General features: G+C 35.2%; 2 protein-coding genes across 2 annotated transcripts; both read left to right on the top strand.

The window, feature by feature from the left end:
* Positions 1 to 30,727: 30,727 nt before the first annotated feature.
* LOC120116531 (bifunctional dethiobiotin synthetase/7,8-diamino-pelargonic acid aminotransferase, mitochondrial-like) lies at positions 30,728 to 44,572 on the top strand. Its single transcript, XM_039136999.1, is given in 16 exon segments — positions 30,728 to 30,855; positions 30,858 to 31,509; positions 31,845 to 32,015; positions 32,186 to 32,447; positions 32,627 to 32,707; positions 39,876 to 39,996; positions 40,324 to 40,472; positions 41,393 to 41,487; positions 41,782 to 41,859; positions 41,861 to 41,895; positions 42,027 to 42,173; positions 42,386 to 42,519; positions 42,600 to 42,731; positions 43,265 to 43,420; positions 43,831 to 43,943; positions 44,309 to 44,572. Coding segments are annotated over 16 exon segments (2,562 nt in total). The 5' UTR covers positions 30,728 to 30,815; the 3' UTR covers positions 44,505 to 44,572.
* A 1,922-nt stretch (positions 44,573 to 46,494) lies between these two features.
* LOC120116530 (calmodulin-binding protein 60 D-like) lies at positions 46,495 to 65,197 on the top strand. The gene is made up of 8 exons (XM_039136996.1): positions 46,495 to 46,700; positions 47,175 to 47,250; positions 61,364 to 61,422; positions 61,799 to 62,292; positions 62,368 to 62,528; positions 62,611 to 62,814; positions 63,396 to 63,624; positions 64,587 to 65,197. The coding sequence occupies exons 1-8, from the start codon at positions 46,582 to 46,584 to the stop codon at positions 65,171 to 65,173; spliced, it is 1,929 nt and encodes a 642-aa protein (XP_038992927.1). The 5' UTR covers positions 46,495 to 46,581; the 3' UTR covers positions 65,174 to 65,197.
* The last annotated feature ends 6,892 nt before the right edge of the window (positions 65,198 to 72,089 follow it).

The raw sequence follows: 72,089 nt of genomic DNA, 5'->3' as shown, positions 1-72,089 counted from the left end.
TTTTGTTGGAAATACATTATGCGATCTTGGTTCAAGTGTGAACTTAATGCCAAAATCTAGATTCTTGAAGCTTGGCATAGGAGATGCGAGACCCACCTCAGTGATTTTATAACTTGCTGACCGATCCCATGTTAGAGCTGAAGGGAAAGTCGAGGATGTCATAGTAAAAGTGGATAAATTTGTGTTTCCAGTCGATTTTCTAATTCTTGATAGATTGTGAACAAGGTGAACTCACCATGAGAGTGGTCGATCAGTGTGCGACTGTCAATGTGTTTCGTACTCTCAAGTATGCTGATGACCCTGAAGAATGCCAAGGCATGTCTAAATTAACTCATTAATTGAAGAAGAAACCAAAAATCTTTTCCAGAACAATTTTATTCAGTTAGTAGACAAGGAAAATTTGATTGATGATGAAAGCTTAGAGGACTATGAAAATTATCCAATTGGGGTGGAAAATATAGTTTACTACTAGCTAGATCAAGTATGAATTTTGAACCCCTAAATTTTGATGAATTTATTCCTCTTAAGCCATCGTATTGCATGCACCTACCCTAGAGCTTAAACCCTTATCAGGACATCTTAAATATGTTTACCTGGGTAGTGAAAACACTTAACCTGTGATTATTTCATCTAACCTTACTACTAACCAAGAGCAAAGTTTGTTAAGTTTTTTGATACATCATAAAAAAACACTTGGTTGGCTCTGGCTGATTTGAAGGGAATTAGTCTCATGATTTGCATGCACAAGATCCTGCTAGAGGAATGCCACAACAACTCGATAAAACCATAATGAAGACTCAACCCTGTTATGAAGAAAGTGGTAATGAAAGAAATTTTGAAATGGCTTGATACTGGAGTGATTTACCCTATATCGAATAGCTCATGGGTAATCCCTGTCCAATATGTACCAAAGAAAGGTGGTACGAATGTGGTTACAAATGAGGATAATGAGCTATTACCCACTCGCACTGTCATTGGATATAGGATATGTATGGATTATCGTAAGCTCAACAAAACTATAAAGAATGATATTTTCCTCTACCTTTCATTGACCAAATGTTAGATATATTGGTAGGAAAAGTATTCTACTACTTTTTTATATGGGTATTCTGGGTACAATCAAATTGCCATCACACCATAGGACCAGGAGAAAACTACATTCACTGGTCCCTATGGCATTTTTTCTTTTAGGAGGATGCCTTTTGGACTTTGTAATGCCCCAAAAACTTTTCACCATTGCATGAAAGCTATTTTTTATGATATGGTTGAGGACTTCCTTGAGATATTCATGGATGATTTCTCCGTTTCTGGAGATAATTTTGAGCGATGCCTCGATAATTTGGTAAAAGTTCTTAAAAGATGTGAGGAAGCTGATTTAGTTTTAAACTGGGAGAAATGTCACTTCATAGTGACTGAAGGCATTGTATTTGGCCACAAGATATCTGACAAGGGCATTCAGGTGGATAAAGTGAAAATTGAAGTAATTGAAAATTTGCTACCGCCAACTTCTGTCAAGGGCATAAGGAGTTTTCTTGGACACACTGGCTTTTATAGAAGATTCATTAATGATTTCTCCAAAATTTCCAAGCCCTTATGCACTTTGCTTCAACAAAACCAACCCTTTGTGTTTGACGAGTTATGCCTCGATGCATTCACTGAGTTGAAGCAACGATTGATCTCAGCACCTATTGTAGTTCCTCCCGATTGGACATCTTTATTTGAGTTGATGTGTGATGCAGCGATTATGTCGTAGGATCTGTTTTGAGGTAATGTTGTGGTAAACTTTTTCATGTTATATATTATGCTAGTTGTACCTTGAATGAAGCACAACTGAACTACACAACCACTGAGAAAGAATTAATTGCTATGGTATTTGCTTTTGATAAATTTAGACCATACCTAACATACACTAATGTTATTGTTCACACTGATCACTTGAATATAAAATACTTAGTGAACAAAAAGGATGCAAAGCCTAGACTTATTAGGTGGGTCTTACTTTTGCAAGAATTCGACATAGAGGTTGTAGATAGAAAAGGTATTGAGAACCAAGTTGTTGATCATTTATCTAGGCTAGAGAATAACTCTGAATGCCATTACACTGTAGATATTCAAGAGGAATTTCCTTATGAGAAAATCTTATATGCCATGGCAATCCCGTGGTACGCTGACCTTGTTAATTTTCTTGTTAGTGGAATATTGCTTTTTGATTTGAACAAGGCAAAAAGAAATTCAAGCATGATTCAAGGTATTATTTTTGTGATGAGCCATTTTTGTTCAAGCATTATGCTGACCAGCTCATTAGACGATGTGTACCTGAAGAGGAGCAACGCGCCATTTTATACCATTGTCACACGACCCCAAGTGGAGCTTATTTTGGAGGAGCAAGGACTGCTACAATGGTCCTGCAATCATGTTTTTATTGGCCAACTCTGTTCAGAGATGCTCATATATTTTACAAATCTTACGATCGATGCCAACGCACTGGAACCATATCTAGTCGACATGAAATTCCACTGCAAGGTATTTTGGAAATAAAGTTGTTTGATGTTTGGGGGTATCGATTTCATGAGACCATTCCCATCTTCTGGAGGAGATCTATACATTTTGCTTGTTGTGGATTATGTATCCAAGTGGGTGGAAGCAATATCAACATCAAAGAATGACTCTAAAATCGTACTCAAGTTTTTGCACAAGAATATCTTCACTCAATTTGGAGTACCTCGAGCCATCATTAGTGATAAGAGAACCCACTTCAATAACAAGTTGATTTCCAAGGCACTAAGGAGATATGGAGTTCGTCATAAGATTGCCACGACATATTATCCACAGACAAATTATCAAGCTAAGATATCCAACCGCGAGATCAAGCAGATTTTAGAAGAAGTGTTGAATCCAATGCGAAAGGATTGGTCACCAAAGTTAGATGAGGCAATCTGGGCATATAGAACATCATTCAAAACTCCTTTGGGCATGTCACCATTCAAGTTGGTGTATGGGAAAGCCTATCATCTCATTGTTTAGCTAGAACATAAGGCGTACTGGGCCATTAAGCGACTGAATTTTGATGCTCAGTTAGCTGGGGAGCAGAGACTACTGGAACTTAATGAAATGGAAGATTTTAGGACACAAGCATATGAAATATGCAGATATACAAGGAAAAAACCAAGAAGTGGCACGACCAAAAACTGATGCCAATGCATTTTCATGTTAGCCAAGTAGTGTTGCGTTATAATTCCAGACTTAAGCTTTTCCCTGAGAAGCTTAAATTTCGATGGTTAAGACCATTTGAGGTGTATTATGTTTATCCCCATGGATCTGTTGACATCAAGAACATAGATGATGGGACAATCTTCAAAATCAATGACCAACGTTTGAAAGCTTACAATAGAGTTCCACCTCTGCGTGACAAGGCAATGTTGTACATGCACGATGCTTGATTGTACCCACTTGAAAACTAAATTTCAATGCCACAACATTGAATTTCGTTGATTGTGCATAAATAATGAATTTATTTATTATCATATTCATTTTTATTTTTAGTTATTGTTGAGAAAACATTTTGATGTTTTGATATAACAAAAGTGTTAATGAATTTCAAGATTAAATTTTAAGATTTTATATTCAATTCAAAATTATATACTCGATCCAATTATTCGAATATAAAAAATATTACTCCAAGTTTTCAAAGATCAATTTTTACTCCTTACTAAATGAAAATTTGTGATTTATACTTAAAATATTTTTGGAATAATTTTTACAAAGTATTTCGAACCATAATCGAGTGAAAATTTGAGTTTTAAATAGGGAGGTACCGATACCTTCTTAAGAGGTACCGATACCCCTCAAATATCGAATGAAAATGAGGTACGTATACCCTATAGGATATCGATACCCCTTTATATAGAGGTATCGATACCTATCCCAAAGGTATCGATACCCCTTATGTTGATTTTGACTCCGAGAATAACATATTGCAATATGGGTACCGATACCATGACAGGTATCGATACCTCCTTTTATAGAAGTATAGATACCCCCTTGAGAGGTAGTGATATCCCTGGTTTTATAACAGTCAAAATATTTGAATTTTATATAGGTAATATCGATACCCATTGAAGGGTACCGATACCCATACGCCCCCAACAGTTTTTCAAGTGGATTTTCACACTACAACGGCTCTATCATCACCAATTTGATTACCAACGGCTAGAACTCATCCAAGGTGTATTTAAACAAGTTTCTGAAGCCTTTGATCGCTAGAGAAACAAAAGAGAAAGCCTTAAACATCAAGTTTGAGCAATTCAAGCCAACATCATTTCAATATTCATTTTGCTTTCAAGAACACACTTTGTACTCAATTGTATTCATCTTTGAGTGTTCTTTATTTGTTATAGAATTGTGCAAACATTCTACTTTGTGAGGTTTTTCTGTAAGTTTGTAAAATTTGTACGTTTCTCTTTGGGAGAGAGTGTTCTCAAGAATTTGGGGTATAATTCTTGAGGGAGTTGTAAGGTTACTCTTTGTCCTTAAAAGAAAGACAAATTAGTGAATTTGTGGAAAATCCTTAGTGTGGATAGCTAAGGTAATGGGCGTAAACTTTGGTTGAGAAAGTCGAACCACTATAAATCACTGTGTAAATATTTTCAATTTTCTGTCAAAACTTACACCAACGTTTTAAATTGCCAATTCACCCCCATCTTGGTCGATTCATCTGATCAATTAACTCAATAATTGGTATCAGAGATACACTCATTTGAAGGTTTTACCACATCTTGAGTAGATTCGGGAAGAGTTCAATCGATATTTAACTCATCAATGGTCTCTACATCAAACTTCGACTTTGTTCTTGATTCTAAGCCCGTTAACAAGCCTCATTTATTCAATGAAGCTAACTATGCTTATTGGAAGACTAGGATGAGGTACTTCATTCAAGCTAGTGACATGGGAGAATGAAAAATCATGATGAACAGATACTCTGAACAATCAATAAATTCGAATATATGGAGTGAAGAAGATACGAGATTATTCCAGCTCAACTCAAAAGCTATCTATATTCTTTTCTGTGCACTTGGACCAGATGAACACGGGAGAGTATCATCTTGTTCAACCGCCAATGAGATATGGGACAAACTACAAGTCACACATAAAGGAACTAATAAAGTAAAAGAATCCAAAATTAGTCTTCTTACTCATAGCTATGAAAATTTCAGGATGAAACTAGATGAAGACATCAAAGCTATGACGGATAGATTCTCCGTGATTGTCAATGGCCTCAAAGCATTTGGGGAAATAATCCCTAACGAGAAACTTATGAGGAAGATAATTTATTCTCTTCCAAAAACTTGACAATCGAAGAAGATTACGATTATCAAAGCTAAAGAGCTAAAGTCTTTAACTCTCAATGAACTCATTGGTTCTCTCCTCACTCATGAAATGATGATTCAAGATGAGGTAGACCTAAAAAATAAGAACGATACAAAGAAAGAGACAGAGAAAAAGAAGAATGTCAATATTGCTCTCAAATCCACAAAAGATGAGAGTGATTCTGATGATGATGACGACGATGAAGAAATGTCATTATTTGCCAAACGATTCAGAAAATTAATGAAGCCCAATAGAGGAAGAAAATTTAAACGAAATAAAGACTTCAAAAATGAATTAAAGGAGAATGACCCTATCATTTGCTACTAATGCAAAAAGCCTGGGCATGTCAAATATGATTGCCCACAATTGAAGAAGAATGGTCATTCAAAGAAGAAACATAATGCACACGTGGCTACTTGGAGCGATGATGAATCATCCAATGAAGAGGAACAAGAAGTAGTAAACTTGTGCTTGATGGCCACCGGGGAGGATTCTCAGGTAACCTCTAACTTATTCGATTTACAAGATTGTTCTTTTGATGAGTTATTAGAGGAATATAATGGGTTGGCTTTGGATTATGAAAAAGTATTTTCAAAATAAAAGAAAGATATTTCAAAGTTGAAAAATGACAAAGATCTCATATCCAAGACCAATGATGATCTCATATCCAAGACCAATAATGATCTTGAAAGTAGAATAAAAGAATTGCAAATCAAAATTGAAGATTTGAAAAGAAAATTTCTGATTTGCATAATTTACTTTCAATAGTCAATGATGATCATAAAAAAGAAATTGATGATGTTAAAGTTTCTTTCAATAAAGTTGGAACAAAACGTTTTGAAAAAGGAGAAAGTTCAAAATCAAATTATATTAGAAAGAATTTTAAATCTTACAATTATAGATGTCCCCAAAGAACCTCTAATGGTAAAATCGTTAGAAGTATATGGATTCCTAAAGAACTCAATACTACTAAAGATAAAGATATCCTGAATAAATGGATACCAAAGGGGACTAGGATTTTAGGGACTAATGAATATGGACCTAAAAGAATTTGGGTCCAAAAATAAAAAAATTAATCTATGTTTGTAGGAAAATGAGCATTGCTTCAAGGCACAAAATACAAGTTCAAACTTATGGTTCCTTGATAGTGGATGCTCAAGACACATGACCAGAGACAAGAACCGGTTTACAGAGCTTAATAACAAAAATAGAGGAGTGGTAACCTTTGGTGACAATTCAAAAGGTTACATTGAAGGTATATATACTATAGGTAATACCTCTTCCATACAAATAGAAAAAGTATTATATGTGAATGGGTTAAAGCATAATCTACTAAGTATAAGTCAATTATGTGATAAAGGATATAATGTCTTGTTTGAAACAAATGGTTGTAAAATTATTGACATTGCAGCTAATTGGATTATGCTTATTGGTCATATAATAGAAAACATTTACATAGTGCATAATGATTCAATAAAATTTGTGATGCATGCTCAAAAAGAAAACAAAAGATAGTTTCCTTTAAATCCATTAATGATGTATCCACTAGTATAGTATTACAATTGATCCACATAGATCTTTTTGGGCCAATTAGAACTACTAGCTTGGGTGGAAAATAATATGCCTTTGTATTGGTAGATGACTATTCTAGATATACTTGGGGTTCTATTTTTAAGTACGAAAGATGAAGCATTAGAACATTTTATCACTTTTCAAAAGTAATCTAAAATGAAAAAGGTTACTCAATTTCAAGTGTTAGGAGTGATCATAGTATGAACTTTAGAAGAAATGGCTAGAACCATGCTTTGTGAAAACAATTTTCCAAAATATTTTTGGACGGAGGCCACAAATACCGCTTGTTATGTTATTAACCGAGTAATGATTAGGCCTATTTTAAAGAAAACTCCATATGAAAATTTCAAAAATAAAAAGCCTAACATTAGCTATTTTCATCCTTTTGGATGTAAATGTTTTGTTTTAAACAACAGTAAAGATAACCTTGGCAAATTTGATGCTAAACGTGGTGAATGAATTTTTCTGGGTTATTTCTTAAATTCTAAAGCTTATCGAGTATTTAATAAAAGAACTTTAGTGGTAGAAGAGTCTATTCATGTTGTTTTTGATGATAATCCCCTTCCGATGAAGGATTATTGTATTGATGATGACGTAGGTATTATAAATGTAAATGAAGTTGGAGAACCATCATCAAAGAAAGAAGTGAAGGATGATGAAACCCAGGATGCCTTCAAGAATCTAATCATTGAAGAAAGGGAAATCACATACCCAAGAGAGTACAACTATGTCGAGGATGGTGACATTTTAGGTGATCCATCTAAAGGGGCAACTACTCGATCTTCCCTTTGGGACATTTGTAATTATGTTGCATTTATCTCATGCATAGAGCCTAAAAATGTCAAAGAATCATTAACCGATGAAAATTGGATTATGGCTATACAAGAAGAGTTAAATCAATTTAAGAGAAGTAAAGTATGAACATTAGTTGAAAGGCCTAGTGATAAATCTACTATAGGTACTAAATGGGTGTTTAGGAACAAGCTAGATGAGAGTGGTAATATAGTGTGGAACAAGGCTAGACTTGTTGCTCAAGGCTATACTCAAGAAGAGTGAATTGATTATGATGAAACATATGCTCCTGTAGCTAGGATGGAAACAATTAGAATGCTATTAGCATTTGCATGTTTAAATGAATTTAAATTGTATCAAATGGATGTTAAAAGCACATTTTTAAATGGTTTTATAAAAGAAGAAGTATATGTGGAACAACCTCCTAGTTTTGAAGATTTAAAATTTCCAATTCATGTTTTTAAATTGACAAAAGCACTCTATGGTTTAAAACAAGCTCCTAGAGATTGGTATGAAAGATTGTCAAAATTTTTAATTAAAAAAGGTTTTTCAAAAGGGAAGGTTGACACTACATTGTTTATAAAAAGAAAAGGTAAATATTTATTAGTAGTTTAAATTTATATTGATGATATAATATTTGGTTCTACTAATGATGCTCTTTGCCAAGATTTTTCTAAACTAATACAAAGTGAATTTAAGATGACCATAATGGGAGAGCTTTCATTTTTCTTGGGGCTCTAAATCAAGCAAAGGAAAGATGGCATATTCATCAATCAAGCAAAGTACGTTCACAATATGCTCAAAAAGTTTGGATTGGAGAATGTGAAACCCTAAGTCACTTCCATGAGTTCTTCTACAAAGCTTGACAAAGATGAAGGAGTTAAATGTGTCGATGTTAAATTATATAGGTCAATGCTTGGTTCTTTACTTTATCTAACCGCAAGTAGATCGAACATTATGTTTAGTGTTTGCTTATGTGCTAGATTTCAATCATGCCCAAAGGAATCACATCTACAAACCATTAAGAGAATCTTTAGATACCTTAAGGACACTCATAATGTAGGGCTTTGGTATCTTAGAGACTCTAGCTTTAGCTTACATGCCTTCTTTGATGCAGATTATGGAAGATGCAAAATAGATAGGAAAAAAACCTCCGGTACTTGTCAATTCCTAGGAAATATGTTGATTTCTTGGTTTTCAAAGAAACAAAATAGTGTTTCATTATCTACCACTGAAGCGTAACACATTTCAACTGGTAGTTTTTGCGTACAAGTTTTATGGATGAAACAAAAACTTTTAGATTATGGAATTGAAGTTGGTACCATACATATCAAGTGTGACAATACTAGTGCTATTTGTCTCACTAAAAATCCCATCCAACACTCTAGAACTAAACACATTGAAATTAGATATCATTTCATTAGAAATCATGTCACAAAAAGAAGATATAGTTCTAGAATTTGTAGTTACTTTGCATCAAATAGCGGATAATTTTACAAAACCTTTAGACAAAGAGAGATTTTGGACACTTACGAGAGAATTAGGTTTAACCGACTTATCTTGATTTAGTGTTTAAAATTATTTTAGCACTTTTAATAAGAAAAAGAAAAATGCTTATAAAAATAACATTTTTAAATGCATTATATGCTAATAGTTAGGGGGAGTTTATGATCTTTAATTGAAAATTAATAATATGTTCAAATAAAATTTAAGGGTAGATTTGATTGATTGAACATTGTTAATTTTCGTGATATGAGTTGCCAATACTTCTAGAGCTGATTAATTTTGCATGCTAAGTGTTTAAATACAAAATTTTGACATTTATGTGCACTAGGTATCAATACTTGTCACCCAGGTACCGATACCCCCTTGATAGGTATCAATACTGATTCAATAGGTATCGATACCCTCCTTGAATGTGTATCGATACCCTAGATGGGTACCGATACCCCCTGTCAGGTTTAGGTTTTAAATCCCTAAAAATCATCATTTTCGCAAAAATCCTTAAAAACTCTCTTGCCCGCCATTCCTCTCCCTAAAGCACCCAATCTCCATATTACTCAAATCTTTCGATTACAAGTCAGATTTCTTTCATTCTTCAACTCCTAATCCTGCTACAATCATTAAATCAGTGCAAACAACAACAAATTCCACTCAATCCCATTTTTCAAGGTAAACTTTTCTAAAATACTATTTTATTGATTTTTGAACATAGGACTAGTTTTAGTTAGTTCTAGTTCAAAATATATATCGGGAATTTGATAGATTATAGTTTAGAACTATAATCTATAACTAATTTCATCAAAAACACAAGATTGTTTTTAAATTTTTTATAATTTTTGAAATATAAAAATTAATAAATAAATGTTTTTATTTTTAAATTGTTGTTTTTGATTTAATTATGTTGTTTTTAATGAAACTATACATATAATGATTTTTCAAACTTAGTTTTTCAAATATTTTTCAAAATTGCCCATTACGTTAGCTTTTAGAGAACCTTGAATATTGAGGACTCATATTGAGTTTTGGGATTAATTGTGTTGCATACATGAGTTTTAAAATTGCATGTACTCTTTCATATTTTGATTTTGTAAACCATGTCTCATTGTAAACGACCTGGGACATCTTATAGTCGATCAAACCGACCTCCAAACCTACCTCCAAATCCACCTCCTATTCCACCATAAAACCCCAAATGAACCCGAGATAACCATTCTAAACTCGTGTTTTAATGAACCTAATCGTAGCGGTCTCTACTTTAGGTTCGTAAACCATTTCGAGTTTTATAGCATTAGGGAAGAACGAATCCTATCTCTCCAAGCTATGATAGACATGAAATTTAAATACCTCCCTACCCTCTAATCATGGAAATTTGATAAACTCTTTCAGCTTGAACCATTTGTTTACCACCAACTTGTTCGTATTTCCTATTCCAATGTAGTTTGTGTCCAAAACGAGTCTTGAACTGAAACCGAGAGTATTCGGTCTTATCCCCTAGGCCAATATATTAATATAGACTCAGACTACATCGCTAATGCATTTGGATTAGATAATAAAGGGTTAGATAATGAACGTGCTCTAGTGCTACTCCTTATAAAGCCAAGTCTAGTGCGAGTGTTTTAGATCACCATGACCATTTTCTTCATCTAATCATTTCTTGGTGGTTCAAACCATTTGGAGGAAAATACTCCACTCTTATAGCACTTGACTTATGGTGGATACATTGTATCCAACATAGTAAGAAAATAAACCTTCCTCGGATTATCTTTACGGAGCTTGTAGAAATCATAAACAATGTTCCCTCTAAACATGTTGAAACTTTAGTTTACAGATGTCTACTTAGTAATATGTTTATCAAAGCCGAGCTTAAGGTAGATCTTAATGCAGTCATCCCTCTTACCACCCAAATTAACCTCACTTCTTTGTGAAAATCGGGATGGAGTGGAGATAAGGATCAATGAGTTCGTTCAACTTAGAAAACCCCCGGTGCTAGCTCTTCACGAGCTGCTCAGGCTCTGACTGCTGCTCAAGAGCTTGATGATCTTTTACGGGATGTCGGCGATCTCGCAAACCTGCCCGAGGACGAGCCAACCCAGCAAGAGAGTTTGATGCCTCCATACTTTTAATCTTTTATAGAGATATTGGATTTGAGGTTCGCATCCTTAGAGTCCCATTTGACTGCTCATCGCTAAGCAATGTATAATAGATTCGATGATGTTGATGAGAGACTTAATGCACTAACACACAATGTTGCTTTTCTTAAAGGACATCGATTCAATACAGATCCTCCTACAGATGCTTGAACTTCGTTTGCTAGTTTTCTTAGGTTGCATTGTGAACATAGAACTGTTAAATATTTTGAATGCTTTAGATGAATTTTGAATATTTGGTTTGGATGATTGTTTTGGATGTTTGATTGTGGTTTGTTTGAATTACTATGAATGTTTCTTAGTTATTTGAACTTAAATTAAATCTTCAATAGTTTTTGCATCATTTACATATTAGTTATGGCCAATTCACAATTACATATGTTTTTGAATAATGATTATGGACTAATGGCTAATATTTCTCTTGACTTTGATCTTAGCAGCTATATCAATTTAAATCAATTGACTATTTTTCTTTAAAAACTTATTTAAACATTTTATAGAGTCTTTTAATTTAACAAAAAGGGGGAGAAATGTTATAGTAAGGGGGAGTAGTTTTTAAATGTAATTTTTCAATTTTTCATAAGACAAAAATCTTAAAATTTCTAAAATATTTTGTTATATCAAAAAGGGGGAGATTGTTGAGAAAACATTTTGATGTTTCGATATAACAAAAGTGTTAATGAATTTCAAGATTAAATTTTAAGATTTTATATTCAATTCAAAATTATATACTCTATCCAATTATTCGAATATAAAAAATATTACTCCAAGTTTTCAAAGATAAATTTTTACTCTTTACTAAATGAAAATTGTGATTTATACTTAAAATATTTTTGGAACAAATTTTACAAAGTATTTCGAACCATAATCGAGTCAAAATTGAGTTTTGAATAGGGAGGTACCGATACCTTCTTAAGAGGTATCGATACCCCTCAAACATCGAATGCAAAAGAGGTATGGATACCCCATAGGGTATCGATAACCCTTTATATAGAGGTACTAATACCCCTTTATATAGAGGTACCGATACCTATCCCAAATGTACCGATACCCCTTGTGTTGATTTTGACTCCAAGAATAACATATTACAATATGGGTACAGATACCATGACAGGTATTGATACCTCTTTGCATAGAAGTATCGATACCCCCTTGAGAGGTACCAATACCCCTGGTTTTATAACGATCAAAATATTTGAATTTTATATAGGTAATACCAATACCCATACGCTCCTAACAGCTTTTTCAAGTGGATTTTCACACTACAACGGCTCTATCATCACCAATTTGATTCCCAACGGCTAGAATTCATCCAAGGTGTATTTAAACAAGTTGCTGAAGCCTTTGATCATAAAGTATTACAAAGAAAAGCTAAATAAACAAAAGAGAAAACCTTAAACATCAAGTTTAAGCAATTCAAGCCAACATCATTTCAATATTCATTTTGCTTTTAAGAACACACTTTGTGCTCAACTGTATTCATCTTTGAGTGTTCTTTATCTGTTCTAGAATTGTGCAAACATTCTACCTTGTGAGGTTTTTCTGTAAGTTTGCAAAATTTGTACGTTTCTCTTTGGGAGAGAGTGTTCTCAAGAATTTGGGGTATAATTCTTGAGGGAGTTGCAAGGTTACCCTTTGTCCTTAAAAGAAAGACAAATTAGTGAATTTGTGGAAAATCCTTAGTGTGGATAGCTAAGGTAGTGGAGTTGATAAAATTGAACCACTCTAAATCACTGTGCAAATATTTTCAATTTTTTGTCAAAGCTTCCACCAACGTTTTAAATTGCCAATTCACCCCCTCTTGGCTGATTCATCCGATCGATTAACTCAACTGTTATTTTTCCTGAATAATTATAAAGTTTTTTGTTTTGTAGGGGACCCATATTACTGCAGCCATGCGTGGAGTGGTCACCAAGGGGAATGAAAAAAACAAAGCAATTAAAGGGGGAATATTCTTTTTACTTTATTACTTTCTTTTATTTTATTTCCTTATTTTTATTTTTCTCTCTCCATTGTCCTTTCATATCACATTTAATTTTACAGTTTACTTTTTCTTTCAACCACATACCCATTTACCCCATCCATACATTTCTTTTTAACCATCCACTCACCCCATTTCTTCCATTATTCATTTTAACTTTTCGTTTTCATCATCTTCTTCTCTCATTTTCCTCCATAACCGAAACTTTTAAAGCAAGCAAATTTCTCACCTTTTTTTCTTCTTTTCACTTTTAAATCAGTATAACAATGGTGTGCACGAGACCCGCGAAAGCTGAAACTACAATTCCTCAACAGTTTGTACATACTACCAGCTTGCTCAAATTCTAGAATGCAAAATAGGAACCTATACCCAAAGGTGTATCGATACTACTTTGCATAGTAATGTCGATACCATGAACATAGTATTGACACCGTCAGGCCCAACAACTAGTAACGACTAGTTTTATTTAAATGTATTAAAGGAAGTACCGATACTCATTAACAGAGTACTAATATTCCCTATCCTAGGTAGTTTATTTTTGCAAAGAAAACATCCCCAAAAGGCTAGAAATCATCCCCAACGGCTAGAAATGAGTACAACCTTATTACAAATTATAAATACAAGTACAAGACACTTGAAGAAGCGTTAGAACATCTATCCAAGCAATCAAACACAAGAGAAAGATTTTTCACTCTTTATTTTCTTTCCCTTGTAAATATTTGTGTTTTTTGTGAGCTTTAATTTTGTAAACACCTACCTTTTAAAGGTTTCTTTGTTTACTTCTTTTTACCTTTTGTAAAGGGGTTTGGTTCTAGTTTAGCCAATTGAAATGCTAGGGAGTTTGTAAATGTTACTCTTGATCCTTGAAAAATAAAGAACAAATTAGGATGATTTTTTCGAAAAATCCTAAGTGAGGAGCTTAGGTATTGGATGTAGACTTGGTTAATAAGTCGAACCACTATAAATTGATGTGCAAAATTTTCCTATCTTTTTACTCCTTACTCCCTAAAATTATTGATAACTCCCTAAACAGGCTACTTTTAAGGCTTTTTCACTTAAGTTATTGTTTGTTTAAAAGCTCATTTAGGTCATTTTAGATACATATAGTTGTATTAATGGTGGTTGTTCTATTTTATCTTATAAATGTGTTGTATGAGGGAAAGGTGTGATTGTTTATGTTGTGCAGGGAATAACAAGAAAAAAGTTGAACTAGTAAGGAATATTGTGATATCACACGTTGCTGAAGCAGATTGAAATGCCTTGGCATTTATGGCATAGAAAAAGACAAACAAATATGTTTATAAAATGACAGTAGGCAAGGGACGTGTATGATGGTTATAATCGCCTCTTGGGGACCATTGCCACCTAGGAGGATAAAACTCACACCCAAGAAGTGACTCTAGGGGTATGATGGTTATTTGGAGTGTTAAATCTCATTAATACCCTTGGATACATTTTATTATTTAATACACCTCACATGAGAGAGGAATGAGGTTACACACTCACCATCTCTAGCTAGATTTTCTTCATCTTCTTCAACATTTCCTTCCCCTCCATTCTCTTAGTGATGTTCCTCCATTAATGAGCTCCAAGGAGTGGCGAGCTAGGCATCCGAGAAGAGCTAGCAAGCTAATAAGAGTTATGGTGGTCGAGGAGAGCTCCAGTTATGCGCGTCGAATGCTTCTTCTCCCTTCCCTTTTGCTTTTATTTTTCATTTGAAATTGGGTTATTAGAATGAATGATTTACATGTTTTATTTAATGGATGATTCGAATCCCACCATGAACTAACCTTATTTGGTGGGGTTTATTTTATGGATGCTTGATTTTATTTTAATGGTATATTTAAATTTATCTTTTGCATTTACTTGTTTTGCTTATGAATGCTTCATCTTCTAGGTTTGTAGGAGTCATGATAGTGTCCATTACTTAGATGAAGGCTAGGTGTTCGAGAGAAACTTGGTCATTAATACTTGTAGTATTCGAGAGAAACACAAGTAAGATACACATAAGCAATGGGATGTAGTATTTTCTTAAGCTTAAACTCGGCATAGTAGTACTATATCCTAATCCCTTAGTGCTTGAGAGAGGCTAAGATAGGATTTCAATGACTAAGAGGGGTAGTTTTTTTAATAACATAGGTTGTCATAGTTAAGACTGAGAGAAGATGTTGTGGCATTTTATTCTATTAGGTTCCTCTTACTAGAGATAGAGAAAACATTTTTAGCAAACTTTATCGAGAAAGTGAAGCTTAGATAGATTAAATTTTCTAGAGAGATAAGTTTTAGCATCCTTAAATCAATCCCTACCAATCATTCCCATAGGCAGCTTGTTGTGTGAGGATTATCAAACTATCATTTATTTATTATTCTTATCGTTTTTCATTGTCTTGACATTTTTATCATTTTCAACATTATAATATGTTTTTTGCCAATACATTTTCATCTGCTACCACATCATACTATCAATCTATATCCACCAACATACATTTTTATTACTGTTACATTCTCCATTGGTACATATCATCACTAACTATACTTAGATAGGGTAGTGCTTTGCTTTGGTTAAACTTTTTAATTTCCATCAATCCCTATGGAGATGATACTCACTCATTACTTTGTTACTTGAGCGATTGTGTATACTTGCACATTATTTGCGTATAATTTTATAGTAGTTACAACACAATAATTATCAAAAAGCCAATTCACCCGTCTTGGCACATTTTCAGTTGTCAATTGAGTTTCACGAATCCCAACATAAATACATTATAACCCTATCGATACTCGATCTCTTTTCTCTTTAAATCAGTATAAGATTTTTATATGTCAACAACTATTTTGAGATTATCTTGAATTACTTTCAGTTTGTCTTCTGCTTCCCTGATCAGATCTGGACCAATTACATCTCGATGTTTTAATTCATGTCTTCAAGTATTTGAATGGTTCGCTCAGATTGACCATATGTTTGTGGATGATAAGTTATGCTAAAATTGAGTCGAGTTCCTAAAGCTTCATGCAAGGACTTCCAAAATCTGAAAGTAAATCTCATATCTCTATCAGAAACTATCGAGACATGTACTCCATGAATTCATTTTATTTCTCCAATATACAACTCAACATACTTGTTCATCAATTAATCATCTCGAACTAGAAAAAAGTGTGTTGCCTTAGTTAATTTATCCATAATCACCCAAATCTAGTATTTTTTACTGGGTATTGAAGGTAAACATGTCACAAAATTCATGGTAACCCTTTCCTATTTCCATTGAGGAATGAAAATAGGTTGCAACAACCCAGATGGTACCTAATGCTCTGCTTTCACCTCTGACATGTCAAACACTTGAAAACAAACTCAGTTATAGCTCTCTTCATACATTTTATTTCCTTTGGGATGTATAGTCAAAGGACTATAATGAGCCTCAGAAAGAATATACTCATTCAATTATTATCATCAGGCATACAAACTCGACCCCGATATTACAAACTTCCATCAAACTTGATTTCAAAATCTTTTGTTTCTCCTTTATTTACTTGTTCCATTTTTTCTAGAAACTTTTAATATTTGCTTTGTAGATCTTTGATTCGATCTAATATAGCAGTTTTTAAACTCAATTCTGCAACCAGTGCACCATTCAGTTTCACTGATAATTGGGCATCCAATGCCCTCAAAGCAACAAATGTTTTTCGGCTAAGTGCATCGGCTACCACATTAGCCTTCCCAGGATGATAGTCAATATTCACATTATAGTCTTTTAAAAGCTCGATTCATCTTCTTTTCCTTAGATTAAATTCCTTCTAAGTGAACAGATACTTCAAACTCTTATGATTTGCATAAATGTAGCATCGCTCCCTATATGAGTAATGAAGCCAAATCTTTAAAGAGAACACCACAGCGGCTAAATCCAAATATTGCGTCGGATAATTTCATTCATGTATCTTTAACTATCTCGATGCATAAGCTATCACTTTAGCTTTTTGTATCAGCACACATCCAAAACCATTATGGGGTGCATCGCTATAAATCACATAATCTTTATCGGATTCTGGTTGTTCTAAAACTGGAGCTTCTGTCAAAATCTTTTTAAGCACATAGAAGCTTTCTTGGCACTTTTAGTCCAAATAAATGACACATCTTCTTGCGTAACTTAGTAAGAGAGAAGAAATCATCAAGAAATTCTTCACGAATTTCTAATAATAATCTTCTAATCCCAAGAAACATCAAAACTCAGAAACATTTTTTGGAGTTTTCCACTCCACTATGGCTTGTACTTTCTTGGGATTTACTCTAATTCCCCCTGTTGAAATCACATGGCCCAAAAAAGTAACTTCTAACAGCTAAATTCACATTTTGAGAGCTTGGCATAGAGCTTCTTATCCCGTAATATTAAGAGTACAATGCAGAGATATGTGTCGTGCTCTTCTTTAGTCTTAGAAATATCATCAATGAACATGACCACAAACTGATCTAAATACATCTAAAACATCCAATTAATTAAATCCATAAACGTTGCTCGAGCATTGGTTTGTCAAAATGACATCACTACAAACTCATAGTGTCCATATCAGGTTCTAAAAGTCATCTTCAGAATATCTTCCTCTTTTATCTTTAACTAATGATACACTGATCGAAGATCAATCTTTGAAAATATTGAATCACCCTTGAGTTGTCAAACAAATCATCGATCCTCAGAAGATGATACTTGCTCTTTACCGTCGCTTTATTCAACTAACGGTGGTCTATATATAGTTGCATTGATTCACCTTTTTTTTTAACAAACAATACCAATGCACCACATGGAGATACACTCGGCCTGATAAAGCCTTGATAAAAAAGCTCCTGTAGTTGTTCTTTTAACTCCCTGAGCTCAGTCAAAGTCATTCTATAAGGAGCCATCGAAATAGGTGATGTACTCGAAAAAATGTCAATTTTAAACTCTATTTCTCAGTCAAGAGCTAATTCAAGTAACCCATTAGGAAATACATCTAAAAATTCCCAAACTATAGAAATATCCTCTAATTGAACTTCAGATGTTCGGGTATCAATTATATTTTCCAGAAATGCAGTGTAGCCTTTTTCCATTAATTTTATTGACGTCAATGCTGATATCACGTTGGGCATTAATTTCACTTTTCTCTGATTACTATTATCTCAGAGCCCTCTACATCTTTTAAAAAAACTGCTTCATGCGACAATCTATCCAACCATAATATCGAGATAACCAATTCATTCTCAATATAATCTCAAACTCATCAAATGATAACTATATAAGATTCGATGGGAATAAAATCCCTTGATTCTTTATCGGAAAATTTCTACTGATTCGTATAACTCTAGCACTATAACCCAACGTATTTATAGCTATCATATCACTATAAATGGGAAATATTGGAATACCTTTATCTCTGAATAATTTCAAACTAGCATAGGGAATGAATGGAACCTGGATCAACTAGACAAATACAGACTCATCATAAACATAGAAAGTACATGTTATGATCTCTGTGTCATCAAGATCCTCATTGGTCTTGATATTGTAGATTATGGTTGGAGCATGTACATCAGACTGGGAGATTGTCTCTGAATATTCCCTCCTTCTAACTCTGCATCTACATCCTCTTTGAGACACTGCTACATACCTTTCTATATGTACCGATCTCTCTAATGTTAAAGATAATCTCTAATAAAGTGACCATTATCTCCGGAACGGAAACAAGATCCAGAAACAATTCTGCAAACTCCAGCGTGAGTTTTTCCAGAATGCTGACATGGTAACGTCTTACCCTATTATAAAGCTAATCTGCCCACTCCTGAAGATGTCGTCTGAGTCTATCAGCCTTTTTCTTTCGCTTTATATCCTTTATGACCAGAAGTACCACTTTCAGATTTATTCTGATACTGATAGCCTGATCTGCGACCTCTTTTAAACTTAGACGAGGATGATACTCTTGATCCATTTGACTATCGTCTCTATTCTATCATAAAGTTCTCATTTTGTGCCATTTCTAAATCCTTTGCTTTATTTATCACTTCCTAAAAAGTGGTCAAATTTGCAGTCAACAGAAGTTCCCTGAGTCTGGGGTGGAAGCCTCGAATAAACTTCTGGCATATGTCTATATCAGTTGGAACCAACTCCGAAGCATATCAAGCAAACTTATTAAATTCACAATCATACCCATACACATATTTATTGCCCTGAATCAGATTAAAGAAATCTTACTTCATCTGTGTAATAAATTGATCCCCGATATATTTCTTCTAAAATACCTCTACAAAAAATTCCAAGTGATCTGATATGGAGGAACACATATAGTCACATTCGTTCACCATATACAAGCCTTGCCTTGTACAGTGAAACTAAACCCTCCAATCTTTACTCATTACAACAATGAAGGCTATCAAACATGATCTTCACATTATTCAACCACATATCTGCCACTACTAGGCCTTCATTTGCTTCACCTTTAAATTATGCATCCCCTAAACTTTTTAATTCTTTTGAAATTGATATTCTCATAGCTAGAGGAGGTGGTGGAGGAGGAGGAGGGGGAAGTGCTACTACTAACTGATATCTGGCTAGGATAGCCTCTAATTCCTATAAAAATGTCCCCTGATTTGGTGCGACACTCTCTGTTGTGCATGCGCTCCTTATTGTTGAGGCACATGCTCAACCTCATTACTACTCCCACTATCGGTTCCCTCGGGAACCTCATGTTCGTAGCCCATCTCATGCCTTTCGAACCCAACATCTAAACTACAATTACATAACATTATGTTAGTAGGGAGCAACATCATAAAAAAATCATCAAACCATACCAGATCAGTAACTTCGACATCCAGGTGGCATGTACATATTTACAACGTAACATAGACTCAGTTTAGGCTGAGAATCAGCTAAACCCATAGCTATGATACCAATAAATATAACACCCATAGCTCGTGTACGTCTTGTTATACGAGCTACAGATGTCACATCAACTTAACAATCATTCGTTGAACATAAATGCTTAAAATTTTGTTTCATTTTAAAAGCATTCATATTTCAACTTTAAAACTATTTTCTTATTAGCATGAAAATTATAAATTAATATTTTGTCATAAAAAATAAATCTATTTTCATTCAATAATTAGCCAGTTTAGAATGTTACCGAACTATTTAAGAATGTCTGAGTTTCTTAACCATTTTAAAATATAATAAAAATATATATAAAATGCGTATATTCTACTCATGCAAAATATTGATAAAACTAAATTAATAAATAGAAAATAGTCATAGTTAACTATTACAGACCAATTAAATAAAACTAGTAAAACAAACCGACAATATAAATATACATGCCAGTACTTGTAACACCCTCAACCTGTAACCGACCCGAATACGAGTCCGAGGTGTAACATTGACTTTTCAAATCATATACTTATACAAGATAATAAAAATTTCAACTTTTATTAAATAAAACTGCATAATTTATATAATTTCAACCAAAGGTTTTACAAAACTTATCAGAGCGTATACAATTCAAATCTTTTATTTACATGCCAACTACTTTCCTTATAACAGATACATACTATTCAAATACTTTTCTAATCTGATCTTTGGAAATGAGAAGCTGACCTGACTTGTCTATCATTGCTTTGCTCCTATTCTTGCTTCTTGGAACCTACGTGTGAAACACTCACATGCTAAGTCGATGACTTAGTGAGGCATATAGAATGAATACTGGAAACTTTAATTATCTAACAATGCATGAATATTTCATACAATGATATAACACAACACTATAGAAAATTTCATGTAGCAAAATTACATATATACAGATATTTCATCATTATGATTCTCAACCTTCTTATAGTTATCAATATATTTCACACATCAAACACATAACATCACATAAAATTTATTTATGTTATATTTTTTTAATAGCCCATGTACACTTGAGAGAACTAAAGATATGTGAGTACATTAAGGTTGTGCACATAAGCTATCACCACAGCTCGTATAAATTCCCACAATGGGCATATAAAATTGTCCCGAATAACCACGTAGAAATATCCCGAAGGACCACATATATGTCCTGAAAAGCCATATATATGTCCCAAAAGACCACACAAAATTCTCCTTAAGGACTACATATATATTCCAATGGACCAAATATGTGTCCCGAAGTACAACATATATGTTCCAAAGGATTACATATATGTCCCGAAGGACTACATAGAACCCTCGACTCTTGGCATGCCAACTATACCCCTAGCTCTCATATCCTTGTACTTGTAGTATCATATTTTCTTTTCACGTAGATCATGTAGCATTATCATGTAATATCGTAGCTCTTTTCCATATATAACATATCATATAGCTTGTATCATGTAACTTATACTTTGTTCTCTTATGATCACACATTCATATAATCCCTTATGTTTATATCACATAGTTTATGTTATCTCCACATGTAATCACATATATTATTTATATCAATTCATATGGTTTATCAGACAACATGTATTCACATGGATCATGTAACATATATAATAACAAATAACACATACATTCATATTCAAGTACTCAGGTACACATAATAATCATATCAAACACATGCTTACATTAATGAATTCGTGCGTTCTAATATAGGAAATAAACTCATCACAAGTCTAATTTCCATTAAACATCATATACCCACAATTTGCGCTAACCTTAGCCTCACTAGTCCAAGTCATGTACTTATCTCTTTCTTGTTCGATCTTATCTCGTTGACTCATCAGATACTCGCTTTCGATCGTTATCTACACAATTATACAACTTATATGAATATCAGAATTCGAATCACTTATAACCAATCAATATAACTTAAGCTGAAAGAAACTCTTAATTTAACATTTCAGTCTCAATAGTATCAGTACTTCCACTATAGTATCGATACTACTCTTCTATGGTATCGATACCCCCTCTTGGTATCGATACCATTTGGTCATTCTAGAATTTTAAGTTGTTAATGGTATCGATACTAGACCCTTGGTATCGATACCCTCTTTAACCAGTACCGATACTACTCCTTAAGTATCAATACTTCTTAAAGATTTTATCAGATTATATCATATGGTATCGATATTGTTCCTTCAGTATCGATACCTTAAACTCAACTTATACTCTTTTAGCTTTGAAGTGTCGGTACTAGATGAACAGTACCAATACCCCATGCCCAGAACTTACTTATTTTACCCAAAAATTTTCCAAAACTTACTTAACTTCCACTCTACTAACTTCTTTCGATTTATTAAATTCAAATATACTTACTCAAACCATCTTATATCACTTTAACACATCCAAACATTCAATATCTCATTCGAACACTTGAAACTAAAAATCTTACCAATTTATCAACATGTTCCAAAATCATTTCTAACACTTGGAATCTCTTATTTCAACTCATGACAAGTCAAATTCAACTTCAAAATCCATTTACTCCTTCTTTTTCAATAATTCACTCAAAAACTCATTTTACTTAATCTCTCATAACTTGTAAATATTTTAGTTTTAATTCTCTTTAAACCTCCTTAAGCTTTTCTATCATCTCTAGAATTAAAACCAACTTAAAAATGAAAGGAAACCTTAACTGGAGACCAACTTACCTTATTCATGGTTATACAAGAAGAGAAGAAGAAGAGACTAGCTAAACCAAGAGTCTCCAAATTTTTCCTTCTCTTTTCCTTTCCCTTCTCCACGTGTATATAATGCCTCCACTAAATAGTTTTTAATTATTTCCTTGTTAAATGACCATTATTACCTTTCCATTTCCAAACTTTGTTATTCAATCCTGTTCCAAGAAATTCCAATTAAGTCCCTGAACTTTTTAATTTTCCAAAATTGATCACAAAGTTTCAAAAACTTTCATTTTAGTCACTAGCCTGGTCTTTGGGATATTACAATTCTCCCCCTTAAGAAAATTCGTCATCGAATTTTCATTGCACCAATAGATGAGGATATCGTTGACTCATATCCTATTCATATTCTCCTGTTACTTCCACTACTTTAACCTTTCGCAGTTGCCATTAATAACTTGTCTTTTATTTCCAAAGAATTCAATCCATTTTTTTTCTTTTCTTTTCACTCCAATTATTCACCTACTTTCAACCTTTATAAATCCATATAATATCATTCATCATATAGACAGTAACCCCAGTCCTCACCACTCAAGATCATGAGTCAGTGAATTTCTTTCATCATTCTTTAATTGATTTGCAATATACATCAAACCTTTATTTATTACCATTTCAAAATAATATGCCTATCCTTAACAGCTTGATTAAAGAGAATATAATTATTCGACTGTATCTTAAATTTCCTTAATACATATAAATAAATCCTTATCTCTCTCTGCTCATTTCTACTTGATCAAGCAACACAACCTTAAATCTCTATCCGATATGATTAAGAATTACATCTAACGAAATCAAATAATTTTTCATATAACCTTACGTACTTTTCTCACTTCTATATCAAACTTATAATCTACACCTCAATATAACCCTTGTCATACTTGATCCTTTAAACTCCATCATTTAATTTCCTTATCTATTTATTACTACAAAATCAAGATCTCCTGGTAACATAGGTCATATCTTTTCCTTCATTCCCTCATACTCTTTTCATATCACTTATACTTATCTCTGATTACCAATCTTTATCACATCTCATAACTTTAATAGTCAACACTACTTGCACAAAACTTTATTTTTTGTAAAATCCTTATTTGAATTACAATACACATGTCTTTTTTATCATCTTAAACTTTTCCTACTACATCCTTAGTTTCCTTCAAATATACGAATCCTTATCCCCTTCACTACATCACATTTACATGATCAAAATAGACAACCATATCCAAATCCACACCATACTTGGTTAGCTTAACCTGACATCATCTTCTAATATTTTAACTCTAATACACCTACCATCACATAACCTTGTTAGTCAGCACCAACTCTTTTAATCTAGGGTACAAACCCTTATCAAGTCAATCATATACATCCCTTTTCAGTCAAAATTTTCTCAGCGGTATTTTACTCAACTTATCAAATCCGCACTCTTACTCATACACGATGCAATTCCCTAGATTCAAACTCAAACATTCTAACTTCATTTGTCTTATAAACTGATCACTGATGTACCCATTCTTGAACTTTTCCAAAACAATAACCACATCACTTAAACTTTTAATATTCTCATGATAACATTTATCCACTCTACTCTAACTAGTCAGCGTAACAAATGAACTACTCCACTTTAGAACAATGGAGATCCTCTAACACTATTCAGATGCGTTTTCAATCTCCTAAAAATAATCCTTAATTTTAAAAAGGCGCTCCATGAAGTCTCCGCTCTTTATCCTGTCTAGCCAGGGCAGGTGAATTGTTACCACCATCAGGTTTAGCACCTCTCGCTTACATCAAAACTCTTATGGTCAAACATCTAATATAACGTAACAATCCAACTCTATTAACAGAGAACATACTCCTTACACTATCATATCAGAAAATTTTCACTTTGTGTTGGCATATATACATTTTAAAACTCATTTGACTTCAGTTTAAGCCCTAGAATCGGTTAATCCTTAGCTCTGATACCATTAAATGTAACACCCCTAACCCGTACCCGACTTGAATATGAGTCCAAGGTGTCACATTGACTTTTCAAATCATATACTTGTACAAGATAATGAAAATTTCAACTTTTATTAAATAAAACTGCATAATTTATACAATTTCAACCAAAGGTTTTACAAAACTTATCAGAGCGTATACAATTCCAATCTTTTATTTACATGCCAACTACTTTCCTTATAACATATACATACTATTCAAATGATTTTCTGATCAGATCTTTGGAAAAGAGAAGCTGACATGACTTGTCTATCATTGCTTTGCTCCTCTTCTTGCTTCTCAGGACCTACGTGTAAAATAATCACACGCTAAGTCGATGACTTATTGAGGCATATAGAATGAATACTGGAAACTTTAATTATCTAACAATGCATGAACACTTCCTACAATGATATAACACAACACTATAGAAAATTTCATATAGCAAAATAACATATATACACATATCTCATCATTATCATTCTTAACTTTCTTATAGTTATCAATATTATTCTCATTATTCCTTCTTATCATCTAATCTTGTATTTAACATTTATACACATCAGATCATACATTTCACACATCAAACACATAACATCACATAGAATTTATTTATGTTATATCTTTTTAATAGCCCATGTACACTTGTGAGAACTAAAGATATGCGAGTACATTAAGGTTGTGCATATATGTTGTCACCACAGCTCGTATAAATTCCCACTAGGAGCATATAAAATTGTCCCGAAAGACCACGTAAAAATGTCCCAAATGACTACATAGAACCCTCGACTCTTGGCATGCCAACTATACCCCTACATCTCATATCACATAACATGGGCATTATCATTTATATTTATCACATATTCATATAATCACACAAATCACCACATACTTATATCCTTGTACTTGTAGTCTCATATATTCTTTTCACGTAGATCTTGTAACATTCTCATGTAATCTCGTAGCTCATTGTCATATATAACATATCACATAGCTTGTATCATATAATTTATACTTTGTTCTCTTATGATCACATATTCATATAATCCATTATGTTTATATCACATAGCTTATGTTATCTTCTCATGTAATCACATATATTATTTATATCAATTCACATGGTTTATTAGACAACATGTATTCACATGGATCATGTAACATATACAATAACATGTAACATATACAATAACATATAACATATACATTAATATTCAAGTAATCAGGCATACATAATTATCATATCAAACACATACTTACATTCATGAATTTATGCATTCTAATGTAGGAAATAGACTCGTCGCAAGTCTTATTTCCATTAAACATCATATACCCACTACTAGTATGCACGCACCTTAGCCTCAGTAGTCCAAGTCATGTACTTATCTCTTTCTTGTTCAATCTTATCTTGTTGACTCATCAAATACTCGCTTTCTATCGTTTATCTACACAATTATACAACTTATATGAATATCGGAATTCGAATCACTTATAACCAATCAATATAACTTAAGCTGAAAGAAACTCTTAATTTAACATTTCAGTCTCAATAGTATCGGTACTCCCAGTATAGTATCGATACTACTCTTCTATGGTGTCGATACCCCTCTTGGTACCGATACCATTTGGCCATTCTGGAATTTTAACTTGTTAATGGTATTGATACTAAACCCTTAGGGTGCGTTTGGTTCACGGAATGTAAGATTACCAGTGGGAATGTAAGATTACCAGGGAATAAGATTACTGGGAATATTGTATTTTGTGTTTGGTTGGCTTAGCAGGAATGTAAGATTACCGTGTTTGGTTAAAGGAATAAAAGATTATTGGAATGTATATTTGACCAAATTGTCCTTATTATATATTTGTATAATATTACAAGTTGGAAAATATTTATATATTTTCTTTAAAAATTTAAATTCATAATATTTATATATATATTTTTTACAAAATTAAAAATATAAAAAGGTTTAATGAAAGGGTAAAATTTTATTTTAACCCCTGAACTTTATATAAAATTTTAATTATATACTTTTTTTTGTAAATCTATAATAATTTAAGGATAAATTTGTAATTTAACCTTCGTAGAATTTTTATTATTCAATGACAGAAGAAGGATGTTTTTGAAAAAAAATAAAAATTTAAGGACATTTTAGTCCAAAACACCGGTAATCTAATAATACCTAAGGAAAGGGAGGTAATGACATTCCCGATAATATACCCCAAAAAATCCACTATTGGTAATCTTACATTACCGGAAATGGGATTCCCGGGCTAACCAAACGTGGGAATGTGGATTCCATTCCCATTGGAATCCAACATTCCCCCATCCAAACACCTTAGTATCGATACTCTCTTTAACCAATACCGATACCACTCTTTAAGTATCGATACTTCTTAAAGATTTTATCAGATTATAGCATATGGCATCGATATTGTTCCTTCAGTATCGATACCTTAAGCTCAACTTATACTCCTTTAGCTTTGAAGTATCGGTACTAGATGAACAGTACCGATACCCCATGCCCAATACTTACTTATTTTACCCAAAATTTTTCCAAAACTTACTTAACTTCCACTCTACTAACTTCTTTCGATTCATTAAATTCAAATACACTTACTCAAACCATCTTATATCACTTTAACACATCCAAACATTCAATATCACATTCGAACAATTGAAACTAAAAATCTTACCAATTTATCAACATGTTCCAAAATTATTTCTAACACTTGGAATCTCTTATTTCAACTCATGACAAGTAAAATTCAACTTTAAAATCCATTTACTCCTTCTTTTTCAACAATTCACTCAAAAACTCGTTTTACTTAATCTCTTATAACCTATAAATCTTTTAGTTCTAATTCTCTTTAAACATCCTTAAGCTTTTTATCATCTCTAGAATTAAAACCAACTTAAAAATGAAAGTAAACCTTAAATGGAGACCAACTTACCTTATTCATGGTTACACGAGAAGAGAAGAAGAAGAGAATAGCTCTAAATTTTTCCTTCTCTTTTATTTCCCCTTCTCCACGTATATAATGCCTCCACTAAAGAATTTTTAATTATTTTTTATCAAATGATCATTATGCCCTTTTCATTTCCAAACTTTGTTATTCAATCATGTTCCAAGAAATTCCAATTAAGTCCCTGAATTTTCAATTTTCTGAAATTGATCATAAAGTTTAAAAACTTTCATTTTAGTCATAGCCCAGTTTTGGGATGTTACACTACTAGTCAAAAGTAACATCGAAGATGTCTTACTGATACTGATATTATAGATGATCTCTAAAAAGATGTTCGAGAGGCTCTTCACAACATGTCCACAACTCTATCAGAACCTACACATGAAATCATCACTCGCTATATAACTTAGTGAGGCAGTAATAATTAAAGGTGAGGTAAAATATATAAAATATCCTTACTATTAAAACATTTAAAATAATTTTGATGAAATCTTAAATGTTTAAACCTAGTATCTCATGCTATTTCTTCATCAGAAACCTGAAAAGAATCATCTTATGTTTTCTCAAAATCATAATAAACCATATCAGACAGAATAATCAATCAACATTTCTTTTCATCAGACAATTTCAGAACTTTCATATCTCATTTTTATAGCCCAACATATATTTAAGAGAATGCAGGTACGTGAGTCAGGCGAGTGTGCACACAAGCACTTTAGTGCTATCATCATAATCAAACATATAAGCACACACACATAGCTAACCATCAGAATCATAATATGTACACAGAGTGCAGTCACATTGGAATATATACTAGTGTACCCACGGTAACACCACATATCATAATCACTCCACCTCATGTCATGCCAATTGTACTAATAACTCTCAATGTAACATATAATTGGCTTCATTTCGATTCATAACCATTTAAATAAAATTATATCAGAATCAGAATCATTTTATCTTAGTTCGAAACTAACATATAGCTTGAATATGTTATGTTATGATGTCATATTGTCAGACTACGATAAACTAACGATCCAAACCCGAAAGGAAAGGACAAAGCACGTGAGTAGAAATATCGCGTAAAAGGTTCGGTAGTGAAGCAAAGGTGAGTGTAGTTTATTTATTTAATTACTCTGACCGATGACAACTTGTGATAAGTCAACCTCATATTATTTATTTCAAATAAATTATTTATGTTTTAATGTGGAATTATTTCCATAATATTTTATTAAGTGTTATGAATGATTTCGGGTATGAACTGCCCCTGTTATATTTTATGATTATGATTTGGAAATGATTCTGATTTGGAAATGATTCTGATTCTGATATAATTTTATTTAAATGGTTATGAATCGAAATGAAAGCCCATTGCACGTTAGGTAGATTTATTTTAAAAATTTAAAATTTAGGTATTGAAACAAATAAAAATAATATTAGACTAAATAGTAATTTACTCTATATTATATATATATATATTATTTTATAATTTTTGGGGAGGTCATAGCCCACTATAGGCGTTCTGCCCGTGCTTAGGATGATATCAGTATACTAATGTTATATAAATTGTTTTGAAAATAATTGAATGATAAAATACATTGTTTATCCCTGATAATTTATAGAGTTACATATACTATAAAAGACACGACTACATTTACAAAGTTATTGATTTCCATTCATAATAATTATATTTACTACATGATACTATAGTTTGGCGAAATCAAGTTAGCTTAACTCTTTTGAGTTAGACATCGTTATAATAATATTTATGGTAAATTACACCATTCCTCACTTTATTCTCTCTCCTATTTTCCTCACCTAACTTTCGTTTTGATCAATTTGCTCATGAATTTGATAGATTGAATCATTTTTGCTCACTTTGTCGTTAACTATTTAACGGCGTTATAACGTGGCACATGCATCAAACGGCATCGTTTTGAAAAACTCAAATATACTCGAAAATGAGTCATTTTGGTGAGTAAAATAAGAGAGAAAGTAAAGTTCAGTGACTCATGGTGTAATTTACCATTTTCCTTATCTTTTCATTTTCTCTCTGTCGATCACCACATTATTTTCATTTCGACCACAGTTGACGATGGTCGTCCAGTCCCAAAATGGGATGAGTCAGTTCGTCTCGACCCCTTGAGTCGAATCCAGTGGTTGTTTCACCGAAAACTGTCACAAAACCCTGAATTTGGACTGTAATGTTTCGTTTTTTCGCACTTTCAAATTCACGGACTTCGGAGCAAGTTTCGAAAAAAATGAAGGTCGGATTGGAACTCAAGGTGTCGAGACGAAATGACCCATCCCATTTTAGGATTGAACGACCACCATCCACAACAGTCAACGGTGGCATCCGATCACTTTTTTTTAATTATTTTATATTAAACAAATAATAAATGTCATTCATCAGCTGTTTAAAGAGAAAACGATAGAGTGAGCAAAATGATTCAATTTGTAAAGTTCAGTGAGTAAATTGATCAATCGAAAGTTATGTGAGGAAAATAGGAGAGAGAATAAAATGAGTGAGAAACGGTGTAATTTACCCTAATATTTATTTAATTTATTTAATTTTTGATATATATCCTACAAACATAATTGTTAAACTCTAAATTTGTAGGAATATTTTATTTTACATATGCTATGCAACAAAATTTTGTCCTAAAAAAATTTAAATTTTAAAATGGTTTTGGCGTATATAAGCCAAAATTTAGAAACGGGTAAGTTAACTATGATTTGAGTTTGCATTAGGAGGATAGAGCCAAATCCTCCTAGTTAGCTGGACTGGAATATTGCCCACCATCCTTTACCTCCAATTTTCAAACACTTCACTTGCTGTTACACTCTTTCCACCATGCTCATCCGCCGTCCTCACCACCTCCGTCTCCTCCTCCTCCCCGCCACCAACAGCAGTCCTTTTCCTCTCTCACTGTCCCACTCTCCCACCCAACTTACATCATCTGGTCCTCCAACACCTCCCTCGGCAAAACCCTAGTTTCCACCGGCATTTCCTCGTCCTTCCTCCTCTCCCCTTCCTCTTCCAACCCCAAAAAGCTTCTCTACCTCAAACCTCTCCAAACCGGCTTCCCCTCCGACTCCGACTCCCGCTTCCTTTTCCAAAAGCTCTCTTCTCTTTCTCTCCGGCGCGAGCTCCCCCTCTTTTCCTCCCATTCCGTGCTTCTCTCTTCCCTCCCGGCTGCCAAATCATTCAAACCGAACGATTTCTCTCGTAACGTGTCACGGGAGATGTGTGAATTGGGGCTTTACGAGGAGAGGAAGGTCTTGGAGGAGGGAAATGTAGCTCCAGAGCTGGTTTCGGAGACGCTGTACGCTTGGGAGGGCGCGCTGTCTCCGCATTTGGCTGCGGAAAGGGAAGGTGCGGTGGTGGGGGATTCTGAGTTGGTTAAGAAAGTGGAGGGACGTTTGAAGGAAGGGTTATTGGAAGATGGTGTTGAGAGGGGGAAATTAGATGGTTTCTGTGTGGTGGAGACTGCCGGTGGGGTTGCCAGTCCCGGAGCCTCGGGGACTCTTCAATGTGATCTTTATCGGTATCCGCTTTATTCTTCTCTGACGTTTCTTGTTCATTTCCTTTGATCCATTCTTTAGGTAGTGTTGTGCTTAATCAGGCCTTTCAGTTCTTAGCAGATTGGAATTACACAATTTAATGTCTTTTAGAATTGTTTGTCAATTTGAAAATTACTTTCGGCGGATTTATATTAATTGTGAATTTAAGAATCATCTGCTGAAAGTTGTAATCCACTTTGATTGCGAATTATTTTTACGTCTTGTTGGAAAATCGGATCATATTTGTATTGATGGCTGTAAATGTTAACTTCTTACACGTTATTTATCCTCATGCATTTCTTGTTGAATGTGTAATCAGGTCCTTACGCTTTCCTGGTGTTCTTGTTGGAGATGGGCGGTTGGGTGGAATATCTGGAACTATTTCAGCTTATGAGAGTTTGAAACTACGAGGCTATGATGTTGTTGCTATTGTTATTGAAGATCATGGCCTAGCAAATGAAATACCATTAATGTCATATTTGCGCACGAGGTAGTTAAAGTTCTTGAACTGTGTGTTTTTTTTTATCTTCATCGGGACTTTGACTCCGAGCCTTTCCTTTTTCTGTTGTACACCACTAGAAGTAGTCAAAAGTTGAGGCAATATCTTCTTTGGTCATGCTATGTAATAGGTTATTAATTTGTATTCTTTATTCTTTCTAGAGTGCCTGTGTTTGTGCTGCCACCCATTCCACAAGATCCATCAGATGACCTAATGGAATGGTTTGATGAATCTTGCAATGTATTTAATTCTTTGAAAGATATAATGCTGGAAGCTTATTTAGAAAGAACACGGAAACTAAATGAGATGCCGAGAAGAGCTGGAGATGTTTTCTGGTGGCCATTCACTCAGCACAAACTTGTACCACCTTCTAATGTTACAGTCATTGATTCACGGTGTGGTGAAAACTTTTCAGTGTACAAGGTTTGTGCATTTCATATGATATAAGACGACCAGTAGCCCAACTCACTTCTATTTTCTGTGTTATACTCTATTTTTCCACTTTAGCCTAAAAGCTTTTTTGGCTTTTCTTTCTAAAGTTAATTGCCAGGTTCTGATGTAAAAATTAAATCCTTGCTTTTCATTTCTACATTAAATTACAGGTTCGGAACAAAGAGTACATAACGCAACAATTTGATGCATGTGCTAGTTGGTGGACTCAAGGACCTGATGCTACTTTACAGGTTATCTTTATGTTTTCTACTCTCTTTGTATCCCTCTCTTTTTCTCTGATGGTGTATTTTGTTCCCTTAGTCTAGTATCTCACTTTCCCTAATGTTGAGGCCTCTGTTAAACATTTTGCACTATATATTTTTTTGCTTGTAGAGATTGTTTAAGAAAAAATAACTGTAAAACTTAAGTTTAGACTTGGGAACAGAGTTTCTTATTCTCTTTCCAGTGGGTTAATTTGCTATTTAGAATGCCCTCACATATTCATCTCGATATATAGAGTGCTCAAAAGTAGGCATTATGTATGAAGATATGAATTTTAAAGTAAATTGAAAAGCTCATTGATCATATACATATTGAATGCTTAAAGCTTGTTTTTTGTTGTTGAAAAATAGTACTTTATTATTCATAAAAGTAAATACCAGACTACTCAGGGTCTCGTTAAAGAACCTCTCTAACCCTAAGTAGAGGAAAAAAGTATGCGCCTGAGCAGTGGAACAACATAGCCAACAAGTACAATCAAAATCAACGAAACCCTTCTAAACAGTTCCCTATCAACACAAAAAACAATCCAGCCATGCACTACAACCAAGAAAAACATCTATACAACAAAAAATCAAAGAAACATTTCAGCCAGGGGGAAAACCTGAAGCAAATTTCGCCAACTGGTCTGCTGCCGCATTACGTACCCTTGGAATGTACTTCAGACCGAAATTTTCTCTAAAAAAAGACTCAGCAACCGGTCGGAGGATCTCTCCCCATTCTGATGGAATAGACGATGGGTTTCTCACCCAATTAACACAAATTCACAGTCACATTCAACGACAAGAGCAGCAGACTTGTACCAAACTGAGCCAATAAAAAAATTAATCGCATACTCTAATGCCAAGATTTCAGCTTGCACCGGAGAACCTCCCCCAATTGGAACCGAAAAGGATGCTAAAACATAGCCATCCGAGTCTCTAAGAATCCCACCAATTCCTCCTCCGCTTCCATCAGCCCTCATAGAACCATCTACATTAAATTTCAAAGTTCCATTCGGAGGTGGAATCCAATCCAAATGATTTTCCGAAGCCCTCGATAGGAGAGCAAAATCCTTTGCAATTGTTAGATCGTCTGCCAAACTATCCGCACTGAAAGAAGCTGAAGGAAATTTAGCCTTCGGCCAGCAAGCTATAGGGTATTTGGTTACGAACACCAACTGTAACCCATCAAACTTCTTACCCTTAAAAACCACTTCGTTCCTTAGAAGCCATATAGACTATAACATCGCCAAGGGTAACAATCCTCAAATCAAACCATACGATAATATACCCGGGGGAGAATCACACCAAACCTGCATAAAACAAAAAGGGTTATTTGGAAGAACAACAACAAGACCCCATAAAGTTAAAAAACTCCCCCGTACTCTCTAAACTTTGACACAAGAGAAAAGCAAGTGTTCAACCGATTCCGAGAAAGCCAAGCATAGCGAGCATCGGGAATCCGACATCAAAACTCCTCTCTTTTCAAGTTCCACTCTCACCGGGACTCTCCTCTGAAGCACCATCCAAACGAAAGCTTCTACTTTAAATGGAGCTAGTCCCAACCAAACATTCCTTTACCAATTAAAGCCAGCCTGCCCATTTAGCCAATCAAGGGTAGACGCTGATTTTACTGAATAAACTCCATCGCTCGATTCCAACCATTTGACCCCATCCATGAGAGAAGACGAACTCACAAACCCATCAAGGAGACGCATTAAACCCTCCCATTGATGCCTTTCCCAAACAAAGACAACCCTTCTAAATTGAGTGTTTCAAACCCACCCAACCTCACTTTTAACCCCGAAATCAGAAATTGGACCCCCTTTATTCGATGTCAATGCAAAAATTCTCGGAGACATTTCTTTCAATGGGCAATTACCAATCCACTTATCATGCTAAAACTTAATGGCTGCCCCATCTCCGACTTGAAGTTGGAAAAGCTCCTAAAGGCTTTTTCCCACTTCCTCCCCAATGGAAATAGAAAAGATTCCACGCCAAACCAAAGAAGCTCTTCGAGTATGCGAAAAGGGCGGAAGAATAGCCTCCTTGTCGAGATTATACTTCGCAATTGAAACTAATTTCCATGGGCTATTATGCTCAGAACAAAATCTCCAGCACCACTTTCCAAGTAGACCAAAATTTTTCTATTTGAGATCCATAAAGCTTAGGCCTCCGACATCCATAGGTTTGCACACTTCAGCCCAACTCAGCCAATGAATGGGATTCTTTGTTTGAGAACCACCCCATAAAAAACTGGAAAACAAGCCATTGAGTTTCTTGTAAACCGAAGCTCATATCTTGAACAGAGACAGAAAATACATGGGGAGGTTAGACAAAATCGATTTAATCAAGGCAATTCTACCTCCAAAAGATAGAGAGACAGATTTCCACCCAGCAAGTCTGTGTTCAACTCTATCAATCATCGGAATCCACAACCTAGCCGAATTCCGACCTGCCCCAAGAGGAAGGCCTAAATATGTAGCAGGGAATTTTCCAGCCGCACACCCGATAATTTTTACCCACTCCTTAACCACACTCTCATATATATTCAACCCAAACATCATACATTTCTTCAAATTCAATTCAAGACATGCTGCTAATTCAAAAATTATGAGCACTCTCTTCATATTCTTAACTTGAGTCTTAGAGGTGCCACACAACATGATTAAGTCGTCTGCGTATTGAAGATGCTAAATCTCAATTTCCAAAGGACTCTTCCCAATTACACAACCCAATTCTAGACCACATTTTACAGCCTTCTGGATCATTAAACTCAGCGCTTCTCCCACTAAATTGAAGAGTAATGGCGAGAGGGGGTAACCCTGACGAAGACCTCTAGCCAATTTAAAATGATTCGTAGGAGATCCGTTAACAAGAACAGAGATATAAGCCGACGAAATGCACTCCAGAATCCACATACGCCATTTTGCACCAAAACCCATCTCCTCCAAAACCCTCATTAAAAAAATTCAATCTACTGTATCATATGCCTTTCTAAAATCAGCCTTGAAAATTACTCCCGATCTGCCGCTCTTCCTTAACGAATCAATCGTCTCATTAGCAATCAAGGCACAATCTAAAATCTGCCTTCCCGGAATGAAAGCAAATTGAGAAGGACTGACCAAAGAGCCCAACACCAAACGAAGACGACTGGCTAAAACCTTACTGAGCAGCTTATACACCCCTCCAACCAAACTGATCGATCTGTAATCTTTCAAAAACTGGGGATTAAATTTCTTCGGAATTAAGGATATAAAAGCTTGATTCAGACGTTAATCAATTACCCCAGAACTATGAAATTCCTCAAAGAAGTTTAGAATACCCTCCTTCAATTCCGGCCAAAAATTCTTGAAGAAGTTAAAGTTGAAACCGTATGGCCCGGGAGCGCGATTACCATCAGAGGACTCTAAAGCTTGAAAAATCTCTTCCTCCGTGAAGCTACTTTCCAGCCGCATTACCTGAGCAGCATCTAATTTCGAAAAGGGGAGATTCAATTTATCTACCTCCAGAGCTATCTTCTTATTATATACCCCTCGAAAATATTTAAAGATCAGCCTCTTCAAACTTTCAGGACCCTCAATCCTCGACCCATTTTCCAGCGGAGAATTGATCGAGTTAACCCATCTTCTGGCTGAAGCATAATTATGAAAGAAAGAAGTATTACGATCCCCTTCCGAAATCCACCTCACTCTCGCTTTCTACAACCATGATCTCCTCCTTTTTATATTCTTCCCAATGCCTACATTTAAGCCTTCTTAATTCTGCAGTGATAACTTGATCTTCACCTTTATCCTGCAGATCTGAATCCAGCGTACTAATTTTTTTGTTCCAAATCCCCAATAACCACCTTAAAATCAAAAGATTGCTCCTTTGACCATTTCTTTGTTGCTCTCTTGGCCTCAAACAGAATTTTACCGATTTTATTGGAACCATTGTCCTGCTCTGCATCTTTAATTGCAGCTTTGATTGATGAAACAAAGCTACCGTCCTCCAGCCAAAAATTAAAAAACCGAAAAGGCTTCCGACCCCAATTAACCACTACCTCTTCTAAACTCACTGCATGTGGTCTGACAAAGATTTTGGCAGTAACTTCTGCCCGCAAGAAGGGAAATTTATCAAAAAATCGTTAGAAGCCAAAAAACGATCTAACATTACAAAGGTTTCCTTTTCCATGTTATTTGACCTATCGTTTTGACCTGGTAAACGATCCTCCTACCAAAGGCAAATCCACCAAGCCAGTTTGCTGAATAAAGTCCCCAAATTGACAGGAAATCCTTCGATTAAAGGACACACCTATTTTCTCGTCCGGGAGAACAATTGCATTGAAGTCCCCTCCTACACACCACGGAAATGAATTGCTCACCAACAAATCTAATAAATCCTGGAAAAACCCCTCCTTCTCCCCATCAGTTGAAGGACCATACACATTAATGAAGCCACATTTCGAAATCTTTCCAGGAATTGAACCAATAATGGCTACAAACCTTCTGGTTACAATCCTTGCCACTTCTGCAAAGAATTTGGAATCCCAAATACATAGCAGCCCTCCAGCCGTGCCCTCAGCCGCACTTAAAGCCCATTCGAAATCCCCTGCTCCCTAAATCCTTCTACACACTGCCAAGTTAACTTCCTCCAATTTTGTTTCCTGGAAGAAAGGCATTTTTACCTTCTGCTTACTAATTAACTTGTTTGCTGCTCTTAGCTTTTCCATTCTACCAAAACCCCTAACATTCCAGGTTACCATCGAAAAATTCATCCATACAACACAAAATACCTTTTCGAAAAAACATCTACCGACACTCAGGCAAACTGCCTAAGCTCCTCCTCTAGCGCTCGAATTCTTTGGGTGACCGCCTCTTTACCACCTATGAAAGACACTTGAAGAACACTACTAACTTCCCACACCGCCTCTGCCTCCGCAATGATCTCCTCAGCAATCGCGACCTTATGAGAATCACAACCCATACGATCCATCTCCTCAATAGAATCTCTTGTTAACCCTCTGATTACTCTCCTTATCACATCTCTTGGAATTGGCGCTCCCCTCCTCTTATAATCCGGTACCACCAGAGATTCGAACCTTTGCGAGCCAATATCCACTCCGTTCCCCATATGACTACTACATTGAGCAGACAGTCCTAAATTAAAACTATCTGGGACAATTTCCACCGAACCCGTTTCTTGGCTCAATCGATAACCACCGTCTGGATTAGATCCATGCTTATTTACCCGATCTATTTCAGAGTCTCTCCAGCCCGACAAAACTCTAAACTGCCCAAACTCCTCTTCTCCACTTAAGTCCTCAATCTCCGTTGTGCTATTCGGCCCATTCAGTACAACTGCTGGCAACAGAAGCCCATTTTCATTGAGACCCGTTTGAAAGTGGATTTCCACCTCATCAGACGATGTCTGACAATCCCTATGACTCCCACTACCACTCGATTAACCCACCCATGTCCAGGTGCCTCTCTTCGTTTAAACCACCCATGTTGGAATTCTCACCAAAGCCATGCACACACGGAATTATGATCCCATCAGAAGTAGTAGCCACCGCCGCCAAATTCGCAGCTCAATGGAATTCGAAACGCCGCAATCATTTCCATTCTCCGAACCAGTGTGACTAGCCGTTGTGATAACTGCTCTCGCCGGAGCACCGCTCTCACACCCCTCCCCTTCATCCGAACCAGAGATCTCTTGATCAACGATCCCATCTGTTGCCCAAACATCAGCAAAATTGCCACCTCCAACCTCCGATACAGTTTTCGACATAATGTTCTCATCCTCAGGAACCTCGACTTTGATAACAAAAAACCTTCCTTTTGACCTTATATTTAACGATTCTGGTATATCAAATCTACAAGCCGCCCTAACTATCATTTTTGCCGATTAGAAGTTTTCCATTCCTCTCGTGGACTCATCAACTTCAACAAAAGAACCCCACTTATTCCCCAGAGCCGAGAAGAAATTTATATGCTACAAATGTAGGGGAACACCCTTGAGAACACAAGTGAAATAAGCTGAAGCATATCCTGACTCATCTTTGATGGGAGCAATGTATTTGAACCAGTAATCCCAGCCATCATCCTTTTCCTCCCACGCTTCCTCCATCTCACTTTTCGAACTGAATATTAGAATACATGAGTTCTGCGAATTACCCCATTTTGCAAGCTTTGCATTGATCCCTTCTTCTTCTAGTGCACTTTGAACTAGATCCAGGTCGTAATTCTCTCTGGTAAGCCCAGCTAGAGAACGCTCAATCCATTCCACATCCTCAGAAGGAATCTGAAAACCCAGCACGTTTGAATCCTTCTCCCTAACCTCCACCTGTTCGGCTTCTTCATTCAGACCCAGTGATGCCGTCGGACCCGCCTCCTGAACCGTTTCCTTTTGACGTTCTAACTCATCACCATTTACCATCTCCTCTTTCCCTACCAAAACATCCGCAAATGACCTGGAATCCCTTCCCTTCTCCAGCCATCATTTCATTCTATTTACCGAGACCAGAGGATCTCCCAACCTCTTGCCCAAAGTCTTCCCCCTCCTTTTTGTAAAAACTTCCTGTGAGTACCTGTTAAACTTTGCTCTCGAAACCTTAATGTTACGCCCATCATCTTTGCATTGTTCGTTCTCCTTATACAAGTGTCCAAGTCTGACTTAGAAGCAAATCTCACAAAAGCAAAGATGAAATCCTTATACCTGGGGTTCCTGATACTTCTCGGAATAAAGACCTGTCTCACCTCTCCGTAGTTGTTGAAAAATTCCCTCAGAGCACCTCTCGTTACCCTTATACTTAAGTTATCTATGAAAGGCGTCCACTCATCTCCAAACTTGGAACCCTTCACTCGCTCTCCTGTTCCTTGACCCTTCATTCCTTAAACTTCAAGTTGAGGGGGAGTAATACTTAAAGCTTGTTATCAACTTGTTTTCATTGATATGGGGATATGCCCCTTCAAGGATCCTCCAGTTACATAAAATACTTAGAAAGATTGAACACAACTGTGCTAGACACATAATTTAATCCAATACTCACACTTGAGTTTGAGTAACATAGCTTAATTCTTTACCAGGCATCAGGTGTAATCTACTATATCTACTTTGCAGCTGTCAGCTGTCTGAAAATTTTCTTTAATGCGGTAATTCATTTAGGTGGTTTCAGACTGAACTTGCAAGAGATATGGGTTATGCTGCTGCAAGATTTGGGCATGTAATGTTCCCTGAGAATGTGTATGAGCCAGCTTTGGAATGTGCAGAACTTTTGCTTGATGGTGTGGGGAAAGGTACATACTCTGCTTCTCTTAGATAATTATTGGCTTCGCTTCTCTCATCTTATACATTATTGGTTCATCTGAGAACATTGCCTATCACTTTCCACATTTTTTCTTTGAAAAGTGTAAATAAAATAAAGGAAAGAAGCTGATGATAGCTGTCAATATATATATTTACCTATAAACGGTTGTAAAGAGCTCATATTTGTTGATCTCTTTTCTTTGGTTTGATAAAGGTATGAGAATTTGGTGCACGGATGTTTCCTACCTTTTTAATTTTGTTTGAATGTTTTTTTTTAATTGCAATAAATTCATAGGAGTTAGGATTCTTTTCTGTAGGTTGGGCCACTCGGGTGTACTTTTCAGATAATGGTTCCACAGCAATTGAAATTGCTCTGAAGATGGCATTTCGAAAATTTTCTTCTGATCATGGAATTTTTCCAGAGCTATTGAAGAATAGCCCAACTGAAAGTTGCCACGAGCTAATGGTGGGTTTTTCTATGTTTTGGTGCCTTGACTATGTATATCATGCATTTTTCCAATAGCTAATGTTAGAATGGCTTGTAGCATGTAGAGTGAAGCAATTCTGCTGAATGTATTAGTGCATGTCTGGAACATTATCTCCCTTCTCTTTCCTGATCTAAATCATATATTTTTTAGTTTTCTTTTGGTTTGCTGCTGACAGGGGTCTCCAATTAATACTTAAATATTTTAAACAAAATTTTGAGGTGCATGATGGAGATTGGAGAGGGTTATTTGGTTAATTTTAGGTACAAAGGCGGGTGAATTTGTTTGTTATAAAAGGTAGCATTCAATGTAGTTGTGTTCCCTTTTTTTGATTTTTTGAACTCCTAAGTATTGTCTTTTTGCCTGCATGTTCACAGGATATGTGTCCATGCATGACATTATGCATCTGGTCTGTATCATTTGTATGCATGTGTCGTATATATAAGTGCCTGTTTGTATTCGGCAATCATTTGGCCAAAACAGTGGCTGTACTATTCTTCACTGCAGTTGTATCTTGAATGCATTCTTGCACGTGACACTGAAACTTTTGCTAACAAGAGCAAGGAAAATGTTAGTAGCAGCTCTTAATCTTTTCTAAGTGCGTGCTTCATGTACCCTGATGGTAATTCTTCTGGCATTACCTACATTCTGTATATATATGTAAAATAAACCTTTCCACCACCTGGAGGAAGTTATATGGATCACGCTACATTGTTGTGCTCTATTTAGGATTATTCCCTGATTAATTAAAAAAAAAAATTGGCTTTGGGTTTCAGCCATGTTTTCTATTTTTCTCCTTTTTACATGCACCCCCCCCCCCCCCAAAAAAAATCAACATATTCAAGACTTGTTATTTTTATTTTCTGTTGCAGAAATAGTAACTGAAATGGCCTTATTTCAGGTACTAGCTCGTCAGGGATCTTATCATGGTGATACTTTGGGTGCAATGGAAGCACAGGCACCATCATCTTATACTGGATTCCTGCAGCAGCCATGGTATGATATTTTTTTTCTGTAAAAGCACGTTTGTCATTGTTTTCATATTTATGGGTATTCGTAATGGAAGCATTATTCTTTGGAAAGTACTTCCATTGCCTGGTTGGATCTTTAACCAAAAACCCAATTGCCTATTTTAGTTTGATTTTCAATACATTTCTTTTCATGCTTCAAAAGCATCGCTATACATGCAGGAAGGAATTATGAAACTCAGCAGAAAATATTATATATACCATATGCGATAGAATTATGGGTATGTCCAATGTTTAAGAAGCAATATTCTGAATTCGACAGGTATACAGGAAGAGGACTTTTTCTAGATCCTCCAACTGTGTTTATGCACAATGGCAAATGGACCCTTTCACTTCCTGAAGTTTCATTCTGGAACTCTGGAACAAGAAGATATTAGTAACTTCCCCTCCCTTACCCCCCCCCCCCCCAAAAAAAAAGAAAAAGAAAAAAGAAGCTGAGGGTGGGAGGTATTGAGTTATCAATACCATTAAGGTATTATTTCCTAATATATCTTGTGGTTGTGGCAGCCTTCAGGTCTCGTGATGAAATATTCCTTAAGAGCAGGGACAACACAAATCTTGCTGGCTTGTATTCATCGTATATTTCTCAGCAATTATCTCAGTATTCAACATTATCTGGGACTAAGCTAATAGGAGCCTTAATTATAGAGCCAGGCAAGAAATATATTTCTTTAATTTTACTGTTTGAAATTATTTTTTGTTTGACTAGTTTTTTTTCCTCATCAGTTGAGAATTTATGGTTCCTTTTTTTATCTTTACAACTATTGTTTTGATTCAAAGCAAGAGTTTCCGCTTAATCTTACCTAATCCATAATTTTCTATTCATATGACGTTTAACCTCACAAAATGATTGGATTGTTCTATAGTTATCCAAGGTGCTGGAGGAATGCATATGGTTGATCCGCTTTTCCAGAGGATGCTTGTCAATGAGAGTCAGCACTGTAAAATTCCAGTAATCTTCGATGAGGTCTTTACGGGTTTCTGGCGATTAGGAGTAGAGGTTTGTCATTTTGAATTGGATTTTTTTATTTCTGTTTTGTTGGAAAATCATGTTGCTGTTAATCACTCTTTCATGGCAAGGCTGCAGCAGAACTGCTTGGTTGTGTACCAGATATAGCCTGCTTTGCTAAGCTCATGACAGGGGGGATCATCTCTTTAGCTACCACACTAGCAACTGATGCTGTTTTCGATTCATTTACCGCAGATTCAAAGGTATTATATAGTTATTTAATGTCTTCAGAAATATTGGCATTTAATTAGGAACTAGAAATATAGTGACATTGATAAAGACAGCATTTCAGGGGAAATTAATAGCATGTCAATGAAAAACTGGTAGTGGTGACCTCTTGGTCAATACTAATTTCAGTATTTGGAGTGGTGTAGGTAGCTTTTACATAATTGTTTAATAAATAAATAAAGGTGCATCATGTTTAGAACGATGAAAGCCTAAAAGTCGTACATTTCACAAGAATTTGTCCTTTGTGATTGTATTTCCTCATTTAACATTAGCCTGGGAGTCTGTATGTGAAACTTGGATTGAAAGCTGACTAGGTAGCTGATTTCGATAAGATTCTTATCAGTATTGTTTGGATTTTTTATAGTTAGCAGATTCAGATTGTTTCTGGTGGGAGAAACACTAATTATATTGCAAAGCATCCACATTTAGCCATAATCCTTGTATTTATTTGTATTATGATGATAGTATAAGCAGAGCTCTTTAATTTATGTGGTTTTGTTGCTTTCAGCTTAAGGCTCTTTTGCATGGACACTCATATTCGGCACATGCAATGGGGTGCACAGCAGCTGCTCGATCTATTAAATGGTTCAAAGATCCAATTACAAACCTTAACATCACATCTAAAAATTCTCAGAAAATTTTGCAGAAAATTTTGCTTAGGGAGGTAGGTTAAAATTTTATCTTTTTCTTTTTAACCTTTTACAAGTTTATTTTCCATACCTTTCTATATTCTAAGATGGATACGAAGGTGAGAAACTTTCTAGCAGCGTAGAACATTTATGGTATCCTCTTATGGTTGGCAATTCCTCATATTATCTTTTACTTGTCGATTTTCTAGGGCTTTTGAATGACCTTTCTTTCGAAATTTTCCTTTAAGAAACAAGGACCGACTGTTGGACATATCAATGCAGTTAAATTGAAATCGAGGGAAAAAATGGTTTAAGCTCCAAATGTTCTTAAAAATAAAGTTTATAGCAAATTAGAATCTTTTTTCCCCCAACCGTGCGTGGTGAAATTACTGAGGCATATGTTTTTTAATCATATGTTCTCACACTTCGGCTCAAATTCTTGCAGCTATGGGATGCAGAACTCGTGCAACAGATCTCATTGCATCCTTCTGTATCAAGGGTGGTCGCACTGGGAACTCTTTTCGCTCTAGAACTACAAGCAGATGGTTCTGATGGTGGGTATGTTTATTTCTAACTTTTTTTTTGTCTTATTTAATTGTCCGGAACACTATCCTACTTGTCTAGTTTGTAGTTCTTTAAAAACTATAATTTGCTTCAGAATTTGAACAAGCGGAAACTAGATGTTTTAGAATGCTAAACCCTTTCCATGAAAGACAATAGCTTAATCCTTGTTGTACATACTTATTTCCTAGTAAATCAAGACCATCCTGGAAATTCCATGACATTGATGAATGATGATTGAGTTTGAGGTTATCCTAAAATTTCATTCCCAAAACCGGAAGAACTCTGTGGATCTTAGTTCCAGGCTCTAGACATGATCCTAATGGTGTACTGATCCTTTTTTCCTATTTTTTCTTCTACAGGTATGCATCTCTATATGCAAGATCTCTGGTTCAGATGCTCCGGGAAGACGGCATCTACTGCCGACCCTTAGGAAACGTCATCTATGTCATGTCTGGTCCCTGCACATCCCCTGCATTCTGCACCCAGCAACTCCTCAAACTCTACACAAAGCTTGAAGAATTCACCCAGGTCAAACCAAAGATGGAAATCGTTTAACTGGTATCGAACTTCTCTTTTTCCTATAGCCTATATGTAGCTATTTTCTGATATGAATTCCCAAATGAAACTTTTTATTGACATTATTAATATTAATATGATTTTTATGCCGTCCATGGCATTTGAGCCTGCCATAAAGTTTGAACACCTTTAGTATCTGTCTTTGTTATAACATTTTCTTTTCAAAAATTTGAACATATTTGGTGTCTTTTTATTATTGCTTTTGCGCTGAAATAGGTTGCAATTGCAAAATTGGATTAAACTTCTATAGTCAAAAGTAATTCATCATTCATAGTGTATTGGCGTGGCAAAGGTGTCATTTTTAGTTATAAGGGTAAATTATTTGTTTAGTACCCAAACTATCAGTTTTGATCTGTTTTAGTACCTAAACTTTCTAAAGTTTCAAAATTATACATAAAGTTTAGTCTTTGTTTCATTTTAGTATCCCGTTCAAAATTTAACGTTAAGTTTTGATTTTTTTTTGAAAGTTTAGATACCAAAACGGATTAAAATTAATAGTTTAGGTACTAAACTTGTTAAGTTTTTAACGATGGGTTACCAAAAAGAAATAAAAATTAAATGTTTGGCATGATCTTGAAAAAACATTAAAAGTTTATGTACTAAAATGAATTAAAATTTATAGTTTAGATGCTAAATGCGTAATTTATCCAAGTTATAATTATATACAGGGACAAGTATCAAAACAACACGTGAACATTGATAGTATGTGTAATGTAATATATAAATTTTTATTTTGTGTAATTATACTTTCAAAAAATCTGATTCTGATGTAGAAGTACACATACAATTTTAATTTTAATTCGATTATATATATTTTTGAAAATAAACTTATCTATTTATTTTTATATCAAAAAAATTTATTATATATAATATGTAAATGTAAAATGGTGATATATTGATAATAAGTTAGTAGAACACATTCATACGCTTGCCGTAATTGAATTTTGTTATAAATATATTTTTGATGTATTAAAGTGTGGAATTAAGAAATTGCACTAAAATAGTTACCCTTAACATTTATATCAATTATAAAATGAAGAGTTAAAGAGAAATATGCTTATAGCAAGTCTGGCAACGGTATAGGACAAATTAACACATGTGACCGATCAACTCCAAGAAAGAACAAGAGATGAAAGAAAAACCAGTAGGAAAAGGTTGAAAAGTCCCCAACATCCAAATAAAAAAAGGCTGCTGACTTTTCTGGGTAAATTACGCATTTAAGTATATAAACTATCAGTTTTGATCCGTTTTAGTATCTAAACTTTTAATTTTTTTAAAATTATATCTGAAATTTAGTTTTTATTTCATTTTATTATCTCGTTGTTAAAAGGCTTAATTTTTGTTTCATTTTGATATCCCGTTCAAAATTTAATGTTAAATTTTAAAAGATTAAAGTTTAGACATAGACAAAATCTGATAATTTAGATGCTAAATTCGTTAAGTTTAATAACGAGGTACTAAAATGAAATAAAAATTACATATTAGGTATGTTTTTGAAAAAGTTTAAAGTTTAAGTACTAAAAAGATCAAAACTGATAGTTTATATACTTAACGAATATTTACCCCTTTTTTCTTTCACGAATGAATTATCTCACCCTAGCCGTTATTTACCCCTAAAATAGCGAGCCGTACCGGATAATTCCCCGAGCCTCTTTTGTCAGCTAACAAAAAGTGTGCACTTAAAAAAGAGTACTGAAGAAAAAGTCCAAAACCAAACGCAACTTTTTCCTCCAATTTTACTTCATTTGTTTTACTATTCAGCAATCACTGCAAAAGTTTTATTTTTTTTCTCGGATTTTCCTTTCCCTAAATTCATCTCTTCAAATGCTTTGTAATTATCCACTTAAAACCTGATTTTTATTTCTCACCATCCTTGTTTTTTCTTTAATTCTCTGTTTATCAGTTGCTCGATTATAAACTGAAACCCGACCCGATTGTGGAGTAAGAGCCTAATTTTTCATTATGAATTTGAATATTTCATTTAGAAGAGTGTTGATTTTGTTATAATTGCATATCTGAGGGGGAAAATCAAGCTTTCGATTCGGTTGCTCGGAAAATGCAAAGACTGCAGCGGTACATGACGAGGAGTAATAGTATCGCTAGAGGGAAGAGGAGTTTGGAAGGATATGAGGACCAGGAGCCGGAGCCAAAGCCAAAGCGTCCCGCTTTAGCTAGGTATTTTTCTTATGTTTATTCCCTTTTTCTGCTGTGTAAGTACTGCTTTGTTTGTTTGCTAGTCTTGTGTGTATCCTAGTCGTTGCTTTTTGTATTTGTATTTTTTTTCCATCAGACGGGGAAAAAGAGAAATGACAATAAACATTGTTTTCAACTATTGTTTAGCTTTCATTTGTCTTTCGGAGAACTTTTATATTAATTCTGATTATGATTTTGCTGTAAGTTTCTAGGTGGCGAATTGCTAGTGGTAAAAGCATTAACAAATCATGGTAATTGGGCGAAATCAAAATAAAAGTATTTTTGTACTCTGCCTGGTGATTTTTTCCACGCATAAGGTTTTTTATTTTTTTGTCATTCGATTCTGTGGCACACTGGGGAATTTAAAATCTTAGTATCATGGTTATGACATGATTGGGTCTCTCTCTATACGGCCTAGTGCTTTTTTTGAATATATTGCATGTTTATGTTATGCAGTGTAATTGTAGAAGCTCTTAAGGTGGACAGCTTGCAGAAACTTTGCTCATCTTTGGAACCCATTCTTCGTAGAGTTGTAAGACCTATTTCCTACTCTTTGTGATCAATACACTTGTTGTGGAGGATTTCAGGATATGATAGAGGGTCTATGCATGATCAGTGCATCTGCTTTTCGTTTTTTTTTATTCTTTTGATAAAGAGTTGGTTCAATTGTCGTTTAGCCAAGATTTTTTTTATAAGAATAGGAGGCCTTGTTAAAAACCCTTTCATAACCGTCAAAATACTAAGGTATCTCGACGAATATTGAAAGGATAAAAAGAGTGCCTCATAATTTTATTACCAACCAAGAAAACAAACAGTAAAAAATGTCCAGTACAACAACATCTTACAACATAAATAAACCTCCTCGAAAAACCAAAAACACAAGCTCATTCAATTCCTATCTTAGCTAATTCATCCGTCTGACAATTCACAACTCTTTTGACATGCCTTACAATAACATTCCTATCTACTACCAAAGTCACAATTTCCTTCACTAACGAAATAAATAAAGTACAAGAACCTGGAATCTTGATCCAATCTAAGGCTTTGCTGCAATCACTCTCCAAAATAAATCTTCCCCTTGAGCTCCAATTCGAATTCATGAAGAACAATAAACCGGTTTTGATAATCAACAACTTTACTAAAATTGGAGGGCCCGAACCAACATTTTTAGAAAAGGTCCCCAACACCGTACCATCTTCATCCCTTAGTAAACCACCTATTCCTCCTTTAATCCAAAACTTATCCACAACCCAGTCAACATTCATCTTGAAGAAACCCTTAGGAGGAGGGCACCAAGACAACGAGCTAGCGAGGGGTTTATTACAACACACCCAAGAATCAGCTAAAGCATGATTACCTACAAGACAATCGAAAGGAATTGGGACAACAATAAATTTCGCTGAGAACTAAGAAACAAGTCTATACCTTGTTAAGAAAATCAACAATGTGTTGTCTAACTTCCTTCCTTCAAAATAATCTCGTTTCTATACTTTCAGACCGATCATAAAATCTCCCTAGAATAAACAACCAAATTTTCGAGCGAGGCACCAACAACATCCAAACTGAAATTAAAGTAACCGGGCTTTCTGGAACAGCGAAATGAACATCTCACATCTTCAAAAAAATAGACCATAATCTCCAAACTATCGAACAAGACACAAACAAATGAGAAACCATTTCCGGAGTCAAACCGCACAGGGGGCAGAGATTGTCCAGGATCCTAGGAACTCCACGTTTCACCAACTCAACTTTAACTCCTACCTTCGTACGAAAAACTTTCCAAATAAAAACATCCACCCAAGGAGGGGCCACCCCAAGGCAAACAAGTTTTGACCAAGCCAGATCCACATTCTCTTTCTCATTTAATGATTTTAAACAAGATTTAACAAAATAAGCGCCTTCTCCATTTCGTGTCCAAACAGAGGAATCTTCTATAGAAACATCAACATAAAAATTGCAAAAAATATATTTTAATTCGAGCTAATGCTCCAACTCCTAGTCCGCAAGGTTTCTCCTCACCTGGATGTCCCAAAACCATCCTGACTGACTTTGTTTTTTGAAATCAGAAATTCTTCCCCATTTGTTAACCGAAAGAATATACATCCTTGGAACTCAGTCTTTTAAAGGCACACTCTGTACCCAAACATCATGCCAAAAAAGTATAGAATCCCCTTTACCCACTTTTAAACGAAAATGATTTCTAAGACAATCACCAAAAGCATCCTTAGCCAAGCAACTTTTAACCACCCCTTTCCAAATCCAAGAAGCTTTAGAAAAATCCGATCTCTCGTCTGAAATAGCCCTCGGATCCACATCGTTCTTGCAGCAAATCACTATTTTCCACCACGAATTAGATTCACTTGCAAATCTCCACGACCATTTGCCTAAGAGCGTTCTATTAAACAAATTAAGATCAGTAATCCCTAAATGCCTAGATCCTTAGGCTTACAAACAGACGACCAACTAACCTAGTGGATCTTTCTCTTATCATTCGAACCTCCCCATAAAAAATTCGCCATAATCGAATTCAACCTTGATAAGACACAAGGTGGCAACCTGAAAATAGACAAAAAAATAAATAGGCAGTGAGCATAAAATTGATTTAATCAATATCACCCTCTCCCAAGAGAAAGGGAAGTTGCTTTCCATCCCGAATGCTTCTTATAAAACCTCTGAATAATCGGTTCCCAGAGAGCCACTGAACTATTTCTCATTATAAGGGGCAACCCTAAATAATCTGATAGAAGAGAACCCACTGAACAACCAATCGAACAATCCCACTTGTTCAAAACAGTAGCATCAACATTAATACCAAAAATTTTGCTTTTTGACAGGTTTAACTGCAACCCAGATATAAACTCAAACAAGGAGAGAATCCTGAACACATTCTTCAATTCCCCACCCTTTGCATTACAGAAAATAATAGGGTCGTCAGTAAACTATAAAATGTGACAACATAAAGGAATTATCTGAGTCGTCAATCTTAAACCCCCTTAAAAGCCCAATATTCACTGCCTTAGCTAGTATTAAACTCATCACCTCTCCCACCAAATTGAATATCAGCGGAGACAATAAACAACCTTGACGAAGACCTCTTGTAATCGAAAACTCCTCTGAATGATACCCATTCACTAGAACATCGATAGATGCCGAAGATATATAGGATTTTATCCAAGAACACCACCTTTGTCCGAAACCCATTTATTCCATTATTTAAAAAAAAATCCAATTCACCGAATCGTAAGCTCTTTTGAAGTCAACCTTAAAAAAACCTTTTTGACCTTTCTTCCTCCAGTAGTCAATTCTTTCGTTTGCAACTAGCGAACAATCCAATATTTGCCTTCCCGGAATAAAAGCAAACTGAGAATGTCTAATTATCGAATCAATGCACACCCTTAACCTTCTCGACAACACATTGGACAAAATCTTGTAAAGTCCCCTGACCAAACTAATAGGCATGTAGTCTTCCACACTAGCCGAATTTACCTTCTTGGGGATGAGGGTTATAAAAGAATGGTTAACCACCTTTTCCCATTGTTTCCCCCTGAAAAAGTCTTTAAAAGAACTTACAATACCATCTTTTAATCAAGGCTAGAACTTCTTAAAGAAATCCATATTCAAGCCATCTGGACCAAGCGCTTTATTGCTGTCGGTAGAGGCAATAGCCTCCCAAATCTCTTTCTCTGTAAACTGAATCTCCAAAAAAGAGCTTTGCACCTCGGACAATTTAGAGAAATTCATGTTCATATCCTCCACCTCAATCGTATTATCCAGATTGTACGCCTTTTAAAAAAAATTCAACACAAGTTTTTATTTTCCTAGGGTTCGAAATCAACTCATCACCAACCTTCAAAGATTTGATAAAATTCAATCTCCCTCTATTCGCCAACATTGATGAAAAAATCTAGAATTTCTATCATCCTCCAAAAACCACTTAACTCTAGACTTTTGAAACCAATTTGCTCATTATTCCTATATAACTTCCAAAGCTCCTTTATAGCTTTAGCAACATCTTCGATTGAAAATGTGGAGTATCCCTACTGTATAGCCATCTCCATATCATGGATGGAATGTTCCAAGTCAAAAATTAAGCAGACAGCACAAGGAGCCTAATTTTTTACCACTTTTTTATGGCTGCTTTAGACCCTTTTAAAACACTAAAAATTCCCTTTTTCCTACCTCCTTTTTGAAGCTCCTTCAGTTCCTGTTCCATCATTTCTTTAAAATCGCCTTCATCCATAAGATAGTTGAATAGCCTAAAAGGCTTAGGTCCCCAATTCACCCCGCTGTTCTCCAGGAAAATGGCGTTATGATTTGAAATGGATCTCAGCAATAAAGATTGGCTAACATTCGGAAAGGCTGATAGAAACCGAGGATCGACCAGAAACCTATCCAACCTAACAAAGGTCAAATACTCCCTATTATTGTTCCAAGTAAAACTACCTCCAGCCGAAGGAAGATCATTCAGATTAGCTTGATGAATAAACTCACTGAACACTCTCACTGAGAACCCATTCTGAGGACCACCCAATTTCTCTTTCTTTGATTGATACGCGTTAAAGTCACCCCCAAACAGGTCGGACAATCTAGTTGAATAACAAAAGAGAGAATATCATTGAAGAAAGCCTCCTTTTCTGAGTTTACTGACATACCATACACATTAATAAGACAAATCAGACCCGAATACCCCTTCAGATTGCCAATAATAGCCATAAACCTACTGTGCAAAGTTTTAGAGTGAAAACTAAACACCTTCTTATCCCACAATGTGACTAAACCTCACGCTACTCCTTCTGCAGGAGACCAGATGCAACCCCGCAACAGATTTCCTCCGAGCCTTCTAACAAGAATGGGTTTCACCGAATCCACTTTTGATTCTTGAATAAATAAGAAAGATGGCTTCTTTTCCAATATCAAATTCCTCACCGCTCTTGACTTCTCCTTCCTTCCAAGATCCCCTATGTTTCACGATATTATGCTAACTTTAACATTATAAATTAAATAAAAAGATACCTAAAGGTTTTAATTTGAAATAAACAAGTATTGATCATTTCCTCTCTTTCTCTAAAAAAATATATGAGAGAGATAGTTAGAGAGAGAAACGGAGCGAGTGCGTATGGGAGTCCCTCCTCCGATGAGGAATGGACTGTCTTTGTTGACAACCTTAGTAAGAGAGTTTCTAGAAGTGAGCTTAGAGAGATTTTCATCCAGTATGGCAGAATAGTCAGGGTTTATATTCCAAATTTTATTTTTAAACCGAAATACAAATCGTCCACGTTTGCTTTTGTGCAATTTACGTTAGAGGAAAGTTGCAATAGAGCTGTTCAGAATGTGAATAGAACTCTGATTGATGGGAAGCGAGTGACAGTGGGGGTGGCAAAGTACAAGAAGAATAGGAGAAGAGGCATAGTGGGGTATAAGCGTCAACCGGAAGGTATCAAATCAGGCACAGGGGTCAGAGGTAGGCAACATATGCAAACGGAAAGAACGAGTAGTCTGAGGAATGGCAGATCGTACGAGGAAGTGCTGAAGGGGGATAGCGCGAAGAACATGGAGTTTGAACTAGTGGAGAGAGAAGGAGGTCAGTCTGTGAAAGAAAATAGAGTTAGGAATGTATGGGATATGCACATTCCTACGGATGATTATGGCTGGGTGAAGTATTCATTAACAGGTAGTCAAATATTCCATGCAGCTGGACATGGTGAAGGAGGCATTCGTAAAGGAGGGATTTCAGGTAAAGATAGTAAATTGGGGTTTCGTAGGGAATGCTGGCATTGTTATGTTCAAGTCAAATGAAGATTTCGGTAAGGGTGGTCGGAGTACGTGACAAAATGTTTTCCTGGTTTCAATGGTTATCTCCGGTATTGAGTGATGAAGGTGTTCCAATGGCGTATGGTTTGGTAGAGTTAGTAGGGCCACCACTTCTTTGCTGGAATGAACTATTCCTGGAAAGATTAGCAGGAAGGTGGGGAGACCTTGTTTGTATTCTGGATGAGACCAGAAATAAAGAGGATCTCTCATCGGCCAGACTGTTGATGAGGGTTGCAAGTCCTTATGACATTCAAGAGTCATTATTGTAGGGTCTTATGGAAGATTTTTTAAGGTCAAAATTACTTTGGGAGGAAGTTATTATACACCCCCGGCTATAATCGGAGAAAAGTTACAGAAGAGGTCTGATGATGGTAGTAGTTCAGGGAAGGAAATAGGCATTCGGGGAATGTCAACAGTGGTAGTGGGGACAGAGGGGAACACGTGGAGACAAAGAAATTTAGAAAGTGGGGGGATTAAGGAAGGTGGGGAACAGTTCCCTGAAAAGACGTCCCACACGAAATCCAATAGTGATGGGCTGTCAGGGAATCTGGAATGTGAAGTGGAGCCAGTTTTTAATATGGAATATGCGGGTCTTGGGCTGAGAGCAGTGGTGGATCCGAGCTGCTCAGCCCAATCTGATTCAAACTGGGATTCCTTTTCACCAGTTACTAAAATTATTCCTACTGGGCCGGCGGTTAAGGTGAGGTGGGATGATGTAGGAGAGAATAACAAGTTTCAGTCTCTTCATGATTTAGTAGAGGTGGATAGCTGCGATTTAATTGGAAAAGTAGGTGAGGGTTTCCATGTAGTCGAAGAAAATAGAATGGAGATGGAAGTGGTAAGTCAATTGGTGCAGGAGGAAAACAAGGAGGTAAGTGTAAAGAGTGTTAAGAGGTGGAAGAGAGGATTTCCTGTGTCTGCTTGTATGACTATTCGATCAGCGCAGGATGGGAGAAAGAAAAGAGGTCAATATGCTAGAGTTTATAAAAGGTCGAGGAATAGGAAAATATGGCTAAATTTGTGTAAAGAAGCTGATTTTATTGGTTCAGAGGCTAATACGATTCAAGAACAGAAGGGATCAGATTGCAGAATATTACAACAGCCGTCGGCAGTAGTGTCAGAGTGTGCGGCACCTGATGTGTTTTCATCTCCAAAGTTAGGAAGAGTTCGCAGAAAGAATAGAAGAGGTTTAATTTATCAAGCCTTGGAGTTGGTTAATATTCACACAGCCTACTCTCCTCATTTTTCTAAGCTGGTAGAGGAAGCTATGGCCACTTGGGAAGTATGTCTGATGTTAGGCATCTCTTTCAAGGATGGGAAGGAGAAATTTATTGAAAAGATTATTTGCCTTGAGAATGGTTCGGAGGTTGTAAAGGATGATGGATATGATGGTTAGGTTTTGCGGTTGGATGGGTTTGGTTGGGGCGTTTGGGAGTGATACATTTGTATACAGAATTTAAGAATTTTTTCGTGGAACATTAGAGGTTTAGGGAGGAGGGAGAAGATCGCTTATGTCGCTAAGCTTGTAAGAAGGTCAAACCAGTTCTGGTGTTTATTCAAGAATCCAAGCTAGAACATTGTAAGGAGTCTATTCTAAGGAGGTTAGGAGGGAGTATGTTAAAGGGAGTGAAGTTGTCTCCAGCACAGGGATCTAAAGGTGGCTTGATTAGTATGTGGAATGAGAATATGTTTAAAGTCACCAATCAGCATGTGCACAGCAGGTTTTTGGCATTGGTGGGGTATTTTGTGAATGATCAAAAGGAGTTCGTATTTATTAATGTATACGGCCCGGCTATTGAAGACGAAAAGGAGGATTTTTTTGGGGAGTTGTTGTGTTTTGTAGTTTCGTTGAATTTACCAGTTTGTATAGGGGGGATTTTAATGCGTATATTGATCCGGAAGAAAAGCTAGGGAAAGCTCAGAACTGGCATACTTTAAATATTTTCAAAACATTTGTGCAGAGAGCTAAGCTCATTGATCTGCCCATGTCAGGAGGGTCTTTTACATGGAGTAGTTTTAGAGAAGATTCAACATGGGTTAGGCTTGATCGGTTCTTGTTAAGTGACAGTTTTCTCAAATGTTTTCCTAAGATTTCACAGAGACTTCTTTCGATCTCTATGTCTGATCATAAACCAGTTTTGCTGGAAGATGTTTGTATAAATTGGGGCCCAAAACCTTTTAGATTCTTCAATTATCTTTTACAGGAGAAAGGCTTTGATGATTTTGTGGTTAATCTTGTGGCAGTTGAGAAGAATAAGAGGAATTTTGTGGGAATTTTCAGAATGCTTCAGAACGCTAAAAACCAGATTAGAAGTTGGCCTGGAATCAGCAATGTTGGGCTGTCAGACTCCATTTCGGTTCTTGAAGGGAAGATAGAGAATTGGGAAAGGAAGTCGCAAGTTGGAATCTTGTCCAAAGGGGAGTGGGATCAGATGGTAGAATGTAAAAAGGAGTTGTGGAGGCTGTTAAGGAATGAAGAGAGCATATGGTGTCAGAAGTCCAGGAGTAGGTGGATTAAGGATGGGGACAGAAATACGAGGTTCTTTCACTTGAGTGCTTTAACAAGAAACAGGATCAACTCTATTCATTCATTGAAAATTAAGGGAGAATTTATCTCGGACTCAGGAAAAATTAGAAGTAGTGTGTTCAATTTCTTCAAGACGGATTACAACACTAATTCAGTAATGGAGGTTGAGTGCCTAAATATGGATTTTGCACAACTTTCTGCAATTCAGAGTACATCTTTGGAGGTGGAATTCTCTGAGCAAGAAGTGTGTCAAGTAATCTCTTCTTCGGATAGTGCAAAAGCCCCTGGCCCGGATGGTTTTACCATGGGTTTTTATAAGAAATATTGGGAAAATCTTAAGGAGAAGATCATGGAGTTTTTATCTGATTTCTATCAAGGTAAGTCATGGGAGCATGGAGTCAATCATGCGTTTATAACCTTGATTCCTAAGAAAGGTACTCCCGAGAGCATTGAAGATTATAGACCCATTAGTCTTGTGGGCAGCTTGTACAAAATCCTCTCAAAAGTTCTATCAAAAAGACTTATTTCTTGTATCAAGGATATCATTAGTCCGTCTCAGTTCGCTTTTATTCCGGGTAGACAATTGTTGGACTGTGCATTTTTAGCTAATGAAGGAATTGATTTTTGGAGGAAGCAAGGACTTAAAGGGGTTATTTTCAAAGTGGATTTCAGTAGAGCTTACGATACTGTTGAATGGCAGATTCTTCAAAGGCTAATGAAGGAGATGGGGTTTGGAGAGAGGTGGTGTTCTTGGATCTCACAATGTATCTCTACAGCTTCTATTTCGGTTCTAGTGAATGGGTCTCCTACTAAGGAGTTTTCTATTGCTAAAGGCTTGAGGCAAGGGTGTAGCCTTTCTCCTCTTTTGTTCAATTTGGTCGGGGAATTACTTCATAGGATGTTGACTAAAGCAGTGGATTTGGGTATGTTCGAAGGTTTCTCCTTTGGTAAAAATCAAAATTCATTCTCTTTGTCCCATCTTCAGTTTGCAGATGACTTAATTATTTTTTGCCGAGCATCAATTACGCAGATTATGAATGTTAGAAGAATTTTGAGGATTTTCAGCTTAATGACGGGGCTCCATCTAAACTTAGCCAAAAGTAAACTTTTCGGAATTAATGTGGAGAGTAACATCCTTGAAGATTGGGCTAAGAGATTGGTTGTTCTATTGGTTCATTTCCCACGGAATACTTAGGCCTTCCTTTGGGGGCGAAAACGAATTTGGAGAAGTTATGGGATCCGGTTATTGTCAACGTTAATAAGAAATTGGCGGGTTGGAAAGTTACTTCTTTATCTATGGCTGGTAGATTGGTATTAATAAAGTCGATGTTGTCATCCTTACCTATTTTTTACCTTTCTATTTTTAAGATGCCTTCTTCTATTTGTCAGAGGTTAAATTCATTGATGTCGGATTTTTTATTGGGGAGTAGGGCGACAAGAAGAGAATGCACTGGGTGCGCTGGGACTATGTATGCAAGCCGTTGAGTGGAGGAGGATTGGGAGTGGTGGATTTGAAGGTTACAAATCGAGCGTTATTGGGCAAGTGGGTTTGGAAGTTTGCCAATGACAAGAATTCGATGTGGAAGAAACTATTATGCAGCAAACACAATGTGAGCTATCAATCCATGGATATTAATAGAGCTTGCTTTCGTAAAGACTCTTGGATATGGAGGGGAATTGTGAATAACTATTTTAAGGAGTATGTTATTGGAGGTTGTCTTAGATCTCATGCTAAGCTTCAAATAGGTAATGGTAAATCTATTTCTTTTTGGAGTGATACGTGATAGGGGATTTCCCTTTAAAACTTCGGTTTCCTAGAATGTATGCCCTTTCTTCAGATAAATTGGGTAAGGTAGCTGATTTTGGGAGTTTCGTTTTGTCTGGATGGGTTTGGAATATCAAGACCAGGAGGAACCTTTGTGATTGGGAGGTTGAGCAGTTCGTTGAGTTGTTGGACACCATAAAAAATATTAAACTAATGGAGCCTTTGGAAGACTGTTTGTTGTGGGTTGGTTCGGGTGATGGGCAGTTTTCTGTTAAAGCATGCAGGAATGCTCTGTCTGTTCCTCTTAAGGACTCAGTTCAGTGGGAAAAAGTCGTCTGGCAGGGTTTAGTTCCTCCTCGAGTGGAGACTTTCCTTTGGCAATTGTCACATCAAAAGTAACTGTGAGAGTGGAGTTGTTGAGCAGGGGGTTGATTTAGGGGAGAACATTCTCTGCCCGTTGTGTAATCAAGGGGTTGAATCTATTCAGCATCTATTTATTCATTGTCCTGTATCCTGTGAACTATGGATGAAAATTATTGGGTATTGGGGTATTCGGCTTGCTCTGCCGCAAGACCCTCCTAATTTACTCAGTTCATGGGCCGAATTGAGGCCATATTCTGCTATATGGAAGTTTATTCCAGGGGCAGTTTTTTGGTCCATTTGGAAGTTAAGGAATGAGATCATCTTCGACAAAGGAAAGTTGGACAGTATCTCTTTGTTTTTCACGGTTCGATTCAGAGTAGCTAAGTGGTTTGTAGCCAAGTATCCACTTTTTTCAACTCAGGTTGATTTCTTAATTGGGGACCCCTCTGTGGCTGACAACCTTTCAGACTCTAAGGTTTTGGACAGTAGTGTGGTCTGCTGGATTCCTCCTCCACTGGATTTCTTTAAGATGAATGTGGACGGGGCGGTGAGTAGTGTGGGGATGGTGGCAGGTATTGGGGGAATTCTAAGGGACTGGAATCGGGTTGTTCTGTCTTCATTTTCAGTAAATGCAGGTCCTAATACTCCTATCCTAGCAGAATTGAAGGCTATCAAGAAAGGTATTGACATCTTTGTTGCATTTATATGGGCTTCGAAGGGTAGGCTCATTATTGAAAGTGATTCAAAGACAGCAGTGGATTGGATTAAAGATAAGAGTTCAGTCCCTATTTACTTGTCTAATTTTGTGAAGAAGATTGCGTCTGCTGTTTCTGGATATCAGTTCATTATCAGGTGGATTCCTAGGTGTTGTAATTGTGAGGCGGACAAGCTAGCGAATGAGGGGATTGGCTGATTGTACTGCTTTTAGTTGGTTTGTATGTCTTTGAGGGGAGGTCTTGCAGGAGTGTATCAAGTCTTATGTATTTTTGTAGGAGTGTTTTAAAATTTTATGTAATTGTATTATCATTAATAAATTGATGTACTCTTTTCCTCCATCCACTAGAGGGTCCTTGCCTTAGGGCAGTGGACTTCTTAGAGGGAGGTTTTTAATGAGGCATCCTATTCCTATAAAAATAAAAAATAAAAAGATACCTATTCACCCTGGGGCATTAATTCTCTTCCCCATTACCCATCGCTTTCTCTTTAGCAGTAAATTTTTTAACCAAGGGTTTTTTCCCTCCCCGAAAGGCGACACCTAATAAATTGCTAGCATTCCAAAGAGCATTTGCCTCGTCCTTCTCCTCCGGCCTACATGGGGAAGAACGAGAAGAAGACTGATCTTCATCACCCGCGACGCTTTTTCCTCTGGATCTACAGTATGCCCTCATGAAAAATCTGCTCTCTCATTACTTCAGAAACACAACTCCCTGCATAACGCCTACGATTTGAGTTAGAAGGAGAAAACTGAGAAGAAATCTGCTTCTGAGAAATAGCGTTGATCTCTTCCAAGCCCTTAGTTTCCTCTGAAAATGGCCCAGACACACTGCAATTATCCTCGCTTCTTCCAGGTGGGTCTAATGAGCTATGCCTCCTCCTCAGCCCAATTCGAGAACCTCTTTTCCCATGCTGATCCAAACCATTCTGATCAGGCCCATCATCTAAAATAGCATAATTACCGGTCCCAAAGGCATTAATGGCCCTCTCTCCCCCCACCGCACGAACCGTTATTTCATCCCTCGACAAAATCTACTTCATGGAGGCTACGTAATCATTGCATTCTTCCCTCTCCCTGTCTCGATCCCCCTGAAACATTAATCTCGCCGACATTCCTCCCGCTGCCACCCGCTGCCACCCGCTGCCACCTATCAGATTATCCTGGAGCCAAGACTCCACCCCTCTTGAGACGATCCCATTGACTAATGAGCTTCCCGACCTTCCTGCCCAGTAAAGTCTTCGATCTGAAAAGAATCCGATGAGCGTTCTTCCGATTCATCCTCCGATTCCTCCTCTATTTCGCTCCTGTTCGATCCGGGGGGAAATTTCTCTACCGTTTCAACTTTGATTTTGATCACATAAGACCTTCCATTCGTATTAATTATGACCGACGGTGGAATATCGAAGGGACTAGCCACACGAAGGAGAAGCTGAGCTACCCGAAAATTCTTTTTTTGAAGCGTCTCCTCCTTTATCTCTACCACTGATCCCCACCTTTCAGCCAAACTTCTAAAAAACACTTCACTCCAACAGTTCAAAGGAACTTCCATCAATGAAACCGAACAAAAGGCTAACGAAACACCCCCGTCTACCGAAATCGGAACTGTCCAGTCAAACCACACTTTTAGATCTTCAATTCTTTCCTCCAAAGCTTTCTTTCTTTCTTCTAACGACGAAAACATAATAATAAAAACACTCTTTGAATAACCCTATCTGGCCACTTTCGCATCAAAGCCATCATTACCAATAGCTTCTTGAATAAACTCCATGTCATACGCATCTTTGAGAATACCTGTTAATGACTTCCTGATCCAATCTCTCTTTTCTAAGGGTATGAAAACGTTCAAACTACTCTTCAGATTCCCAACTCCCCCTATATTCTTACCTTGACGGTCAGCCAGCGAACTTCTAACACCCGTCAGAGAGTCCCTATAAGACCTTCCATCATGAAACCTGTTGAACAACGCCTCTCTGACTTCCAGATTCTTTGAAGGAGCCTTTACCCTTCTCTTCGATCTACCATCAGTAGCAATGGTCGAGTCTTTCTTCAACGGGGACTTCTGGAATTTTGCCACCCTTATTGAAATCTTTCTCCCATCAATCGTCGTGTTATTCATCTCCTGAATAGCATTCAACAGATCCTCCTGACTTTTGAAATGAACAAAAGCGAAAGTGAAGTTTCTGTACCTCGGTCTTCTGTTCACAAGGGAATAAACACCCTGCAAACCTTCCCATGATGCTTAAAACGTTCCCACAAAGCTCTCCTAGAAACTCTTTTGCTAAGGTTATCGATGAAGGTCGACCAGATCATTCCAGTGGGGAATGAACCATCTCCACGACTCTCACTCATTTTTCTACCGGCCTTCTTGTTGCCGTTATTTGAAAACTAAGAATTATCAGTGCACATTCAAGGTACAAAGCAAGAAGGTCATTTTAGAAACCAAGTACACTATGAATAGGAAGTATCATCACGACCAACACAAGCAGAATGGTCCTATTTCTCTCAAACTTACAAATACATATCATCGTGATCTTCTCTAGATGCACTTCGAGTAGGAAAAGTCGTATAGCCAAGATTAAAGACCTGCATTAATTATTCTTCTACTGGTTGGAGTTCCACTTCTGAATTGGAGAGCCTTACATGTTTTGTGATATAGGCTTACACATGGACATGCATCTATTGTGCTTTTAGATTTAGGCACAGTTACCTGTTTATTTACATTACACAAACAATTCTTTTTTAAAATGTATAGCAATCAACACTCTTAAAGGTTTCAGTTTCTTATGGGACTGGTTCGAATCTTGTACATTTATGTGATTTGAAGGAAGAATGCTGATTGTCTTGTGTGACTTGTTCATATGTTCTTGCATAAAGCCTACATGCCATATAAGGCATTCCTCCTTTCATTGTCTTTGGACTATACCAACTTTCACCTCACTGTTATCTTGTTAGGTATGAATTAGAATTTAGTGTGATTGATCACCTCTTGGTGCCATGACAAATTGCATGATTCTTCAATATATTTTCAGTTAGATTCATAAGTGTGATTAGACCTTTTAGATGATCTTGTATTACATTTCTCACAATCGTTAGTAATGACTATGCCTTTTAGGATGTTACTCGATCTTCCAGCTCTAGGCCCCTTTGAAGAGGTCAATTTATGTAAATATATATACATATATAGAATTTGAGCATTATTTCTAATTGATCATTTAATTCACACACAAGTGCTCAATGTCCATCTTTTGAGGGTGATTATGTTTTTCTATGGTTTTTGTATCCTATACACTCGTTGTAAAAGGTATGTGTGGTGCATGTGTTGTGTATTCAATTTTTGAAACCAATTTAGAACCTTAATTTTTATGCAATTTGAATAAAATATATTGTGTATTTTGTTATTTTTCCTTTGGGTTATGCTATTATCCTCATGTCTCTTATCATGTTTGCAACTGATGCTTTTGCAGGTAAGTGAAGAGGTGGAAAGAGCTTTGGCAAAATTAGCTTCCCCAACACTTAATGGAAAGTAAATAATTAATGTCTGATCATATATGATTTAATTATTTATTGTCCTTGCTTTGCAGGGTTGCATTGGTCAAGTAACTGTTTAATTTTGGATGAACTTGAGCATTATTAATGCACGGATACATACTTGATTAAAGCCATACAATATGCTGGGTTTTGCCATGATTTTTACTAGGTTTTTTGTTGGTTATGGTATTCTACTTTTCTTGAATAAGCTCAATCCTTTTACAAGAAGCCTAGTGGGAATTAAGTGTAGTTTGTTTTCTTTTTGCTATTTTTTTAACGAAGAACCAGCGTTTCTTTAGCATTAAGGTCAAGTATGCAAGCTTTTTTTCTTTTCTTTTTTATTAGAAGACTTCTAATGCTTTGGTTTTCAGGTCTTCTCCAAAACGGCTTGAAGGTCCAGATGGAAGAAGCTTACAGCTCCACTTCAGGTCCAGGTTGTCCCTCCCTATTTTCACAGGAGGAAAGGTAGAAGGGGAGCAGGGTGCTGCCATCCATATTGTTATGGTTGACTCCAATACTGGACATGTTGTAACAACAGGACCTGAAGCTTCTGTAAAGGTAGATGTTGTTGTGCTTGAAGGTGATTTCAACAATGAGGATGATGAAGATTGGACACAGGAAGAATTTGAAAGCCATGTGGTAAAAGAGCGTGAAGGAAAAAGACCACTGCTAATGGGAGACTTGCAAGTGACCCTCAAAGAAGGTGTTGGAACATTAGGAGACCTCACTTTTACTGACAATTCAAGTTGGATAAGAAGCAGGAAATTCAGGCTTGGCTTGAAGGTTGCTTCTGGATTCTGTGAGGGCATACGTGTACGGGAAGCTAAGACAGAGGCTATTACTGTCAAGGATCACAGAGGGGAATGTGAGTTAATACTTCTACTCTATCTATTTTCATTTGTGTATTTCCTGCAAAATTTTTAATTATGTTGCTTAACAGTGTATAAGATGCACTACCCACCTGCATTGAATGATGAAGTATGGAGATTGGAAAAGATTGGGAAAGATGGGTCATTTCACAAGAGGCTTAACACTGCAGGAATACTAACTGTTGAAGACTTTTTGCGACTTGTTGTCAGGGATCAGAAAAAGTTACGAAATGTGAGTTTGGATTTTGGTTCCGAAATCAAAAGACTATTCCATTGTAGTTGCATTCTGAGTTTTCTGTATGCTGTGTTTGTAGATTCTGGGAAGTGGCATGTCAAATAAGATGAGGGAAGCTCTTTTAGATCATGCAAAGACTTGTGTGCTGAGTGGGAAGCTCTATGTTTACTATACTGATGATTCAAGAACCAATGGTGTTGTTTTCAATAATATCTACGAGTTGAATGGCCTTATTTCTGGGGAACAGTATTTACCTGCCGATTTTCTATCTGATAGTCAGAAGGTGGGTAGTATTATATGCTTTTTTTGCAATTTCTAATGAAATGCAGCATTGCAATAGTTCTTTTCTCTTTGTAGGTTACCATGTGGGATGCTCTAGCAGCAATGTTTTATAGGTGTAAAGAGATATTTCTTTTTGCAGTATTTCTCATATAGTTTATATATAATTTTATTTTTTGAACATGTTGGTTATAGGGCCTATGTTGCTCCGACTCTTAATTTTTCTTGAAGTACCAGTGCAGTGTCCGACACTAGTGTTTGACTCATATTCAAGCAAGAGTATGGCGATAAACCCTAAAGGACCCTTGAATAAATGGGGAAACTTTTCTTAAAAAACTGAACATACCTGTATGTAACACTCATAGCTGTATCCAACGTGCATACCTGCATCTGACACACATACCCATCCCAAGTTTAGTGTAGGACTGTTCTTTACAATTTAACTTTCTTATGTGCTAAGATAAATTATATACAATAATGATTATCTGCTTTCTTTAGAAGCATTGTGTTTTATTTTTAGCTTTTATTTTCTAATTTAGTAAAATAGTTTCATTAATTTAACAATAGAAAAAAAAATTTCTGCAGGTTTATGTAGATTCAATGGTAAAGAAAGCCTATGACAATTGGAATCATGTCATAGAGTATGATGGCCAATCACTGTTGAACTTTAAGCAAAATAGGAGGTCAAGTGCACGAAATGAATTTCAGTCGGGTGCACTGGATTACCCAAGTGCTGTAGATCATCAGCTGCAGTTACCACGGTTGCCAGTTCCAATTCCTACTGAGCAAGTTTATTCAGGCCTACCAGGCGGAGGTAAGCTTTCAGATTACTGGAAATATTTTGCTTTAAGGAGTTTTCAATCTTGTATATCTATCTTCTTGGGAAATATACCTTAGGGCATGTTTGGTTTGGGGAATGTGGATTCTATTCCCGATGGAATCCACATTCTCCCGTTTGGTTGGTCGGTAATATTCCCGGTAATATTTTATTACCAACAGTGAATTTTTTGAGGTATATTACCGGTAATGTCATTACCCTCTTTCCCTTAGGTATTATTGAATTACTGGCGTTTTGGACTAAAATGTCTTTAATTTTTTTTTTCAAAAATATCATTCTTCTATCATTGAATAATAAAATTCTACGAAGGTTAAATTACAAATTTATCCTTAAACTATTTTAGATTTATAAAAAAAAATCTATAATTAAAATTTTATAACAAGTTTAGGGGTTAAAATAAAATTTTACCCTTTTATTAAATATTTTTATATTATCAATTTTGTAAAAAAAATTATATAAATTTTATGGATTTAAATTTTTAAAGAAAATATATAAATATCTTATAGTAATATTATAGTATAATTCAATTTGTTAAAAAAACAAATATATAATAAGGATAATTTGATCAAATATACATTCTAATAATTTTTTATTCCTTTATCCAAACACGGTAATCTTACATTCCTATTAAACCAACCAAACACAAAATACAACATTCTCAATAAACTTATTTCATGATAATGTTTTATTCACACTGGTAATCTTACATTCCGTGAACCAAACGCATCCTTAATATTATAATTGCGTCTTTAATCATCCCCTTAAAGACTTGGTTTGCTCTGTCCTCACGGATAATCAGTAGTGCCTCTTGTTATATATCGTGGATTCTCGTTTCAGATCTCAAGTCTTGGTACAGCTTTCAGGTTTATAACTACCTTTTCTTCGTTTCGTCCAATCGCAGCTAGTTTTTGAGTAACCTCATTTTCTTTTTATCTCAGGGTATAATGATAAACGGTCCACCAGATACTCGGGGCAGTCCCAGATTGAGAATTCAAATTCTCATAAACAACTTGGCAGCACGCAGTTTGCGCCACACGACCAATTAACTGACAATTATCAGCAACCTCAAGGCTTGAAAAATGATAGCAATGTTGTTGGGCTGGCTCTCGGTCCTCCACAACCTTCTTCCATAGAGTTCCAAAACATTGGTTCTTCAATGCAGCCGTTAAATCCTAATCCATTTGATGATTGGACGAACAACCAGGATAAGGGAGTCGAGGACTTCTTTTCGGAGGAAGAGATTCCTATGAGAAGCAATGAAATGCTCGAGAATGAAGATATGCAGCACCTTCTCCGCCTCTTCAGCATGGGAGGTCCTAACGTGACGGAGGACGGTGGGTATGGATTCCCAAATTACATGCCGTCCCCAATGCCAAACTTCGTAGACGAAGATCGTTCACGTCCTGGAAAAGCTGTTGTCGGGTGGCTGAAGATTAAGGCAGCAATGAGATGGGGGTTCTTTATCCGAAAGAAAGCTGCCGAGAGACGGGCACAGATAGAGGAGCTAGAAGAGGAAGAAGAATAGTTATTGGAGTCTTCTTTGTTTAAGCAGAAAGCCTCTGGTTTCCGAATGGCTTCAAGAACTCCATGAACGCCAGACACAAACTAGAGATGCTTCTTGTACAGCAAGCTGTTTCTTTGACTTCCCTTAATTACCGATGGGGTTTGTGTAATGAATAACTGAGTCTGTGTTGCTTTCAAGTTGATGATGCCTTGTACAAGATTGTAACCATTGTGGCCGTCGTGTAGTTTCCTCTTTCAAATGATGTAATGTACAATTATTTGTAATTTTAGTTTCTTATGTCAATGTTACTATTCCATCTCATAATTCAATGACATCCATCTGTTTATTTTTATTTGATTTCATGTACCTTAAGTTTTGTTATGAATCACATTTTAATTAGGTTTAATATAATTTTTTTGTGGTCGTGGCAATTACGTGTCTTCAACACGTATTCTCTTTAGAAGAAATCGATAAGAACTTCCTTGCAAAATATTTTTTTTTTGTTTGAAGAAACTAAAATAAAAATTCTTCAACTGTTTTTATGGACACATTCCTCTGTATAAAACGATTGAATGTGGATAATATTTTGCTGGTTGGTATGGCTTAATTTCAAAATTTACTTTGTTGTAACAATTGGTATTTTTTTAAGGTTTATTGGCTATTAATATAGACCTTTTCTGTGCCAGATTCGCTTCTTCATTGCAACAGACAATATATTTAATCTCCTCTCGTTTTCAGCACTTTCATATCATTAACAATTCATTTCTCTCATTTTCGAAAATCCTTTATTTTCTTTCTCAACTGTTATTTTTAAATTCCTGATCGTCGTGAAGACTAATATCAACTTTGTCCGCTCTAACATTTTAGGTGCACGAGATTTTAAAGAATCGTGTTAACTTCATGGGACTTCGACCATTGTTGCGATTACATTTATCAGGTCGAATTAGTTTCTAAGATAATGAATCATTACGGCAAGATTTCTTATTCTGATTTATTTAATTGTTTATGTTTTCAATCAGCGTTAACAACTCAACTTTATAGTTATTATTTTTGACATCCTGTATCTTCTCTATCATCTTATATTGAACATATTCCTTCGCATGTCCCTCACGTGAAAGTGCAATCACAAGCTCAGAAAGTGATCCACTGTTGTTTAACTTATTCAGCTCATCTTCATAGATGTAATCCTGAATAACCGGTAAATTAATCGAGTAATAAAAAATGTTTATGTTGTTCAACTCTGTATGGATTCTAATCCTAACATTTACCTAAAAAATATAATATTTTTTTTCAGTCTATTATGTTTTGACTCAAATTCATAATGAGTTCAAATTTTGATGTTGAAAATAAAATAAAATAATTATTTTATAATAAATTTCAAATTCATCATTGTCCTGCATGTTACAATTAACAAGTAAATGATATATGGACAGACAATATGAACCCAATAGTTTAAAATTCTTACAAGTATGGATTCTTATAGTTATACAGTTTAAGGTTTTGGCATAAACAAAGGCATTTACGCCAACCCAATCATTGAATTCAGTTTTCTTATGAGACTAACCAAAAAATAAAAATAAAAAATTGATGTTCACTTTCAAGTTGTAGAGTCTTATAATTTTAGGTCAATTAGTTTGTATTTTCTGCAACAATTTGAAATGTTGTATTTTTTCAAATAATAATACAATATGTATGCTAATATGGAATGGTTTAATTGATTGAGTACTCATTAATGTCTTGATAACGTTTTAATATCAAAAATAAGATTCTAAACTTTATAGTAATTTCATTTTAACCTCTCAAAGTAAATAAAATCTTAAATTTTTAGTCAAAATGTAATAAAAGTAAGGGTAAAGTATATAAATCTTAAATTTTTAGTCAAAATGTAATAAACATTAACTTGCTAACTGTGATATGATAAAATTTGATCCCAACATCTTAAACGACTATCATATCCTATTCATCATGTTAACATCCACCTAAAAAGACTGCCAATTTTTAACGAAAAATGACGAGTTTGGAATTTAAGGAATAGTTGGGTGACCATTTCGTAAAGTTTAATAGTCAAGAGACTCAACAAAACAACACTCTATAATCAGGTGATCATTTTATAACTTTTAATAATTAAGTGACTTAATAAAGCAATATGTTATAGTCGATGGACCATTTGTGTACTTTATCCTAAAAGTAATTGATTTTTGTTATACCATCCCATCAGTACATCCAACAAGTTTAAATTATGAAAATCAGTATCGAAACACCACTTTGATAAAATAAAACCACAAACAATCAATTGATATTTTAGAATGTCAAGAATTCGAATTCTTATATTAGTAATTTAAAAAAAAGGTTTATACTTCAACTATTGGATTAACCATACCATTTCCTCCTTCCCATTAGTAGAACAACACAAGTAGACCACGTGTGTTTAATGAGGCTTTCACATGCATGGCAAAACAAAAACCTCAAAAGTCAACTGCGTACTTAGACGTGTACAATGAATCATATCTATGCTCTTCCCCCAAAAAGGCTGGTTCCTTAGCCATGAGAAAGGCCCTCGATTTGCTCCGCTTACCCTGCAATTTTGTTGCCTTGTTTGCTCTACAATACTCCGACTATAAACATAAACCGACATAAGATTTTATGTTAGTGGAGATAAATGTGAACTTTTAAAATTTTGGGTGGTGAATTTGAACTTATAAAATTTTACGGAGAAAAAATAATTTTTTTCAATAAAAATACATAAAAATTTCTAAAATAAATATTAATTTTAAATTTTCATGAGAATAATTGCCCTACCCGCCCCTATATACAAGTCTAACCTAACTTCACCCTTCATTTTCAGACAATATGTGACCTTGTAGGAAATTTCAAATTAATGCTATGTGGCTGCTTAAAGTGGCAATATTATATCTAATTTATTATTATTATTAATCATGTTTTAATAGAAAATTTTATCCAAAAATAAATTTTATTTGTTAATTTTGGGTAAGTTACACATTTAGTATTTAAACTATCAATTTTAGTCTGTTTTAGTTCCTAAACTTTCACTTTTTAAAAAAAACATACTTAAAGTTTAGTTTTTGTTTCATTTTAGTGTCTTCATTTAAAACTTAATGTTAAATTTTGGAAAAAGAATTGAAATTTTAGGTACTAAAATGATCCAAAATTGATAGTTACATACTAAACACATTAAGTTTTTAACGACATTGTACTAAAATAAAACAAAAACTAAATGTTAGGCATGATTTTGAAAAAAAATGAAAGTTTAAGTACTAAAATAGGTTAAATTTGATAGTTTAGATACTAAATACGTAGTCTACCCTAATATTTTAGGGTGAAGTGTATAAATGGTCCTCTAACTATAAGATATTGCTTTTTAAGTCCTCTGACTACTAAAAGTTACAAAATAATCTACTATAGGGAGTTACTTTGTTGAGTCATTTGACTATTAAAAGTTACAAAATGGTCACTCGACTATTCATTATGTTCCAAATTTCTCATTTTTCGTTAAAAATTGATGGCAGACTGAGTTGTATGTTAAATTGTTGACTGAGATATAATAAAATATGATCTCATAATCTCAAACAACTATCATGTCTCGATCAATATGTTAACGTTCAACTCAGATGACCGTTAATTTTTTAGTGGAAAATGATGAGTTTGAATCATAATGAATAATCAAGTGATTATTTTATAACTTTTAATAGTTAAGAAACTTAATAAAGTAATAACCTATAGTCGGGGGACTATATGTTTACTTTACCTAATCTTCTATCACACACAAATTGATTTGAATAAAGAAATTTAGTCATTAAGAAACAAAGTGGGGGAGTAAATAGAAAGAAAAGTTGGGTCGTGTCTTAAGGCTTTAGTAAGAGCACGTGAACTGCCCAAACACAAATAATCTTACGAATAAAGAAATTCTCTTTTTAATCTTTCGCCTCTCTATTTCGAAAAGTATTTGAGTCACTAAAAAGACACGTAACTCTGGTGTAATAAGTTCGAACTCAAAACTTTTATCCTTTAATCACTGATCTTATTTAATTTTAAGGGTAAAATAAGTAAATAGTTTTCGATTATAGGGTATTATTTTATTAAGTCTTTCAACTATTAAAATTTACAAAATGATTCTTCGATTATAAATTATTTTCTTGAGTCTTTTGACTATTAAAAAATTACAAAATAGTCACCAACTATTCATTAGGTTCTAAATTTGTCATTTTCTGTTAAAAAATTGACAATTGTCTAAGTAGGAAGTTAAATGATTACTGAGATATGATAGTCGTTTGAAATTATGGAATCAGATATTATCATATCACAATCAATATATTAACGTTCAACTTAGAATACCGCGTTTGGAACATAATGAATAGTTAAATGACTTTTAACAATCGAGGGACAAAGCAAAACAATACTCTATGATCGGAGAACTATTTGTAATTTTTAATAATCGATGAACTTAATAAAATAATACCCTATCGTCGAGTATCATCCGTATACATTACTCTAATTTTAAATTCATTAATAATAACTTAAGACACAAAACTCATACTGGTCAACCGCCAAGACAATTAAGGAGCATGTGCCTGTACTCTATCATTGTCGAAAATACCGGTAAATTAGGACCATAATTCCTAGGGATGGTGTAACACCCCAACCCGAATCCGACCCGAATACGAGTCTGAGATGTCACATTAATTTTTAAAACCTTTTTCTTACAAAATATTAAAACATTTGAACTCATTTTAGGAAAATATCACAATATTCTATTAAATTGTGTTTCGTATAAAATTTTCAATCAAAAACGTATTTATGAACAGTAAAATACATATGAACAATACCGTATGAACAGTAATTAATAGTGATGAACATGAACTGCTACAGTACCGAATGTTAAAATTTTCCAGATTCAAAGAGGGAAACTGATTCCCCTGCTACAGGGAATCGATACCCTGCTACATTACTGCTACAGTACTTCCGTAAAATACGTATAAAACTCATAAAATTTAAAACGTTCATCATTATACATTTATCATTTACATTTATACGTTTAAAACATTTCCAAAACCTGATCAGAGCGTATCTAATACAAATCCTTTTTATTACATGCCAACTAAATTCTTTCTAACAAAATACATATAATTTGATCTACATTTCTGATCTGATCTTCGGTAAGGAGAACTGACATGTCTTGTTCGTCTTTACTTCTCTTTTCGTTTTCCAAACCTACGTGTGAAAAAATCACACGCTAAGTCGATGACTTAGTGAGGCATATAAACATATAATAAAATCGTAAAACATTTCATACATCATACATGCATTCACATAGATCACATATACATAGCTTAAATCATATTTTATTCACATATATTTCCCATATATTCATCACCTAGCTCACTATCAGATTTTCGTATCATATATCTTATACTAGATTCTTATATCATTACTTTTTTTCTTTGTACCTATTCACAATCACACTAACATGTACTCACACCTATCATTTAACATATACACTCATAAAAATCATATAACATTTTAAGAGTCACTTTTTACCATAGTAACTCCGTCACTGGCTCATCGCAAGCCAATGTTTTTCGATAGCATAAGTACAATTAAATTGCACTCACCTTAGCCTTGCTTTGATTCAATCCTAATCCTTTGATTATTCCGAAACTTGTTTAGGCTCAATATCTACATAAATATAACATTTCCAAACAATTATCAGAAGCCTAAACATTACACTAGATGTTAATAACTTAAGCTGGTTTAATGAACCAAAATTACATTTTTCATTTAGGGGGGAATCGATACCCCCTCAGGGGGGAACCTGTACCCCCTGCACAATCTGGAATTTCGTTCAAGCCCAGAAAAATCACTGTTCATGCCCGAAAATTCACTATATCAACTTAAATTCTTCATGTTTCATTCCCTTTCATATTATTAGCTCAAATATACATACTTAAACTAATTTATATCCATTTATTTCATTTTAAACCTCAAAATACTATTCTCCATATAAAATCAATAATGATACCAAATTTTCCATGTTATCCAAACTTAATTCTAACACTTCTATCTTCTTATTCTCATATATGACAAGCCAAATTCAACTTAAAATTAACCTTATCAACTCTATTTCAAGATTCATTCAAGAACTCAAAATCTTTAATCTTTCCTATACCTTTCATCTTATTGTTTTAGAACAAATTAAGCTTTCCTTAAGCTTAATTATCATCTAATGATCAAAACCCAACCTTTAATTGAACAAATAATCAACTAATGAATAAACTTACCTTTGCCTTTGAGCTCTTACGGGAGGAGAAGAAAATGAAGAAGAAGATGAAATGTTTTCATCTTCCCACGTTTTTATCTATCTCCTATTAAAGGGGATAAAAATATCTTTCATGACAAATGACCATTTTGCCCTTTAATTCTTTGGATAATTACTAATAACTTTCAGGAAATATCCCCAATTAAATCATTGAACTATTCAACTATTTTACTTTGACCAACAAATTCTGAAATATTTCACTTTGGTCACTAACCCGATATTGAGGATGTTATAAATCTTCCTTCCTTTTAAGAAAATTCGTTCTCGAATTTTCATTGCACACTTTGACAATAACATATATTTTAATACTCTCATGTTGTTTCCTTTATTTAATTTTTCCTTCCTTTATTTAATTTTTCCTTCCTTTAGTTTTTCCACTAACTTTTTCCCTTATTTATTCGTCTACTGTCGTTTATCATATAAACAATAACCTCATCCATTTATGTATTTTCTCTCTTTTAATTCTGCATTTTCCTTTGATCTTTCTAAAATTCATATAATGTTACTTATCACGTACACAGTAACCTTCATTTTAATCACTTAACATCATAACTCAATCAAATTTCGTATAAATTTTTAATTACCTTGCAACATTAACCAAAC

Source organism: Hibiscus syriacus, unplaced genomic scaffold, assembly GCF_006381635.1.
Source record: "Hibiscus syriacus cultivar Baekdansim isolate YM2019G1 unplaced genomic scaffold, ASM638163v2 tig00110299_pilon, whole genome shotgun sequence".
Taxonomy (NCBI): domain Eukaryota; kingdom Viridiplantae; phylum Streptophyta; class Magnoliopsida; order Malvales; family Malvaceae; genus Hibiscus; species Hibiscus syriacus.
This window is presented reverse-complemented; position numbering and strand designations above follow the sequence as displayed.

Excerpts from the sequence above, each read along its gene's own strand:
- LOC120116530 (XM_039136996.1), top strand. The coding sequence starts at position 46,582 with ATGCAAAGACTGCAGCGGTACATGACGAGGAGTAATAGTATCGCTAGA. Across the intron at positions 47,251-61,363 it reads AACCCATTCTTCGTAGAGTT|GTAAGTGAAGAGGTGGAAAG; the intron begins GTAAGACCTATT and ends ATGCTTTTGCAG. Across the intron at positions 63,625-64,586 it reads TTCAGGCCTACCAGGCGGAG|GGTATAATGATAAACGGTCC; the intron begins GTAAGCTTTCAG and ends TTTTTATCTCAG.